General features: G+C 38.1%; 2 protein-coding genes across 2 annotated transcripts; both read left to right on the forward strand.

Annotated features, from left to right (window-relative positions):
• The first annotated feature begins 8,281 nt into the window (after nucleotides 1-8,281).
• LOC140244673 (transmembrane protein 256 homolog) lies at nucleotides 8,282-13,251 on the forward strand. The gene is made up of 4 exons (XM_072324293.1): nucleotides 8,282-8,548; nucleotides 10,678-10,715; nucleotides 11,151-11,231; nucleotides 12,448-13,251. The coding sequence occupies exons 1-4, from the start codon at nucleotides 8,437-8,439 to the stop codon at nucleotides 12,589-12,591; spliced, it is 375 nt and encodes a 124-aa protein (XP_072180394.1). The 5' UTR covers nucleotides 8,282-8,436; the 3' UTR covers nucleotides 12,592-13,251.
• A 10,942-nt stretch (nucleotides 13,252-24,193) lies between these two features.
• On the forward strand, nucleotides 24,194-30,017 carry LOC140244935 (rhomboid-related protein 4-like). Its single transcript, XM_072324543.1, has 5 exons — nucleotides 24,194-24,361; nucleotides 25,143-25,452; nucleotides 26,179-26,418; nucleotides 27,990-28,325; nucleotides 29,818-30,017. Exons 1-5 carry the CDS (start codon nucleotides 24,194-24,196, stop codon nucleotides 30,015-30,017), a joined length of 1,254 nt encoding a protein of 417 aa, XP_072180644.1.
• The last annotated feature ends 42,072 nt before the right edge of the window (nucleotides 30,018-72,089 follow it).

Consider the following 72,089-nt stretch of genomic DNA (forward strand, 5'->3'; position numbering starts at 1 on the left):
TTAGCGCAAGAGGGTATATGTGTATTCAATATTTTAATTTGTTTGGTCGACAGTAGTGGCGGAGCGAAAGAATGAAAGAACATTCATTTTTATTATGTTAAACTCTCTTTGCATGTGGAGAAAAATACTTGCATTTTTCGCAAAAAAAAAGAATAAGATTGGGCAGTGCTTAAAGAATAACAGAATATTTACACTGATCGGTACGTATAGCATTATCTCATCATTGTCTATAAGGATGTGAATAGTTTCCTTTTCAGGATCAACCAAATTAAATCACATTACAGCGTCTGAACAAAAAGGTTCTCTTTCAACGTCTTTGTCTGTGGAACGTTCTCTCATTGCTCTAGTCCATCAAAATATTATAGGTTTTCCCGGCCAATTTCGCACTTTTTTCAGTCCAATTCCTAATTGCTGCATTCAATTTAGCACAATTTAGCGTAGATGGCATGTTCGGTATTTCAATTTTATAATCTTTTCATTCAAATTCATTTTGGAGCATTCAAATTACCTTTAACATCATTCGAATCAGCACTTTTTCAGTTCAAATTCGTAAGACAAGCACCATTTCGCAAATCGTTCATTCAATTTAGCATGATATAGTCACGTGACCACGTATACGCTGCGCTCGTTCATTCGAATTCATTCTTGGGCATCCAATTTCGCATTTACTGCAGTCAATTTAGCAAAAACGTTTATGCTCTTATTCCTTTTTTTTTTTCATTTTCATTCATCATGGGTATTGTTTGTAAGAATCATAACATTTCATATTTTCGTATTCATTCGTTAGTCTGATATCATCTTTGCAACAGTACTTTAAAGATATGTGTATGTGTTTATAATGTTCGATAGCATTATTTCATTCACAGATACATTAATTTTAAATTTGTTTTGACATTAATTTGGAGAAGAAGGTTTCAGTTTACATCGTGATTATTTCTTTCATCTGCATTTTTCATTATTTTCACTTGGTGGGTGCTATATTGCGTTAATCATCACTAGGAATAAGGCTCTTGGATCAGCTCTACCCATCAGTTTGTCAAGGTTATTACCCTCAAATTCTTCTATGATTGTTTCCTTGTCTTCTTGAGAGATACGGCTGTATCTAACTTGTGCTGCCATAACTGGACATTAGGTAGTGAAGAGAATGTATGGTACTGGTACATGTATAGTTCTGATAACATGTATGAAAGAAGAGGGGCGTTACAGAACAACAAAATTGAGTTATTTAGGGTCAAAGATACCTTTACTATGTACTTAACAGTGTGTGGATGAAACAAAAATTCACATTCAAATACAAATAAATCACGGTTCTCACCTTTTCAAATAACATTGCGCCAATTTGAATGAACATGTTTGGAATTTGACTGCCCATACGCGAAATTGAACGACTGAATTACCATTTTCCGCCAGTGCTGGCGAATTTGAATGACTGAAGAGCACGTGCCAATTTGAATGCCCGTTTTACGAATTCGAAAGGCACATGTGCGAATTTCATTGATCGAAATGCTAAATATTGAACGAACAAGTAGCAATTTTGAATGACAGAATGTGCAGTGACGAGGATTTTCGCCAAATTGAATGAACCTTTTATCGAATGGACTGACAAAAGTGCGAAATTGGCCGGGAAAACCTATATTACAGTCAAACGACTTCTTCGATAATATAGCTATACAGTCTGTAACGGCTTAGGATGTAACTGCTTATGTCGTGTCGGCAATGAGCAGTGTTGAAATTCAGGGGCCTGTTGCATTAAACTGTTTACCTGAGAAAAACTCAGGTAGATTTTGTCAATGGCGGAATCATACTAACCTGAGCTTTGAGTTCTTACCAGAGTTTTTATCAGGTTAAACGTTTTATGCAAAAGGCTCCAGATCTGTCGCATTCTACATTTTCGACGACGATTTCCACAGAAAATAGAAAAAGGCGCATATCGCCCTCTTGCGCTATTAAAAAAAAAATGACAATAATGGGTATCAATAAACGTTATAATCTAAAACGCTATACTAATGAAAATATGTATATAAACTTATCATGAATATGATATGACAGTATAGGCCTACATAATGTAAACAACTTGACAGATATCGTGATATATTTACTCATTGTGTAGAAATATTGACCAAAGATCGCCATTTGCAATAACATAACATTGGTTATGACATGAAAAAGCTACAATAATTCTTACACAGAGCTAGTAAATTAATGGTCGTTAACACTTCGCGTCATTTGGGTTGCAAGACCACGCGATGGGATGCCGTCAAGGGCAAAGGCAAACTCCTTGGCCTTTTCTCAATGTCATACTTTACCAACCACACATTCATTTTTGCTGCTTCCCTCGAGTGATATCCATAGTATTCCTCACTGCATGGACGTTTCGATTTGGGGGGAGTAGCAAAGAGAAGAGAAAAGTACAGGTGACTCTCGGAGTGAGAGAAAAGTACACTGTTAGGGCGTGGAAGGGCCAGTAATAAAAAGAGACCTGACACAAACCAAAATAAATTGATCTCCAGCTAGGTCTAAATTATATCCATGATGTAGAATTCCAAACTTCCCTTCCTCTGCTCTTCTCTCCCCTTCTCTCCCTCTCTTTCTCTTTCTCTCTCTCTTCCTCTCCTTCTATCCCTCTCCTCCTCCATGCACTTCTCTCTATCTATCTGTCTATTTCACCTTCTGTCCATCCCTATCTCTTTCCACCTCTCTCCTATTCACTCCATTGTATGCTAACTTATGATTTTTACTGTAAAGGTTTCCTCCTCCCTTATGTATTGCTGTGTTCTATCATCTTCTATCCTTATCTTTGTCTCTCTTAAAATGATATTGATTTTAAGATGTTATTATTATCATTTCTTTGATCATCATTATCATTTTAGTAGTATTGGCAATATAATCATTATCATTATAATAATTACCGCTATTTGATTATTCTATTAGTTTTAGTATTATCATTATTATTATTACTATTTTTACTATTATTACTATTATTGTTGTTGTTATTATTATTATTACTACTACTACTACTATCATCATTATTTTCATCATCATCATTATCATGTATTATACCATTAACCTTACTTTCTTTAACCACTTACCACGATGATTAACATCTTAAGTACCATTATAATATCTTATTGTCATTATTGTTCTTGTTATTATTATCATTTTTATTGTTATTATCATCATTACTATCGTCATAATCATCGTTGATATCATCCAGGATTGGTATGATGACTATTATTATCATCGTAATTCTCTTGCTCTGGCATCTCTTCGTTCAGACTTGGGCTTTCCCGTTTGTCATGTTCTAAGGCAGTAACAAGATGGATTAGTTTCTGACTGATAACGAAACACTGACTATAGACTGAAATAATATATTTTCCTCCCCTATCTAGACTATTTTTAAAACTTTTTTTTGTTGTTCTGATCACCTTTAGCCTTGAACTGATGAGGGTGATGCTACTATAACGATACCATGCAGGCACGATGTTGACCCCAAAGGATCAGCGCTCAAAGTGCAAGATACACTTGTGCGAGTGAATATTGCTAAAAAGTATAAAATCAAAATGGGACAAATTTTATCAGAATCTGACAGATAATAAGAAAGATATGGATTTTGAATTTTCACAAGCCTTCATCGAATAGAGATATTGGTGGCACCCACAGAATGCAAATTAGCTGAGGAGATAATGCCATCAGCTCACAACTCTCTCACCTGTAATTTACATAAAAATGTGGTTGCTCTTGAAATCACAGAAATAAAAAGTGTGGAACATGAAATTGAATACATTTCTGATTTTGGTTGTGATTTTGATAAAGCCGTTTGTTTGTTTGATTTTACTCTGTTTCAGTACATTTGAACATATCGTTGTGGACTTGCATTTTAGACAATCCATTCATGGCTTAGGCTGTCGTATAGTGCATGGTCGGCAGCTCTCATAATGATATTACCGTTCCCTTTCACCAGTTTGGAAAGAAACTTTTGCATTTCTATTCGTGGAATTTGGTGATTGTTTGCTTATTTATTTGTTTGCTCGTTCGTTCGTTAGTTAGTTCGTTCGTTTGTTTGTTTGTTTGTCTGTTTTTTATTCCGTGCATGTAATTTTCATGGCGACATGATTTTTATTTGAGGGAGCTACATTTTACAAACATTGCTTTTTAGTGGGCGTCTCCATTTTCCCAGAACTTGGTCATTCCCCATAAGAAGAAATTATGAATTGGTATGAAAATCGATCTATATTATTCTTTACATTGTGCTGAACATGATATAATCAAGTTTCAGTTTTGTATTTTCGCTTCGTTCAACAATACTACGTGATATCACAGAAAAAAAAAGATAATGATGTTCCCGTCATAGGGCAACATACGGAATGTCGGAATGTCCAAAACTTTACAGATTCATGACGTTTGAACGGATGGTCCGATTTTCTCAACGTAAACTGAGCGTTCCATCGACCTCTTTGTATTTGCTAAATCTTTTTGAGTTTGGGGACACTTCATCATTCATCATTCATACGGGCAGATTTGAACAGAAAACCCCCCTTTCAAATTTAGGATTTAATTTCAAAAAGATGAGTTTGCTTGGGTAATAAACACGAATAATTCATTCATTCTATAGAATCCAAGTTTTTAAAATCGTTTATCCACTACATTTTTTACTTGTCTCAACTGGATATTACGGAGACCTGGAGCGCGAAGCTAAGGTGAAAGTGACCTGAGATGGCGCTGTTTGAGTACCACATGGTGCGTGGATTGCTCGTTTGTATTTGTATACCTTATTATAACCATGTAATATAATGTACTACGAAATTCTTTCTCAATTCCTGGATCTAGTGCTTCAAATGTTAATTAAAGGGACTGTACACTACTGGTTGAGGTGGGGATTCATGTTTTGAATATTCCCAAGTGAGATAATAAGAAACCTCTTATGAAATATGAAAGAGCATGTATAATGTTAAAAAGGATTCAACGTTTATTTGATGAAAATTGGTTTTCAAATGGCTGAGATATCCAAAAAAGTGATAATAATAATAAAAGGCGACAGGCCACGCCTTTTATTATGATCTCTTTGTTTCACCTTGTTTTTGGATATCTCTGCCATTTCAAAACCGATTTTCATCAAATAAACTTTTGATACCCCTTAGAATTGCATGCTCTTTGACATCTCATAGAGTGGTTTCTGAATATCTCGCAAAACGTTAAAAGCTAAATCCTCACCTCGACCAGAACTGTACACCCTTTAAAGAACAGTTGCATTCTATGTTTAAAGGGAAGGTAAACCCAAAGAGCAATGTGGATTGAGTGAAAGCAGCAACATTAGTAGAACACATCAGTGAAAGTTTGAGGAAAATCGGACAATCGATGCAAAAGTTACGACTTTTTAAAAGTTTTGGTGATGGAGCCGCTGGATGAGGAGACTACTAGAGGAAATGACGTATGAGTGGACAACGATACAAAGAAAATATAAAGGAAATTCAACAAAAATTCACTTTTCTAGAATTATGAAAGAGCAGTGGACCAACAGCTTTCAGAAAGCAGGGGGAATAATTGCTACCCTTAACATATGTCAATATCAAGTTGATGGAATTTGTAATTTTCATGAAAAATGGATTTTTGTAGTATTTTCTTTATATTTTCTTGGTATGGTTGTCCACTCATACGTCATAACCTTTAGTAGTCTCCTCATCCAGTGGTTCCAACACCAAAACTTTAAAAATTCATAACTTTTGCATCGATTGTCCGATTTTCTTCAAACTTTCACTGATGTGTTCTACTAATGTTGCTGCTTTCACTCAATCCACATTGTTCTTGGGGTTTATCTTCCCTTTAAGTTGACTTGAATTCATAGAGTAAATTCAAAAGTAAACAACCATAGTTGTTCATTGATGATATTTAAAAAATTAACAAAAAAAAAGAAAGTAATGGGACTTTAATGTTCGCATGACGTTATTTTCATTAAAAAAAAAGGTAGTATTTAGAGTCTATAACCAAAATGAGCTCATGATGTTGTCACGTTACCTGCTAATATATAGGGCTCGTGACCAATATCATCCTTTCCGGAAAACATGAGAACTTTAAGATTCCTATTTAGGCTCTTATTTCATGTCCAAACTTCTACCACTTTGTTTAACTTTACTTTATTTTACATTGTCAATTTGCACATGGAGTTAAATTCGCACTGTGATGTTATTTCCAGTGATCGGTTTTTCGAAATGACGAAGATATCCAAAGACAAAGATATCCTAATCAAAAGAGTGGGTCCCACCTTTTCATTATATTAGGACCACTTTGTTTTACTTTGTTTTTTATGTCTCAGCCATTTCTAAACCGGTATTCATCAAAGAAATTTGGAATTCCTCTTAGAATTGTATGCTCTTTCAAATTTCATATCTCTTGTATAAGAAGTTTCTATTATCTCGTAAATAATCAAAACCTGAATTCCCATCTCAACCCAAACTGTACCATCCCTTTAACCATGACTATTAACTGTAAAACTCCATGAAAGCGTTATAATTATGTAAAGTATCGTAATATATCATACAGTATACATAGGGGAGAGTGGGGTGAACTGCATGGGCTGCGGGAGAAGTGGGACATATCTCACATCTCAAATAGTTTTAAACTATAATCAGCATTCCATTCTTGTTCCCTATTTTATGAGGCATTTGGCATCATAGCACTAGCACAAGGTAACAGCTCTGCCGACAACTCTCCTGGAATGTTTAATTTTTAATTTTTTAATGATCACACTTTTTTGTTGTTGTTTTTTTTTTTTTTGCATTTAGTGTGAAGTGCTTTCTGAATTCATTATATAGCTTTAGTAGGCACTTAGCACGCTATCATTATCTATAGCCCTAGGCCCTATGAGTTCCAATATTATTTGCATTAAAAGATTTTCCAAAAAATGTACACAATGTTAGCCGCTATTTTGAATTTTTGGGGTGAGGATGGGGTAAACTGCCTATGGGACATCATCACTTTCCCACTTCTCTCTTTATTCAAAGTAATGATAAGAATGTCACAGATTTTCTTCATATCATTTTCTTTAAATTTCAGGCGCTTTAAATGTAACTTTCTCTGATGGGCCATAATGGATACTAGTATATCGCGTTTTGCGATGAAACTCTTCATGACTGTGTAAATATTCACACACAGTCATGCACTCACCCACATAGGGCCTAGATGCGCGCACACACACACACACACAAACACATCATATGATAATGTTTGTAATATTGTCCGTCTATAGTCACTATTTGTCCAGTTTACCCCAACCAATGCCCCACTTCTCCCATGGTGGCCCAATTTACCCTGTTCAGAAGTTTTTGGTTGTTGTTTTGTTAATCAATGATAACACAAAAATGAGAGTCTGTAGGAATATGAAGTATCAGCCCATCATGTGGCTGCGGCCTAGTATATCAGCTGTAAGTCTTTGGGTCCGAGACATATAGGTAAGTGCCCCATTCTCAATATCAGAAGTTATTCGAGAAAATTCATCAAATCACAATTTTCGTCCCACTTCACCCAACTTTCCCCCTACTCGTGTATGATTAACTGCACTTCACATGAAGCCCAGCATTTGTATGTCTGCCACGATTAATTTTATGCTGCGTATATAATTAGTTTTGTTTTGTAGTTCTGTTGGGAAAAGAAGACACTCATTGACAGCAAACACCACACAGACTTAGGATTGGCCGGCATATTGGAGGGTAGGATTATCCTACTAGGAGCCCCACAAGTAGGCTATCACTGTTTCATTGCAGTGACACCATCCGGGTGAGAAGAAAATACATAAAAATGGCCTCAGTTGATAGATGATGACGGTCTGTTCAGGATTCCCATGATTGCGGTTTATGTAGGGCTTAGATACCTTGGTATGAGCTTTCCCATTCGAATAATACACAGTTATTTTCCCCTTAATTTCAACAAAATAGTACATAGGATATCACTGGGCGTACAGTTCACAACTGAATGTGATGACACACGTGCAGTATCAAACTAACAACAACAACAACAACCTCTCCCTCCCCTCCCCTCCCCTCCCCTCTCCTCCCCTCCCCTCCCCTCCCATCCCATCCCCTCCCCTCCCCTCCCCTCCCCTCCCCTCCCCCACCCCCCCCCCCCCCCCTCCGCACTGAACACTGAATGCATTGCGCAAGAGGGAGGATCGAGGAGGAGACGCGACGGCTGCACATGCATACTTTCCCAGAACGTGCACGAACGGTAATGCATGCACGGACGCGTAGACTGGTACCTGGTAACTGGTGGGACCGCTGTGAATAGGGGGAATATCATTGATAAGGGCTTAGAAAAAGTGTTATCGTAGCCTGTTGGTCTTGAAGTTGAGAGCACATTTTGGGCATATATTCGCCCGAACACAAAATCTGCCACTTCAAAACAGACGAGGGAGAGAGTTGAGAGAGGGAAAGACGACCTGCTGAAATGGCCAGCAGCAGCCAGCAAGCCAGGATGGCCCGACACAGTCGTATGTTCGTTCGCATCGGCGGGGTCTCGGGCTTCGCAGCCATCGTTCTGGGTGCCTACGGGGCGCATGGTAAGAGTTGTATGTTATGAAACTGAAAGCCGGGGAGTTTAATAGTAAGCTTATCCCGTCTACGTTTGGCACTATACATGACTAAGGTCGGCTGTAGTCAGTGCAAGGTGATATCACACAAGGAGATGGTCAATGTAATGACATTACACGCCACCCATATTACTATTCGTGTGGTGTATGTCCAATGTTGTTTACTAAATAAGCAAGCTTAAAACTGCAGAATACCAGCTCGTTTCCCAAGATATCTGTTACAGCTTGAATAGAAAGGGGCATAGAATCTACTGCTTATATAACCTATACAGCCCGGAGTTGCTGTACAATAATATCACGTTTTCTACAGCGACTGGGCTTTCTATAATACATATGCAACTTTAATACAAGACAACCTGCTTCATGTACAACTACAAAGTACTTCTACTTGTATACTCCAAAAGAAATCCAAGCAATCACAACCCCAACATTTTCACATATGATATATGAATGTCTGCATGTAAAACAGAGAGGTGAGACAAATCATAATACAAAATTTAGTACACGTTTATCACACTCAACAGCTCAGTATTAAAGGAGACCTCCGGATGATTTTCAGATTTTTACATTTGAACAACTATAAATTAGTTATACTGAGTACAGAGTTTCAGAATTTGTGGTAATTGGGATGAAGAATAAGAATATTTTCAAAATTTAGAACAAATTGCAATGAACAAGGATGATGACATGGCAGAGTCACCACAAGAATCCATGAGTTGGGGCTCAAGGAAGCAGAACAAAAGAAGAAGGCATGCATAGATTATACACAGGTGAACTCGCAAGCAAGCGGTATTGTAATGGAATTACACTGCTACATTTCTGAAATATGTGAACCTCCTATGTCATCATCCTTGTTCAGTGTAATTTGTTTAAGGTTTTTCAAAGTATCGTTTCTCTGGTCAAGAACCACAATAAATTCCACAAATCTATGCATGGAGTTGTCGATTTATGTACTACATGATGTGAAATTATGAAAATCGTCTGGAATGTCCCTTTAAGGCAACATCATAGCACTGTTTCATGTACATGTAAGCCTACTAACTAGGGTCACTACTCAGTTGCATTCCTTTCTGTCTGCCATTTTTTTTGAGCAAACAAAACAACCAAACTGACCTCAACTCGGCCTCCTTTCTTTGTTTTAAGAGTGAAGTGTGGAACTAACCTTTAACCCATTGAGGATGGGCTTATTTTGCTACAACACGCATTTCCCATAGACATGTGCCTGAGTATACTCGGGACTCGTTCTCAACGGGTTGAAAATCGCACATTCATGTAAAATTGTACCACTGTGCCAGTAGCTTTCATAAGAGAGACACAAACTAGCCCAACCAGACATCGTTTTTACAGTGACTGGGCTGTGTATTTCTAGACACAAACCTGTCTATAATACATTAATTCATTGAAGGTTTTTTTTTTTTTCAATTCCTCTTGTTCAGTGTAGATTACAGAGCATAGGTAAAAATTGGAGAGGAAAAAGTTGTTGTGTTTGTGAATAGATAATTATTTGCATGCTGCTTTTAATATAAGTAAAGCACTTAGGCCTACTAGCTGGTAGATAAGAAAGACGTCTGCATTATTTCCCTGCTATTCTATGGACACATGAAGGGTTGAATGAAGGGTTGATATCTTACCAAAAGACATCCTCTGTGATTCTAAAGAAAAGCTGTTTTTGAAGGTTGTGTAAAATTAATCACTGTTGTTCCAAGTTGGAAACAACTGAATATGAGTGCTACTCCAGGTAAGAGCCCCAGATAGCCATTCTGGTGGGCTGATAGAGTAGAATGCTTTTTGGGATGTTTTTCCAGCATTCATACAGTCACACACTTCTCATGACATGTGTATATTAATTATAATCAAAATGGTCATTGACCTGTGGTTGTTTTGTTTCGGTTTATTTTTATCTTTGGAGGCAGTTTCCCATTGCATTCTTTCACTGCTAATGAATGTCACAAAGTACAAGAAATGCTTGCAGGAGATTCTGTATGTTACATCATTCACTGCGATTCAGTAGTTCAGATTATGAACAATGTTTCCTTTTGTCTTCTTTTTTTTTTGTCTTATCATAAACATGCTTGTTGGTTATTCTTATTCTCTTACAGTTCTGAAGCTAAGGAGTGGAATTGAGCATGAGATTACAGTGAGTATACGAGGCAATCTACACCACAATTTGTTTTTTGTTATCCGCAGCAGGGACTTTACATGTTTTAAGATTACTTTTTGTCAGTATGTAATTTAAGCATGATAGACTATGACCATCACCACTCAGCCCAGTCAGCTAATTCAGGTGAGATACAGGTATTACAGTCGATCATGTGTTGTGTGTCTTTCTATGGCTGAGGAGGCAAATGCGGGATTTGCAGCGATGATCACTGATGCTGCAGGTCCAGATACATATGTATCAGCATCATCAGGCATGTGCCTCAGTTGCCTCATCTCTTCTGATCCAGATGATAATTTCCATTGAATGTCTCTAACCCTTCTGATCCTTTCATCAATGAATGGCATAGTGAAGATGTCTTTTTGTTTTATTTGTCATCATCTGTCATTTACTTTCCATTTATGTCCTCTTTAGACATTTGACTCGGCCAACAAGTACCATCTCATTCATTCACTGGCTCTGCTGGCAGTTCCCATGAGTAAAAATCCTCTCTTGGTAAGTTTGGACATACACGTGTACCAATTTCAACAAGAATGCACATGAAGAGTTTAATTGCATAATTGACTAAGTACCATTCTTAAACATTTTAAAGTAAGTCCATCTTCAGATGGAGCAAAATCAAATCTGTCCAGTGATACCTCACTTGTAACATAACAAGGAATATTCTTGAAGTTTTAATTAGAATATCCCATATTTTCTTACTATTTTCTTTGTTTTTTAGAATGGAATTGGCTTGTTTTGCAATAAAACTCTTCTTATTTAGGTAAACTGAAAAAAAAAATACTACATGAAATTGCGATACCATGTGTCGCAAATACCAATTCTAAAAGCAGATTGGCTATGAAACAGAAGGGACGATACGACTAGCGTGTATAAAACCTGAAAGTGTACTGTTACCAATTGTTGCATGCTGCCCTCTTGTGGCAAGGTACCAAATGTGAAGAGAATCAAGATCTGCATCGTACGATCATGAGCAAGATGTTAGTCAATTAAAAGACCGAATACTGAACGGTTGCGCGTTAAGGACTATGAATTCTTTCACTTTGTAAACCAGTTGTTTCATGGAATGATAACTTGGTAGGTTAGCACATGACTAATCATCCTACACTAATGCCTTATAGTCTGATGCCTTGTATTAAGCACAGAAGTATCTTCCCAATCACAATTTAGAACCTTTCCACATTTTGATGTGTGAATGCTGGCAGCCCAGAAGTCTGTTATCTGTGCCACGATGAATAATGAAATGAATATCAAAATTGAGTTTCCTTGCTCAATAGCCTTCTTGTAATGTCTGGATATGCATGTGATGTACATAAAGATTACTAAGGGATTAAGGTGAGCTGTTGTTTTTTATTCCTCTGTGAGTTGCAAAAGTTCTTGCAGTAAAAATTAACTGATTCTGTTTTCCAATGAAAATATCACAATATCATATTTAAGGTTTTAATGAAAGTTATTGTGCTCTTTTAAATCACCTGAAGAAAATTGTGTAATTTTTATGGAAAAGGTATCGGTAACTTTAACTTTTATTTCAGACCATTCTATTTTATTTGATTTGATTTGACTTTGTTTAATTTGATTTTATTTGATTTCATATGAGATAAATGAATAAATTATGAAATACACATATACTGCATGCTCTTTGTTAATCGAGAAAGATCCTTTCACGACATATTTTCTGTATCTCTCATATTTACTTTTGTTTGTTCTAAAGACTGGAAGTCTGATGACAGCTGGAATCATTGGCTTCTGTGGGGTGGGGTACTTCTATTCCTTGACCAGTGACCCTACTCCGGTCAAGCTCATGCCCGTTGGTGGCGTCCTCCTCATGGCAGGGTGGCTATCTTTGGCACTGTGAACTACCCCGAGGAAGCAGATCGCTCAAGGAATGAGATTGTGGGTTCAGAAGCCATATTTTGCAAGTCTCCAGGAGGGGGAGGGAGCTGTTGCTGCTCTTTAGCTTCAACTGCATTCTCACACAAGATGCAAACAAATAGATAGAATGTTTTCATTTTTTTTTTCTTTGATGAGATACCAGGAGTAAACCATATTTAGTGTAAGCATAGATCTGTAAAATGGTTTGTAAGACACTCATTGGAAGCTGCTATCATTAAATGTCAAACCTGAGGTAGTGAGCGGAGTAAAAAACTTTTTTTTTTTTTAATTGATTATGCTATGAATTTGCAAGATTTTATTCACATTTAAGTATAGACAACTTCTGATATAACAAAGTCCTCCGGACCAGCAGTTATTTTTTTTCCTCGTTAAATTTCATTATAGCGGAATGATAAAGTATGTAAAGATATATAATACATAATGTATGATAATTTTGAGACATGAATTTTTACTTCATTGTAATGAGGACTTTGTTAAATCCATGTTCGTTATAACAGGAGTGCACTGTGTGTACAGAAATGTTATGATATTTTCAGAAGTGTTTTACTCATAAGTTCTGATATGTCATCAGTACTCTAATGTTTTAAAACTTTCAGTCTCGGTTTCATTTGTCAATAACCATGCCCCCACTTGATTATATCTGTCATGCAGGGGTTACTTTCAATGTTATCCAAGATGTATGGTTTCAGCACTTACTATATCGTCGCTGGGGCGACAAGACCTTGTGTGTCAAATTTTGGTGAAAATTTCTTTTTTGATTAATGGTCAGATAATCAGTCAAGTGACGTTCTGTCCAAATCGTAGCTGTATTACCCCAAAAATGAAGCCACCATGGCATGTCAAAGGGAAGGATATCCCATTTGATATAGTGCTTTGGCTGCCATGGTTTTTTTTTTGCCCTCCTGAACATTTGACATTTTGTAGATGCGAGGTCTTGTTGCCCCAGCGATGATATCTCATCTTAAGACTGTGATGTCTTATGGTGCATTTTTGTATACTCTTATATTTGTGTGAAACAGAAGAACGAATCGCGTGGGTCAGGAAATAGGCATGCCTGTAAGTTATTTTGGGAATCGCTTACTTCCATCATTCATACTCAATTCATACAAATTAAATTATGACTTCCAAAAGAAAAGAATAGAGTCTATCAATATTTCTTTACATTTCAGTGTTCATGAATTTGTAATTGCTAAAATCAGCGATGTTATTTGTTTTATACTCTTCATTACATGGCAGTGGTGCAATAAAATTAACCAATGAATGTATCTTTATGTATGCTTATAATATGAAAACAGGGAAACCGTTTTATAGCGAGGTCGCCGGGACCTTGGATTTTACCTCCTTAAAGCAGGTACTTTGATGTGATACTAAAACAAGAGACCAGCTAAATAGGTGATCTATCACTTGGTCTACTCCCACTTTGTCTAATAGCCATTTAGTCTCAACCCACATGGTCTAATCCCATTTTGTCTACAACCAGTTCGTCTGATGACCATTTAGTCCAATAGCCACTTAGCATCATTGCCAGTTGCCCTACTTCCAGATGGGCTATGCCCATTTCGTCTAATACCCACAGTTTTTTTAGACAAAATGGAAAAATCCAAGGAATCAAAATTGCAGTTAGACCATCTGGTTCTTAGACGAAATGATAATTAGCCAAACTGGACATTAGACCAAGTGAGGATTAGACCAAATGAGGATTAGACCAAACTGACATTAGACGAAATTGATAGTAGACCAAATGAGTTTAGCCGTATGGTGTTTGACGAACTGGGAAGTAGACCATCTGATATTAGACCAAGTGGCAATAAACCGCTAAATACAGTACAGCTGTAATGGAAAATTTGGGCCACCAAATTCATCTCTTTAAATTCAGTTTCTCACATTGAGCGAGCTCATAACAGGATTTCCCTGTATAAATAACTAGTGCCTCATTTTATGCTCTCACATATTTTGATCTTTTAAGTGTAGGTTGTTTTAATTGAGTCCCTTCATCATTATCCTGTCTTTTTGCGCAATGATATACAGGTGTCTGCTATGACTTAAGTCGTAACTTGACATGGCTTGACTTAACTCCTAAGGCTTAATTTTAAGCAGTTTGCGGTGAAAGCTATTTTTGTTAACATCTTTTGTGCAACTTGTGATGTACAGAAGATGAAAAGATAGATGAATTCGTCAGTTGAGAATGAGAAGGGTGTTAAGGTGCCTCAAACATTATGTATTTAGTGGCAACTTAATGCCCTTATCATTCTCAACCGACAAATTAGACTTGTAGTTACTCCAGAATATGAAAACCATGAATCACCTAATGGTGCCATTCTTTCTCGTCTGTTTGTTTCTTGACTTCTTGAGATGCCTGTAGGCCAGTTGTCACCCAATAGCACCAAAAAAACAAAAAACAAAAAAACAGGCATGAAAACAATACCCACTGTAACAAAACTTGTATTTCCACTTTCTACCGTAATTGCACAGGGGTATGTATGCAGAGGTAAGCAACATTCCATCACAATTCTCATCCACTCTGAGTATGTTTTGAATTATAAATTCCAATACATCAGTGTTTGACCGCCTTATGACTGGCCAATCAGAATCACTAGTAGTAGGCATAGATACTTTGCATACAAGTTTAAGGCTGTGCATGCATTCTAAAATTGAGCTGGCTTCATCATGCATTCATCAATATGTGAACCCTGTAGACCTGTGCTTCTTAACTTTTTTCAAACTGAGGCCCACTTTGTCTACCATTACATTTTTGGAGGCCTAGTATTAAGATTGAATATGAATCTTTTCTATTTCATTTTTGGCCGACATCGCGACTCACCTTCAATAGCTTTGCGGCCCACTGGTTGAGAAGCGGGGCTGTTGATCTCGTGAAATGTAGGACAAATGCATCATAGAAGTACAGTGTATGTATGTATGTGCAAAATGCATTGTATGTCTAAATCGACTTTGTACAACTATTTTTTACGGAAAGAATTACCAGGTGAATGAAGCCTTGAGTTATTGGTGCAAAGATGATTTGTATACAGGGGAAAGTATTCAAGTTGCAGCTCTCTGCACAAACTGAAAATTGTTGAATATATTTTGTAAGACATCTGCTGTTAAACGCTTTTTAGTTTGCTTGTGGTTTTTGTTTTGTGATAATTGCAAGAGCATGATGAAAGGAGAGAGAGAGAAAGAGATAGTAAACTTACAACAGGGACCTGATTTATGATGTGTGGATTGTTTATGTTACAACTGAAGCAACAATATGCAACAGTGTTTTTTTATATGTACTCCATTTTTTAGTTGCACATTTATTCATATAGTGGTTTCAATTATTGTACCTGACAATTTTATTGTAAGGTTTATATATATATAGTTTTGGTTGAGATCTGACTTAACATTTCTAGCATTTTTTGATGAGATAATAAGAAACATCTTATGAAATGTGAAAGAGCATGTCATTCCAAAAAGAATTGTATGTTTATTTCATGAAAATTGGTTTTGAAATGGAAAGGTGGGACCCAGCTTTTAATACGATCGCTTTGTTTCACTTTGTTTTTGGTTGTCTCAGCCTTTCCAAAACTGATTTTTATCAAATAAACTTTGAATTCCTCGTAAAATGGTATGATTTAAATACCATTTCACAAGTTGTTTCTTGGTATCTTACGGATAGATCAAAGCCCAATCCTTATCTCCGCCATTACTGTGCCATCCCTTTTAAAGTGGGTACGTGTGTGTGAGAGAGACAGAGAGGGAGGACCAAGCAATCTATAGCAACTTGTGCAATGAAATGGAAATTGTGTGTTTTGTCTGGTGTGTTGGTTTAACTGGCTGCATTTGTTTTTATTTGGAGTATATCGCACCTCTCTTTGTCTGTTTCTCTCTTTCTGTTTGTTTGTTTTGTTGTATGTTTGTGTGTGTGTGTGTGTGAATGCCTTTGCCATACTGCAACACTGTGCATAGCTATATGGTAGGACTGTGTGGGTACTATAAAATTCATCAATGACGTTACCGTATGTGTATGAACAATAACTATACATGTTGTACTGGTATTGTCTTGTACCAAAATTGGGGGGGGGGGGGATGTAAATCGACACATATACAAGGCCACACAAGGCTTTCATTGAAAGGCTATATATAGTGACGTGCTGCCGAGGCTAGAACAAAAAACACAGCTTGCACGTTACAGCTAGATGGAAGTTGGGTGCCTGAAACCAGATCAATTGTGAATGTGATGTACAAGTATATCTACTACACTAATTGATATATTTTGACAGCAATTGGAACAACAACCATGAAAGAAAGAAACAAAGAAACAAAGAAAGAAACAAAGATACAAAGAAAACCTACCATACCGTTTTCAAAAGTCCTTGCGTTGGCATGCATACTTCTGGCCAGCAGAAGTCGCTCTGCCAGATGCGATATGAGTCCATACGTACCATGTATGGATGCATTCAAGCGCTCCCCCAAACCATACCGTTCCGTACTGTACCTGTGCCAGGGGAGCGCTCGTATGTACCCCGTACGGTACCAAATACCGTACCAAAAGAGGACCGATAAAGCGTATATCGTACCGTACCGTCTATCATGCCAGAGGCCGCTCGATCGCAAGGTGGTCCAAAAGCGTACCGTATACCAGCTGTTGATATGAGAAGAATGTGTATATACAAATATACTTGGCCTTGAGAGTTTCTTGTTAAAACTATGGGCAGAAGTGACTTCAAGAGAACTATTTACTGAGGGTCGCAGCCCCAAAGTGAATAGTTCTTTTGTAGGCACCGAGGCCCATAGTTCGAACTAGGAACTCGAAATTAGGCAAAAAATTTGTTACTTTTTTACATTTTACAGAGTGACGGGTACAGAGCTGCGCACAGTTTCAGAATTGCTTTGTGACATCATTTTGCAAATAATATACTATTTGCAAAATGTCGTCATAGAAGTGACGTCATTTTGTAAATAGTACTTATGGAGTGTCAACTTTCTGACATAGCTGAAAATACCTATAATCACGCGAAGCTCTTTCAACCAATCACCCTCAGAGGATAAATTTTTGATCCAAATTATAACATGTACTATAGTATATAGTACGTCATAATACAAAATACTAGGACAGCTGTAATTGATTCTCTTTGTTCGGAACACCTGTATGTAGCGCAAGCGCAACAGGTGCCTTGGACCAGGGAGGTGGGAATCCCACCTCCCTGAATGGACCCTGTTTACTACAAAACGTGTGACTCGATTGCGGATTGCGGAGAGCTGTGATCTGAAACTGCTTTGATGTACTTGTCAATTATTGTTATGCGAGTCTGACATTTGGGATATAAGGCCTACATTTTTTTATGCAGTGCATGGAGTTATCATAATTTCTTGCCTCACAGAGTTCTGATCATCGACAGCCGTCTTGAATCAAAAAGACAGAGGTCATTACTCAGGTAAGCCTCATTCTTCGCCTGAAGTTTTGTTTTCTCTCCAATACCCCTCCCTCTATCGTTCGTATGTTTATACTTATGTAATAGTGACCGTTAGACGTACAATGCATTGTACGTATAATCAGACGAGGAGGTCACACAGTATACCTCATTTATCCCATCTGCCAGACCGGAAATGAACTCAGGAGGTGTCGCAATTATGTAGGACCCGATACGTCGGATGTCATCATCATCATTATCATCATCTGTATACGGGAGAGAAATCATTATCATAATCTCTACGGAAGTGTATGTAGGTCTCGTCAATCTCGGGATCGTCAACGCTTGTGTTGGTGCAAATGCGGGCGTGGATGTCGGGCAGTTTCAATGTTTGTCTGACCAAAAAGTTTCAAAAAGCCATGTTTGAAAGAGTTAATACATTAAGTACTACCAAGATGTTAGTGATATCGTGGGCAAACTTTTCCATGACTGAATGACCCTTTTGCTGAAAAAGTTGCTCCGGACGTCAATCGATAGCGAGTGCAATGGTGAATCATTTGAATTATTGTTTCTTGATACCGAGATTATTGCACAAAGTAGGATTGTGAACAAGTCTATGATATAATCATCTATATCCCATACAATATTTTGAAGACCTGGATAATGTCCCCTCTTTCCCCGTGGGGAAAAAAAAAAAATATTTTTGTGGATTTCCCGTTTGAATCTGCGATGCTAAAGACTTTCTAGAAACTCACAGTGTTGTGCGTGAATGTCAAATGTTAATGTGCCCAAAACTTATCCACACCATTTTTGAAAATGGATAACTTGAAGCAGGGACTAAAAACTCTGGTAAACTTTTCCAAACATTAACGCCAGTTCGTTTGCTGGAAAAAAAAAATGCTTCTGTATGTAGCTTGCGACGAGTGCTAAAGATCTTCGATGTCAGATTGATGAACAAGAGGAACTATACCCATTGCAAATGACCCGAAATCATACCTGTATAACGGAAAAGATCGCCCGTGTAGCCCAAATTACCACTCCTATGAAAACACGGAAAATGTACAAGGGAAAAGAATATATGGCGGTGGAGGAGACGGAATATACGTTTATGATTGATTGAGAGGGAAGTGAGTGGGAAGTGGTGAGAAGTAAGAGTGGGAACAAGAAGAAAAAAAATACAGCAATGAAACATTGTATGGTATCCACGACCAGAAAAGTGGACAAAAGAGGACAAGACGGTCGTCCTCCCTACTCTTTGTTCACTCACAGAGAGTGGGATTGCCTCCCCATACCAACAAGAAGTGTCAAAACATGGAACAACCTTGATGTCGTTATTGCGGGCCTGAAAAACAAACCCAATCTCAATTGCGAAAGAACTGAGCAAGTGCGTTGCTATGGAGAAGTGATGTCAGTTAAAAAAAAAAAATAAGTAAAAAAGCCCTTTGTCATGCTAGTATATACATACATATATACATATATACATACATATATATTTTAATATAAACATGCCCACCTAGTAAAAAAAAAAAATAGTGGAAACATAATAACAGACTTCGCGGGTATACAATGGCCGTCAAGACCACAACCTATGAACCCATGGAGAGTACATGTAAGAGGCGTTATACAATGTACACAGTTAGCATTGACCTCATAGAGGAGAAAGAGACAAAACGTGAAGAAAGCGAACATTAGAGATTAAAAAAGAAGATATACGGAGTGTTACAAGACATAATCCCTTTCTGCTCTTCAGCATAGCAGCCCCAAAATAATATATATCACAGACAACTGTCTGATTCCAGGCTATCAAGGCTGTTAACCACCCGTCATACGATGTTTCAAATACTGTATACCAGCAATCATTGGGCCACACCCACACGAATGTAGAAAAAGTCTAAACGCGTATCAAGAGTGGTACAAATCTCTTTTGACGAGTCCGCTGCGGAGGGGTGTAGCACGCGGTGTTGCAAAACCTGACACGAATTTACCATTTATCTATTTGTTTGCTATAATATGTACTATATAATCTTTTATCGTGATGACCCCTCACATCATAATTCACAAAGTTTTATGCACACAGATATGATTTCTTGCGTGGTTTTGAAAATAATAAGCATGGAAAATTAGCTCATGTAGTATATACAAGAAACGTGATTTCATGACAACAATGTCATAAACTATATCCCTAATTATTGTTGTGCGATCAAAAACAGGAAAAAGATCGGTGGTGGCTGCGCGATATATACAGTATTATTCATGTGCACGAAACCATTCCTTTTAAGGGTTGTACGTTGAACTTGATTCAGAGCAAAAAAGTCAGGAAATTGGTATATATTTGAAAAATCTTGTTTTTATCTGATAAATCGCTATAAAACCCATGTAAATATATTGAAAGAGAGAAGTTTAGTGTCTAAAATGTTGTAAGGGGAACTTTCTGGATGTGGTGATTTTTGATAGCCACAACACACTCTGGAATAGCACAGCATCTGATAAGAACGGTAAAATTGTGGAAAATTTTATTTCAGAAAATGATAATTATGGGTGGTGTAATGGTGGTTCAATAACACGTTTAAATCCCATAAGTGGGTGTATGTTGCCCATTGATTTATCGCTAGCATCGATAAATCTGGGCCCCGGTGCACCATTGACAATCACCGCGGCATATTAGTGATCGTTTATGTAATTTAACAATAAAAGAAGAAGGGATGATTCTTTCGGGAAGATGATGGCAGAGGTCTCTGTCATTCCCATATCCAAACTTGAGATTATAACAGGCCATACTCAGAACGATTGTGCTCTGTTTTCTGTGAAACTTTCGATAATTAAGGAAAAGGCATTCCAGTGCAAAGTGTCGCCGGAGGCATTATTTCGAGTAGTCCGTCCGTCCGTCCGTAATCTATTTTGTGGACAGCATACAATAACTCACGAACCGTTTGATATCAAAATGAAACTCAGCATAATGCATGTTTGTATGAGTGGACGAAGTTGCACGATTTATATACACCCCTTTTTCTGGCATCTTAAATCGCCAATAATAATCCTTATCTTATGAAAACTATATCCCCTATTATGCAAGACCGACATTTCTGTGCTGTTTTGTTGAAGAATGTCAGTTTTGAAATATTAAACAGATATAATGAAAATCATTTATTGTTATACAGATGGTTCATACATTATTCCAAAGTGAAAAGGTGCAAGCTTCGCTTTTTAAAATATGTACCAGATGTCAGCACGGAAGAAACTCTCGTATTAATATTCCTGCTAAATTTTTATAGTCGAATTGACCGCCATTCGACTCTTTCTCGGTTATAATTGAGTCTTCATCAATGAAAAATCTGCTGATTGCCATAGTTTCTGACTCACTCTTTGCCCGGCCAGAAATAGAAATCATAAAATCATTAGCTATCGTGCACGAATATTATGGAGTTGTTGCGCCGAGAAGCCTGCTCGGCATATCGAGCCGAGTTGACCAGATTTTGCTGAGGGACTACCCACAAGTCCTTTCTTTTCGGCAGCGCCGAAGGCGTAAATATTCAGCCTTGAAAGACGGGTCTTTAAGCAACAACAATTCTCGTTTGATCCGTCATGGAATACGGCGCCATAGCCTATAGCTAGTATGGGATCCATATACTCCCATGAAAAAATCCAACGAAGAGGAGCCCGTTTCATCACTGGAGACTTCCAGTCGAGAGATCCGGGAAGTATGACGCAGATGTTGACCAATCTTGATCTCCATATATTAGCATCAAGACGGAGATGCGCAAGGCTATCTTCCTACTTCAAAGTGGTCGGGGGGGGGGGGGTTGTACCAGCCCTCCCTGTAAATGATTTTCTCAGGCCTACAAGACCAAAAAGACAAAATAAAGCAAAGAAATTTACTGGTTTGAGGCAGCCAACCTAGTAGAAAGGCAAGTCACAAATCATAGCAAGTGTTTTGTTGTTGAAAGTTCAAATACAGACCAGTATAAGAACTCCTTTTTTGGACAACGGTGGACTGGAATCATCTTCCAGACACCATCTCGCAACCTCCCAAACAGTAGCAATCTTCAAGGCTGCGATCGGGGACCAGTTTCTTTAGTACCAGCAATTTTCATCAGCCCTCTCTCTCTCTCTCCGGTGCACTATACCACAACGGTCCTGCACTGTACACATCCAGATACAGAATTCAATTCGAGTCCAAATTAGATAGATCATGAAGTTAAATTTGCGCTTGGCATGATGTGGTACGGTACGGTACGGTTCGCTTTTTGATCGCTCGAATGCCGCCCATGATACACGTTAGCTCCGAGCAATACACATTGCGTAACCCGGAAGTACACGTGTACTACGGACAAGGAAGGGGAAAAAAGCGTAAACAAACCTCGGCATTCCGTTGTAATCATCGTGTGTACACGCATCATCCGCAGTATAAAGAGAGAGCGTACGTAGTTCACTCAGTGCAAGCGTCGAGAAACTGCAGCTCTATCCACGTAAAAACGTTCCTTGCGCAGGCGTGTAATTCATCGATAATCAGTTGTTTTGCATCATATTCAGGTAATGTTGTCTGTGGTGGTTGTTGCTGTTAAACGTACGAAGTTTTAAACAGGCTCAAAAAAGTATATTCTGGCTGCCTAACTGTTAGATATAGATTATGTGACTCTCGTCCGAGTACTTTTTTCTATGCCAACATGATTATGAACGTACATGTACGGGGCCTTACATTGTACTCGACTCTCAAGTTGTTCAACATGTGTATGATGATGCTTGATCTTGATCTTGATCTTGATGGTGTACGTTGATCAGCCCTGGTAGAGCAACACTCAACTTTGGTTCATAGGTCATGGTAGGAGGGACATTACTCAAAATGTTTAGATAGTGTATCTTTGAATAAACGTGGATCAGCTATATTGGTTATTGCTTGTGGTAAGGAATTCCAGTATCTGGTGGTTCTTGGGAAAAATGAGTGTAGATGGAGATCAGTTCTGGAAGTAGGGAGCTTAATTTGAAGAGGCTTCCAACTCCTGGTCCTTCTAAGTGGTTCAGGGTTGAATTCACCATGTCTTTCGAAGGGCAAATCAACCAGGCCGTAGATTATTTTATGCATGGATATGATACTGTTCATATGACGCCTATGTTCCAGGGTAGGTAGTTTGATATTCTGGAGCATGGTTGTTACAGAGCTTCCAATTGTAATCGTTGGTTATGAAACGGGCAGCTTTCCTTTGTATAGCTTCTACTTTTTGGATATGCCTCAAAGTGTGCGGGTCCCAAACAGGGCTACAATACTCCAGGTGAGGGCGGACTAAACTCTTATATGCCTGCACTTTGACATTAAGAGGGGCTCTATGGAAGTTACGCCGTAGAAATCCGAGCATACTGCTTGCTTTGTTGGTGATGTTGTCAATATGTGTATTCCATTTCAGATCCGATGACAGGGTTATTCCCAAATACTTGTGTTGTGACACCTCTGCAAGGCGGTGACCGTAGAGTGTATATGAAGTTGGAATAGTGGTACGCCTTTTTGTGAAGTGGATCATCTGGCATTTTGGCAATTTGAATGACATTAGCCACGTTTTAGCCCACTTTTCTAGGCGCTGGAGGTCATTTTGGAGAACAGCACCATCTGACGGTGAACGGATTTCATGGTATAGAATACAGTCATCGGCATAAAGACATACTTTGGACTCAATTCCAGATGGAAGATCATTGATGTATTGTATATTAGGAATAATAGGGGTCCAAGGACTGTCCCCTGTGGGACACCTGAAGTTACCTGAGCAGGACTGGATTTTGCCCCTTCGATTACTACTGATTGCTCTCGTTTTGTAAGAAATGCGGATATCCACTTGTGCAGACTCCCTGTGATACCATAGTGGGTGATCTTCTTCAATAATCTACGGTGTGGCACAGTGTCAAAAGCTCTAGCGAAATCCAGTAAGATAGCATCCACTTGCTTGACACTTGTACGAGTATTTCTGCTACATTTGTACTTGTCGTTTGTTTTTCTGAAATACTAACTAGTCAAAGAAATGTGTGTGTGTGTAATACACTTTTTCTTTTCCATTTTGTCTAGCATTTTGCGTCCCATTTTATCGGCTTTTGTGTGTCAGATTTCTTCCTCTGGGGCTCTATTTTCATGCTTCACTCTGCATGTAAACTGAATATAATTTGGTTTCTCCTCTCAGGTCATCCGCGATGATCCGACACCGCCGACGAGCAATGCATCGGCGAGAAGGCCTCGGCCTTCTCCTCCTCTTCCACCAACTTTACCGCATCGGGTTTAGCAGGATCCCTCCCGCCACGCTGGTCACTCTGGCAGCCAACATCCTCATCTACTTACGTGTTCTGGACCCCTACATCAAGGTGGGTTTTGTTTTGTTTTTTCCTTCTGCAGACCCAATGTATGTCCTCACAGAGAAATCAGAATCTTCTCTTTTTATTTTTTGGAAGGGGTAGGGAAGAGGGGTGTACAGACAGAGTGATGAATTCCACATGAAGTGATGACTTTAGCTTGCTGCAATCAATGACCTATTACAACTTAACTCCATAGAGCTACCCAGGGTGTACAACATGGCTAATTAACATGTCAATGTGTGCACTGTGATCTAGACCTCCATATCCATTGCTGGGAAGGAGACTTAAGTCATATCTGCTGGCCACATACCCCACTAACTACGTTTGCATATGATTTTGATGTGTATTCAACATTTTGCTTTAGATATTGTAGAGGCATCTTAGATTTTTAACCCTGTACAAATAAGCAGCAGTATACAGGGAGCATGTGTTTGCTTGTTTGCTTTGTGTATAGGGTTGCGTTCGAGCGGTCTAAAGTGAACCAAAGCAAACTGAACAACCAAAGCATTCCGTACCGAACTGTGCCACTTTTGAAGCGTTCGAGCGCTCTGTTGAGAAAGCGTACTGGCTGTACCTCATGAGTTATTTTTGGAAAAGGTCATGCATTTTGTAGCTCAAGAATGTCATCCACCTGGTGCTTGAACTACTAGCATTGAGCTATTTTTTTAGTGTATAAGTTTATACTGTATGTAAAGAGGTGATTCTAAAGGTATGTCGTCATGTTAGTAGTGTCTTTTTTATGTTGTTCTTTTTAAATCTAAACTTCTCGCTCAAATATGGCAACCAACAGAGGGTCTTCAGGTCGCCATCAATCCATAACATCTGTGTCAGCACGGTGTCGGTGTGGTACAAAGGTGACTGGCCCCGCCTCTTCCTGGCAGCCTGGTTCCACCTCGACGACTGGCACCTTTATTACAACATGGTCTCGTTCATCTGGAAGGGGATCTCCCTTGAGAGGCAAATGGGCACGCCCTACTTTGCTTACCTCATCTTGGTCTTCTCGGCACTCACCAACGCCCTCCTGGTTGGACTCAACATCGGGGTTGCCGAACTGCTGGAGGACCCTTCGTACATCACAAGTTGTGCTGCTGGCTTTTCAGGTGAAGAGTTGGATCGACAATTTGCATTGGTGTTGCAGCAGCCTGTCATTTCGTTTGCAGATATTCTTTTTTTGTTCACATAGTTTGATGTGCAATCCAGCACCATGTTCAAGTTCAGATGTACAAAATGGTAGAAGTTTCAGAAAAAAAATGGATGTGAAATTAGAATGTTTCTGAATTTATAAGTTTCACATATTGCTACCCAGTAGTGACATTGGTCACAACCACATGTTGCAAATTGAAGTGTGATGTCATCAACTCCCAACTCCTATTGCTTTTTGCTCAAGAAAATGAAAACTATAGTGTGGGACAACCAATAACTCCATAACTACCACCTCTTGACCCTAGTAGCATTGCAAGTAGGTCATTGCAACAAAACATGAAGAGTACACAGTCCCTCGACTTGTTACTGACAAATATCAAGGCGATGTTATTCCCCCTTCTTTCCAAAAGAGGTAGATCAGTGTTTCATTATACTAAAAAACAGAAAATATATTGAATTTGCCTACCTCTTGAAAAAATTGTATTGTAAGGCATCATAAAGTCTGTTTTCAGTAATTACAGATGTGTAGTGTCTATGTCTTCATGTGGGAAAACACTCAGCGCAAGAAATGGGATTGCTATAAAGTTACAATGTCTATGAGCTGATAAAAATAAATGTAAGATACTGAAACTCAAATACGAATGCAACTAACAAAGTTCTATCCATGAACCTCTTATCAACAGGTGTTCTGTTTGCCCTGAAAGTGCTGACTACTTACTACACCCCAGTCCACAACCAGCGGATCATGGGACTCTTCAGCGTACCCTCCCGCTGGGCCTGCTGGGTGGAACTGGTCCTCATTCAGCTCATCGTTCCCCGGGCCTCCTTCACTGGGCACCTGGCGGGAATTCTCGTTGGGCTGGCCTACGTTAAGGGACCCCTAAAACCCGTCATGGATGCCGTATGGCATCTTGGGTCATCTGGTGAGTTGTCCATCTTATGACGGTTGCTAAGGGTGTAGAACAGTGCAGTCCTCAACTGTAAAGTTTTAAATCATGTCCAATTATTGAACCTTTAGGGCACTTGTGGTGGGAGAACACATAGTAGAGTCATGGTGGTGTGTCATTATGGAGACCTGTCCATATGGTTATACTGTTAAAAATGCTATTTCCATGATGGTTTGATTTTCATGAATTTTATAAATCACTGTTTTAACTTTTAACAACATGTGAAAATGTTGATACTTGATGCACTAGTGAATTGGATGGACAGACATGAATGCACTTACGAAGGCCTGTGTCAAATCACAGAAACAACATCTCACGAAAATGCCTGTGACCTCCTCATTTGCAAAAAAAAATCAATAATGATAATATACAAATATCGACTGCTGCTGAGGGAGATGGTAAAACTATTTGCTCCGAGGTGATTTCTCAACAGTGCTATGTCCCGAGACGAAGTCGAGGGACATGGCACTGTTGAGAAATCACCGAGGTCAAATAGTTTTACCATGGCCCGAAAGAAAGCAGTCGATATTTGTTTTATATCCCTCTCAAGCATTTTACTAGAGTACTGGCGGCTCCCTTTTGGAAAAGTGTGCAGGTTTCCTGAACGATAAATCTAACGTTAGGCCGTAGCAGTGCAGCAGCAGTGCGTGCAGCGCGTAGCGAACGACACCGCTGCGCTGTTGTTGATTCCTACACACAAGCTAGGTACTCTACAGGCCAGCGTGCAAAACTCCGAAAGATCGAGGAGGTCCAGGACTACGTTAGAAGTAGGCCTAAAGCGGCTTCGTTACCCAGATCATCTTCAAAATCGGTTTTAGTTTATTCCTAATTCAGACCTGATATATGGTGTCCTCCTGCGATCATTCCCTCGTTACTTGAAGCAGTCACTTTGCTGAATGCATTCACACACGCCATCGTACCACAGATTTCTGTAATGCTGTCGCGCACAACGCCAACGCTGCACTGCTAGTGCTAGCTAGCTATAAAGCCACAGCAGGACTGTCGCTCAAAAGTATCACTACTACGCGCACTGCGTACATTCTTAAAGTGAGAAATGTAGATATCGATTACACGATCACGATTGGGTGCAGATCGTGGATTCCCAAAAGTACTATCACGCTGGCTAGTAACCAATTGCACCGCATCCAGTTGCTCGTAGCTAGCTAGTAAAACTACACCATGTTCATGCTCTGTACAATCCTATGGCAAGAAGCTTTACATGAGGGATATAATAAAAAATATATATGTATATTAAAATAATAGCTTTTACAGTATTTAGATGCTGACAGAAGCTTACGTATTAAAGGAGGTTAAATGAAAAATCCAGTAGGTGTATATTGCCACTGATATGTTTGATTTCATGACTTTTGGTCAAAGTGACATCTTGTTTGAGATGATTTTTCATTCAAAATTCCTGATTGGAAATTTAAAGCTGGTTGGATGATATAAAAATTTTCAGTGTTCACTATCATGTGTGGTCAAGGTTGTGGCTTCAAATAAGGTTATTGTCCTGTCTCTTTGCTTGTTCTGATATATTATCACAGCAGTAACTGGTATGCCACCCACAAGCAGGGCAAACATTCAGTCCAGGACCAGCGCAACAGGCTACCGCCAGGAAGCCCAGCACGCGAGTGGCCCCACCGGCAGTAATTGGGGGCGTGGCTACACCACGGGGAGAGGGAACGGGTCTGCCAATCACGCAAGACCAGCCCCACCGAACCCTTCCACGTCATCCTCACAGCAGTCGTGGATGCCTTCGGGGAGTGGTTCCCAGAGGGGGGTTGCCCCGCCCACTCTTCCAAGCTACCAGGTTGACGATTACACGGGTGGGATGAGTGAGGAAGAGCAGTTGCAAGCTGTGCTGCAGAGGAGCAGGTCTGAGGGTAAGTTCTGTTCTGGACCTCTCTGGGTTACTATACCGTATGTCCAAAAAAAAATTACAATGGTACTCTCCGCAACAATAATTTTAGAAATAGTGAATCAATCCAAATACAATTTTAAGGTATGAAACTATAACTCATTGCCCACATCTTACAGAAAATCCCATTCGATTTGCTTTAGTAGTCAAAGAGAAATGAGGAATTTTGTAGAGCATGTCTGGAATCTCTTCCCTCCAAGGTCTTTCTCTTGTGTTCACACATTAATGCAGTTCCAAGAGCATCCAAGTGCTAAACTTTACAACAATCCACATTCCTTCGTGACCACTTAACCATATTGAATGGGTTTTCTGCAAAATAGCGCTAAGATGTTATATTTAAGACCCTGAAGTAGCATTAAGACAGCTTAATCATATTGGGTGTTATCAATGCAAAAATCCGATAGTATTTTTTTGGGGGGACATACTGTATATGCCATATACATGTATTTCATGAGGTTTTTATTTTCATGAATGTCGTGAGTAGGTGCTATCGCAAATTTAGCAACACATGAGAATATTAAGTCTGATCCCGGCAGATATGCAACATGCATATGTACACATTGTACGTTTCCCTTTGTGCATTACTGTACTCCACAATGGTGAATTTGACCACTCAAGAAATCATTGGGAAGTCCTGATTAACAAAAATTTAGACTGGCTGAATGTGTGCCGTTTGCAGTATTTTAGATTGTTAGCTTTCTCTTATACTAAATTGCTTATAATCAGGTTGTTGTGATATAGTAATCAGCAATCTTAATCTGTAAATATGCCTGTATATTGTGCCAATATTGTAGCAATATCATTGACTGCGATCACCAAGTCTGCTTACATCCCCTCACTGCTGTCCATATTTGCTCAAGTCAATTGTAAACTTCAATCTTTCACAACTGGACAGCTCCTCTGTTCCACATGATGTTGCTATCTCTGAGGAGTTTTTCATCCATTTATTGTGTGTAGTCTTCATTATGCGTCTGTGTTCCTTTGCAGTACTGTACACTCCTGTTAGAACTAACATGGTCATAAAAAAAAACTTTGTTACATCGAAGTAAACATTCAGGTCCCAATATTATTGTCTATATACCATTATATACATGTACTTTATTGTTCGGCTATAATGAAACTTAGTCATGATATCATTAAAGAAAACCGATGGTCCCGAGGACTTCGCTGTAACGAGAGTTGCCTGTATGTGAATTCACTTCTTCTGTGAAGTATTACCTTAAAACAAAATATTTTCATGGCATGAAATTTTAACGAATTGGAGCCGGCGGCCTTCTTTGCAAATTGCCCCTGGCATTCAAAGCATATAGTGTAGACAAGAATTTTTGCATGCATTTTAATTTAGTGAATCTTGGCTCTTGCGAAATTCGTGAAATTAAAATGCACGTGAACATTTCTCGTTTTACAATAAGCTTATAAATGTATGTCTTCTTCTCTTCTTTCATACATTTATCAAGCTGATGCAGATCATCACCATGGCAACAGGCCTCAGCCGTCTGCCCCTCCCGTGGATGACAATGGCTATCCTGCAGAAAGACTGTACCCAGACCTCAGTAGAGAGCAGGGCTACCCTGCTCCCCCCTATCCCCAGAATGGTGCGAGCGGCCCCTCTAACGAGGAGCTCAGGAGGAGGCGTCTCGCCCATCTGCAAAGATGAACTGCGCTGACGAGATCTGTAACAAGATCCGCGAACAGTTATCTCTGCAATTCCAAGATGGCGATGGCCAGTGGTTGCAGGTGTACAAATTCTGAAGTTTGGCTTGTTGCGGAGTGAAAATTCAAGATCAACTACATGCCCATTCATCCAATGTTTTATACCCCCGCTTCTCAACCAGTTGGCTGCAACCTACAAGCTCTCATAGGCAACCTGCAGTGTCTGCCAAAAATGAAATATATATCGTATTCATTCTTTCTGGGCCTCAAAAATGTGTAAGAACCAAAACGGGTCTCGGGTTGAAAAAAAGTTGAGAAGCGTGGTTCTATACCACACCCCCAAGTTAAAGCACAACCCACACTAACCATTCCAGCCTCATAGATTGTGGAACTCCAGCAATATGAAATGCTAAGATGGCAGTTCTAAGAAGTGAAGAGTATCTTTCTTATCAATTGTTAGTAACTAGTAGCTGTATTAAGTTACTCTCATTTGCTGATAATCATGTATAGATATCAAAGTATGCTAATCTGAATTATGTAATACATGTACTTTCAACTGTTATAGCAAAAAAAAGAAAAAAAAAAAGATGCTGAAAACTGCTTTAATATCCAATAGTGGTGACCAAGCTTAGGGCCTGCTGCTTGTTCAGCCGTCCCCACCCCCCCCCCCCCCCTTTGCTCATGCTGTTGCTATTTCATTCTTTTCCTTCCTTTATCCTTCTGTTGTTCCTTATCTCATTTGACATTGCCTTCCTATTCATCTTATCCTTCACAGGTTGCCCCCTATGATCCTGTTGGATCATCATTGGCCCACCTCTGCCTTTTGTCTGTTCACCCTTTTGCTTTAAACCCCGGCTTCCTTACCTGTTTGGCTCCCTGCCTTTGACTTCAAACCCACCCCTTTTGTTTCCATTGTTCTGTGTCTCTAAGCCCTACTATGCTTGTTGTGTGTAGTCATGGACATAATACCGGTATGTGATCGCTTTCCCCACATGTTTGTAATTTTGCCTCTTATGAACATTCTGCTTGGATCGAAACTTGATCAGGCCCCTTTTGACTCCACTTTTAACCGAATTCACCAGATTACAGGAAATTATTATGATTGTGAGGTCAGGCATAGTAGCAGAACTTTTAATAAGGGGACTTTATGAACTATGTTCCATGTGTCCTTTTTTTAAGTGAGAAAGTCTTGAAAATTTAGATAATGTAGGAAGATGTGAAGCACAGATGTTTTCAGCAAAAAATGAAAATTCTATGCCATTAATATTGTACAAACTGAAAAATTAGCAGTCTCCAAGTCTGTATCAGGGTTCCATTTTTATGGATTATATGCATTTTTTATTTCATTTATGTTTTTTAAGCCTTGGCTGTTTTTTAAGCCTTGGCTTGTGTTCAGTGTGTGCATTATCTGACTCTCACGTTCACGCACTCGATTCAGGAACTCTATACTATTTATTATGATATTTTGCCTTTTTCTGGCAAACCAGCTTTTCATGGCATAAGCTTTGCATTCATGAATTTTCACTGTGAATGTTTTGTGCACACATTACGTTGGTTGTATACAAATTTCTTGACTTTTATGTGCATACTTCAAGATGTAATCTTGACTGTGTGTGTGTGCAATGTCTAATATTTCCAAGGCCTAATGAAACAGCCATTGTCTACTTGTACAGTAAATGTTGAGGTACAGGTATATTCATGTAAAAGGAGCTGTTCTCTGCTGGAAAGAACGTTAGATTTCTGGGTAAATATTATTTGTGTGTAATCCTTGCTGTCAGGGGCACTTCTTACATGAAAGAAAAGGGCTTTATGAACCAGTCCATTTATATTGTATTCTGAATCCTGATTGGTGTATTGATTTTCTGTTGTGTAGCAATTTGATAAATCAGTGAAATTCAAGTACATTGCTGTAATAGTGATTCACACACTTGTCTCTTTTTGCCTCTTCAAGATGAAGCTCAGTAGTTATCACAAATTATAGTTAAAACGTAGTTCTCCCAAGCCTAAGGGCTCAAAATTCATCTTCTATCATTCGGAATTTGCTTGCAATGCATCAAAAAGGTTACTGAAAAAACTTATTGGCTTACACGATTTGCCAGGACGATGAGTTGTTTTGGAGTATTCTGGGATCAAAAGTGTAAGATAATTTGATCATATGCATACAAGTTTTATTCCAGAAGAGCTCTTCACATTTTCATCCTCTATCTGACCGATGACATGTTATCATGACGTTCCTTCACACATCTCTTACACACAAGTTCTACAGGCATATGAGAACTATGTTTTCACTTTAAGTTGTCCCCAAGATAATGTGTGTTCTCAGTATATTTCTGTTATATTATCATGCACTCAGGAGGATGTGTAGAAAAGAATGTAGAAAACATTACACCATCAAGAGACAAACAAGCGCATTGTTGCCTATAAAGCTTCTCTCGACGATCTCCACCCCTCCCCCCCCCAAAAAAAAAGTGCTTATTTTAATGTTGCTGAGAATATAATTAAAATTTTGTATGTATATGCACGTGTGTGTGTGTATATATATATATATATATATATATATATATGTATATATATATATATATATATATATATATATATATATATATATAATTGGCAACAAAGCATTAACTGTCCTTGCACCGCCACGCCATGTTGTGGTTAAGTCCTTTGCTGTCACTATACACACACATGTATGTGTATTATATGTGTAGTATGTATGTATATGTATGAATACAAAAAGAAAAGAAAAGAAGATGTATCAAGATTCGATGAAGGGCAGTCAGATATATTTCAGTCACAATCAGATGCAGATTGTGATCATTGTTTGTGCAGCGTGCTCTCTCTCTTTGGAGATATGAGGAGAGATAAAGTGTGCACTATATACAGTACTACAGCCTGTGTTGCTATTTTTGTAGGCTACATCTGAATTGTCCTCAATACAGTGCACTACTGCTATAACGAACATGGTTATACATTGTAACAAAATTCTCATTACGATGAAGTATAAATTGTCCAAAGATTATCATCTAAATGTCTTGATACACTTTACTGTTTGACTATAACCAAATTTTGATATAACAAAAGAAAGATCAGTCTCGAGGACTTTGTTACAGTGGGGATTGCCTGTATAGGAGTCGTCATGGGCAATTAGTCGATTCCCATTATAATGAAGTCCTCGGGACCAGCAGTTTTCTTTTGTTATAATGAAATTTTGTTATAACCAAACAAATCAATGATAAAGAATATAGAGGTGATAATGTTGGAGCCTGAATTTTTATTTCGTTCTAACCGGATTTTTGTTATAGCCGTGTTTGTTATGACCTGAGTCCACTGTATAATAGATAATGTGTTTCTCTATTCTATATTTCTTAATGCATAAGCCAACTCATTATTATGAACTTGATGTTAAATAAAACAAGTGACATATTTGCATGTCTTTGTATGCATGTTTGTTTGTTTTGTATCATTTTGTTTTTCAGTTACATGAATATTCTAGGATAATAGAAGAATCTGAGATAATTTGCCTTTATTTGAGGATACTGAATCTACCTGACAATTTCAGACGCTCTGTTGGAAGAGTCCTGTGCATATTTGTGTAACAGATCTAATATGTTAGTTAGTAATAGGACAGATGTGTCAACCATGCTATGTTATTCAGACTGATGTGTTCCTATGTTAGATTAGCATTTGTGTTGTGTTTATGAACTGTGCTGCGTGAACTCTGACTGATATTTTATGGCAGTTTGCTTTCTGACAAAGGCAAAAATTGTACTTTTTTTTATTCATATCAAAGGATGGGAAGGCAGATAATCTTTTACATTACCGTAATATTGTAACACAATGTGCTATGTCTTTTGGAACATTGAACTTTTATCACACAAGTTTTGTACATGACTCATACTATGCTGTAATGAAAACCTTTCCTGAAGATAAAAAAAAACAACAACAAACATTTGTAATGTTTTTAACTACTTATAAATTGGTGAAAGTGCACTTCATGGAATTTTTAAAAGTACAGTATGTGTAATATATATTTCTATAGAATAGTCTTCTTAGCATTTTAAGTTATGACAGTACTTTATCTACTGAAATAAATTGGAGAGAGAAAAAAAAGCCATTTTTGCCTGAAAAGTTATGTTTTGTCTCCACTGATTAGCATATGTGATTTGAATAAATACCGAGAAAAATTATTACAATGTACAACATGTCATAGTGATGGGGCGAAGTCCTTGATTGTTTGACATGAATTTATTTCCACTTTGTGTTCACAAAAGTATGGAACAAACATTATGTGTTACAATGATTATTACAATTATTATTGCTGTACAATAATATTTTGTCCATTATGTACAAAAATAATCGAAACAACAATACATGTACTAATGACATCACTTGCAACACTTGGGAGTCAAAAGAACCAAAGTGGGGGGGGGGGGGGGAGGAGGACTAAATCAAAGCATAGCTTGTATTATTTAAAAAAAAAAAAAAAATCAAGTGTCATCATTACGAGATACATATAACAAACAGAATATATAACATATAATATACCGGAACGGCATAGAGAACCACAAGAATAACTAAAACTGAAGATCCGCAGTGATATATATATGTGTGTGTGTGTGTGTGTGTGTGTGTGTGTGTGTGTGTGTGTGTGTGTGTGTGTGTGTGTGTGTGTGTGTGTGTGTGTGTGTGTGTGTGTGTGTGTGTGTGTGTGTGTGTGTGTGTGTGTGTGTGTGTGTGTAAGAGGAGATGACATGAAATGGAATACTGTGGTAGATAAGATAATTATGTTGAGATGAGAGGGGAAAGAAGAGATGGAGAGAGAAGAAAATACCAAGTAGGAGGATCGATAATTTCAAACAGAATATCTTTGTAATAGTTTATTTCTAAATTGCCTCTTGAAATTACGCAACGTACATGTAGATATTTCTTTTAGACTTGTGCCCAATGAAATCCAGATTTCAGGCCCTGTGAATGTGAATATTTTGTTAGCAGATGATACTCATGTGCACACTCTCCCCACGAGATGGCGTCATTGCATTACTCTGTAAAAGTGGAATTTTCGCGGTGTTGAAATCTTCGCGCATTTCGCGCAACCAGAAACTAGCGCGAAAATAAAAGCACGCGAATATTCTGTTTTGTTTCCAAAAGTTTAGAAGGGAAAGCTGACTGAACTGTCTCGTGTCAATCTTTCGAAGCGCATTTTTTTTTTCTCTCATTAGCATTATTTTCAAAATTATAGACCCAACGAGGATAAAACACACCATGTCGTGAACCTGCCCGATTATATTCAATTTGGTATTTATTGACATTGCATCTTGGTATCAAACTTACAGAAAGATTCCTTTTATTTCTTCCGCTCCGGAGCAACCAATTAAGATTCAAACATTTTGTTTAACAATATTATATACAATCATGCTTTGCTTACTGGAGTCACTCCCAGACAAACCGCATGCACTCTGTGAGATCTTGTCAAGATCTTATTTACATAGATCCGATGTACATTATTGTATAGATATAATGGTTCCATGACATTTGCTCCTGCGACAACATTGCTCCCATGAAATATCTGCACTCTAATCCAACCATAAATTCTACCCACAAACCTTACCTTAATCCTAATCCTCACATCAAACTAAACCTGAAACCCTATCACAACCATAATCCTAACACTCGTTGGAAGTCCTCGGAGAAAATATTGGACTGGAGCAATAATTTGTCGCAGGAGCAAAATATAATGTCGTGTCACCAGATAATACACACCGATGAATAATAATCATGGAGCTATAAGATTCGCACCACACCAATGAATTTGGTGGTCGAAATAGTTGTCTGCTATCAATTTTCTACTCCAATTAGTGTTTACCAGAATAATACAAGTTCAGAACAAATCTCTTCATTATGATTGTGAAAACTAACAGTTTTACAATTTTTGTTGTGTGTTTCTCCTTGCTCGCTCTCTCGTTAGCTCCTCTTTAACGTGATATACAGGGACAGAGAGTAAAATTAATATTGGATATTGATAGAAAATGTTGTAGAGTGATCACCAACATACTTTGAAGTTATAGACAGCCTTCTCCTGCATGCAGTGTTGATACTTTCATGAATTTTCATGAGACCTCTAAGTTCGTGTAGTCTTGAAAATGGTTTCATCCGTTCACACACGTATTGACACAGATGTAATCTAAGGCAATCTCGTTGGATGGCAGCTGTGTAATAGGATATAATGGAGAGGAACGAACAATGAATATTTCATGATCAGTTCTGAGGCCTTACCGGGGCACAATGGAGCATTCCGAAGGTTATCTTATACAGTATACGTGCTGGACAATTATTCTCGTCATGATGGTCAGATTCCTGGAAGCAGGGGATACGATGGATCTAAACCGTCCAAGTCAAACGATTTTTTTTTTAAGTCAAAGAATAGTTGTTTCACATGACAGACATGAAAGAAACCGAACAGTGTACAACTTTGGGTGAAATTGCGAGCTTTATAGAACAAGAATGATTTTACAATTTCGGCTGAGCTTTTAAGCATTTTGTTTTAAATATGCACTCTAAAAAAATCCGGGTCAGAACTGACCCGGAACCGGGTCCGTTGGGGTCATACCCCATTCCGGGTCAAAAATGACTTGGAATGTGGTCATGAAGACCCGGAATGGGGTCACCCTGACCCAATTCATGACTCTGAATGGGTCATATCTGACCCCATTCCTTGTCATTTCTGACCCGGAACGGGGTGTGACCCCAACGGACCCTTTCCGGTCAGTTCTGACCCGGATGTTCTAAGAGTGTATGCGGATTAAAAAATTGTTGCAACATTCAATACACTTGTTTACGACATTGACGAAGCGTTTATGCAAAGAACATACATAATATGGGCGCCTTCTTGATGTCAACGAATCAACGTAATTATTGCTGGGGTCCCTGGGGATCAAAACCCATGAGTTAGAGATCGTTTACTTACATAACTAATATCTTTTAGATGGAATGGAGGAGAGAGTTGTACGGAAATACATAGGAAGCACTAAAGCCGAAGAAAATGCAAAGATTTGTAAGATTTTTTTTTTCTCCCGTAGCGGAGTTTTGATCTAATTGAGAAGTTGGCTGGTCAATCGTCACGACGCTCATGCAGCGGACATTCAGTTGTTGTTCTTATTTTTATTTTTAAGGCGCGTGTCTATTGTGAATATTCACGCCATCAGCTCGCTGGTCTGTCCTTAAGTCGTTATTACAGACCTTTGAACTATAGGTCAATGAAAATGAATTACATAATCTCTTAATCCTAATGATGTGCCCGTGGCTTTCCGGAATTATAACCCTTGCAGATGTTGGTGGGCAAGGCATTTGTACCGACGTGATTAAAATACTTTTTAATTCAAGATTCAAGACATTTTATTGTTATGTAAAAATGTACACAAAATTTGCTTGTTTGTGTGCATCGTGGTGCGAAAAAACAACGCGGTAATCACTCAATATAAACAGGGAGGCATGGAAGATACACAATGACATTCAGTATACATAATACACACAATAGCAAAAAAAAAAAGTTCTGTGAAATATTGCACGAGATATTTATATAATAACTGCAACAGGAGTGTTGAAGAGGTAGATGGACTTATGCGTTCTTCAGCTTCTTAAAAACTTTATCAAAACATGTTTCGTTCAAACTACGTTTCGCGATAAAACTCGTATGAAGATGTGCAACCTCCATAGCGATCAAAGCTCAGTAGAAACTCGCTTTCGCTGACCCCATTCAGGTGCCTCTTATGTGTATAACAAAAGAATTTGTGAGCTCATCAGCGGACGCTCTATAATTCCTAACTTGCGTCTGATCAATAATCGCATTGTTTGATGGCACATTGTAGTTGACCGTGGAAAGGGGATACATGACAATATACCGTTTGACTGCTTTGGCACGAGTGGATTATCAATCTGTCCGTTCTCTGTCGACCTGCAAAAAGAATCTCGTTTGGGGGCATTGAAGGCGCTCGGAGAATTGTGGGAGAAACGGGATATAATATATACCTATATATTACATGGCCGGCGCCACGTTGTTGTTGTTGTTGTTGTTGTTGTTGTGTTTGTTTGTTTGTTTGTTTGTTTGTTTTTTTGGGGGGACCACTTCAGACTTCTGGTGCCACTTTCGGGTTTCATCAGCTAACAAGAAAAAAAAACCAACAAAACAAAAACTATTTTCTTCAGCTGACAAGCAAAAGGAAAAGCTCACACTTCAAGGTTTCTATCTACAGTATTTCTTTCGAGTGACACTTACGTACTTCCGGGGTAAAAAAGTGGGGCCCAAAGTGGTGACACCTGATGTATTCCTTTGTAGGGTTTAGGGGGGAAAAGTGAGGGGGGGGGGGGAACCCCGGCCCTCCCGGTTCCACCGGCCATGATTTACCGTAGGCCCCTATACCGGAAAATTGTCACCTTCTTTTTTTGGTCTGTGACAACTGTTTAGTGTTTTGCGTTTAGTGATAAAGTAGTGGTATGATATTTTGAAGTCCTCATCAGAGACAGCGGGATGCATCATAATCTTCAGACGGCATGGCAAGTCGTCTGAAAACTGGTGATGGCGCTATGGTAAAATAGATGACATTATCTTGAGCATGGTGGGATGAGAGGGGCGTCAAGAATTTCCTTAGGCGGTGCTCCGTTAATATCGGAGGCAGACGACATCGATGTCCGTCCATCGATGTCTAGGCCTATATACTGCATGATAAGGTTCCGACTCGTCGCTGCGTTTGAGCGAACGTACAATGTATGAGCTGTCGCTCCACTTGGCATCGTCCATATTTCATGTAATGACAGTGAACACAATGATCTGCGAAAGATTTTAGATGCTTCCGATGATGAATGTTGTCCTACTAGATGAACAACAGCGTTTTGTGGTCGGAGTCTGCGTGCAGACGTTCCTGCGATGCGGCTACCACAAGGAGTGCATTCATATACCTGTAGGTTTATAATATACCCGACGCGTTGATCAGAGCCATACGGGAAAAAAAATCAAAACTCTTTGATTCCTCCCCCCCCCCCCCTTTTATCACCTGACCGATTTACTAATATGCATCTTTATCATCTGAAGGTAGACAGCTATAGTGCAATATGCGCTTTTAAAAGGTCTGCAGAAGAAAAAGGAATGATAGTCTTATTCAGATTTCTTCATTGACACGGGGGTGGTGGTGGTGAGGGGGGGGGGGAGGGCTGTATCACGGTACGAAATTCTGCCAAAGACACCGGATTCATCACTGTGAGCAAGGCTTACCAGTTCTTATCAAATTAGATAAAATCAAAATGATTATTCAAAATTACAATGTCAAGTCAGTACAGTGTATTGAGCTGATTTGAATACTTTGACATTGTTTGAGGTGGTGCCATAGCAGGGAAAATAAGACAACCCCAGGGAGCCTACTTACTTAGTATTTGCTTTGCGAAGACACATTGCATTGATCAGGGCAAAAGACAAATTAACACGTCATGACTTAATCAGATAAGTCATGCGTCAATTTTTCTTTTGCACTGATCAATGCAGTGTGATTCCAGTCATTTCCATAGGCCCACTGCTGTACAAAATAATGCTGCCGCATTTGATGCGTTCTGAATAGATATACAGATCTGCAGGAATCTATTTCAGTGTTTCCAAGGAAAGGGAGTGGGAGTTCCATAATAAAGAGCTGTCTGTTTTTTACGATTGTAGATTTAAAAATGAACAAATTGAGACAAAAACTACATCAGTTAATATATATATAGTATCATAACATTAATTGACCCTGTAACTATATATCACACCTTCTCAAGTAAAGTTCTCTTCCTCATTTTCATCGCGTTGTGTCTGGTGTTGTTGTTTTCTACCGTGCTCTTTTCACTGGAAAATATAATGAGTATTGAGAGTGAAATAATTTGACGAAGAAAAGGTCAAACTCAGTTTGTTTAATTTATTATTTATTTTATTATTATTTTATATTATACTGAGTCTTTGAACGTCACCTATACTAAAATGGTGTAGAGACAACCAAATCTATACTCTTTGGAGACAACACTCACATTATGTACACAAAAAGCACTGCTCGAGTGATGTGACCCAACAGGATTGACACCACTTGCCCAAAAGAGGGCGTTTTTCGGGATGCCCCAAAAAAATGATAAAATCGAGAAGATCGGCATTATCATCGACCGACATAGAGAGGTATCGCCGATGTTGCTGAAACGTCTACATATCACTGGAATTACCTGGTAATTTGGATGTATTCGCTCTCAGGATATCCTATCAGAATTCCTTTAGCTGCAATGGCAAGTTGATTGCTGATTCTATCATCGAAACGTTCTGCAGACTCTATTTTAGCGAACTAATAGCTGTTCGGGTCACACCTATATTTTGTGCACACGGATAGATACGTATTCGTGCGGTGTAAGTCGCCTATCGGTTGTCACTGCTGTGTGTTTTTACCGCAGGAAAATCACGAAAACTGTAATTCGATGTGAGGGGCTACTGTGCCTGACATTTTGTGCACCTGCTCGTTAGCGCCCCGCGTACCAACTGTTTGCTGGTACCTTGGAACTATCCATATTTTTTTGTGTGTGTGTGACGATTGCCTAGATCTAGACACTCCAGAATTTGGCAAGGAATTCAGCTGTCAGTGGGTTTACCTACACCGACTTCCCCACCGCCCTACAAATTTACGAGAAACGAGTGTCTTGAGACCGAGAGCTGACAACAGCCATGGCTGATGAAGACTTGCTCTTCGACGATGTTTATGAGTTGTGTGAAGTCATTGGAAAGTAAGTCCTTAATCACGTTAATGATAATAGGTCTATATCAACATTTGCTACATAGCACCATACAAAAATAGAACTGGTCTAACGTTTATAATAGAAAACTATTTGTACTTTCTATGTTCATTTTGGGTTTATATTATAGATTTTGAGTCTAGAGGAGTACGTGTATGTAGATCTAACGTTAGAGCCTCTACACTGTAACTTCTTAAAGGGACTGTACAGTACTGGTTGAGGTAGGGATTCATGTTTTGAACATTCATAAGTGAGATAATGAAAAGCCTCCTATGAAATATGAAAGAGCATGTAATTTTAAGAAGGATTCAACGTTTATTTGATGAAAATTGGTTTTCAAATGGCTGAGATATCCAAAAAAGTGCTAATAATAAAAGGCGACATGCCCCAACTTTATTAGTATCTCTTTGTTTCACCTTGTTTTTGGATATCTCAGCCATTTCAAAACCCATTTTCATCGAATAAACTTTTGATACCCCTTAGAACTGCATGCTCTTTGACATCACATAGAGTGGTTTTTGAATATCTCACAAAATGTTTAAAGCTAAATCTTCACCTCGACCAGAACTGTACACACCCTTTAAATGCACTTTGTCATTGTACATGGTGGAGTTCCAGCCTTATTTTCATATTTGGATGCTAACACAATCGGATTGAATTTTGGCTCACGCTTTTCCTATGATATTTATATATATTTATTTATATATTCATTCATTTATTTACTTATTTATTATTTTTTTTTTTTGTGTCTATGATCAGGCACACCAGTTTCAGTAATACACACCTAACCGTTAAATATTGAGCATGAAAGAAGACATTTCTTTCCTTTGCTTTCATTATTTCACCTTGCAACACTGGTTCTGATAAGCCCATACAGCAGTTTCCGTCTTATTTGGATGTGAAATGAGGTAGAAATTATCAGCTGTTGTTCTTTTAATGATTAATAAGTGACTATTACAACGTGTATGTTTCACTGCATAAGTAAAAACATATATCATGCATTATATTTATTTGTCACTTGTTGTTATTTAATAGCCAGATATTGCTGGAAGTGGAATGTAAATGAGAGATTTATCCCAACACAGCCAAGGAACCCATCTACAGCTGTAGATATGTCTGAAGCCATCCAATATAGACTGTGTAGTCCATTGCATCAATGTTAAATATTAGGCTGACTGATCATGAGCTTGATGAAGAATACACAGTGAAACTACAATGTACAATTGTACATGTACCAAGTATTCTACACCATATGTACAATGTAGAACATACAATGTATTCTGCTTATTGTTTACATTCTAACTGTCCAGTAGTATTGCATCTTTGTTTGGTGTGAAGAAGGAGAGTGCACATGAGAGAAAAAGTGTTGTGGTTGAATTTACACCTTCTTGTTTTGTTTTGCATTCTATTGTTTTCAATGTGTTTCAGAGTACTAGTATTTTGGTGCATTTGTAATGTACATCAACTTCTTCCACATAATGACTCCTCATAATATCATTGCTTTTTGTGGTTTAAGAAAACAAAATCTTGAAGGAGTAGGAAGAATACAATTACAAAACACATTTCACAATATACAGTACAATACAACACAATAAAATATTGGTACTTTACAATTTGTAAACGTTCAATGTTTTATCATTCATATGAGGGTTCGAATATTACATTTGGTGCAAGTTGAACCATTCTATTCAACTCTGCTTCGCATTGTTTAATAGAACTTAGGTTAAACTTGCACGCTCACATGTAATATTTGGAACCATACAATGTAGTATTGCGCTCATAAACATTGAATACAGGCTGTATTTGTATACTTGATTATGTACAGTGTACTTTGTACATTATGTAGCGCAAGGGAACATGTATCACAGGGCTTCACAAAATAGTATAGTATCAAATGTTCACTGTAAATTTACATAAAAGATGTAGGGAAAAGTGGTTTAAGATTGAGACTGAGTGAGAGGTTGTTTTTTATTGCACCAACCTGCTCCTTGTTTTGCGCTTTCGTAAAATTTATACTTTATACAGTGTAGGCTTACCATTACCTTTGTTGGCACTCTGACCAGGTGACATTTGAAATACCCGGTACTGCTGACAGTGGAAATTATTTACAGTAGTAAACCTTATGTTCCAGTGCCCATTTTTACATAGTACATTAAACTAGGACAAGTTGTAACCATGGACTGATACACTGGGTAAATATCTTGCTTCATATACAAGTACACAAGGTTAAAGAAGAGACTGGTTATTTGTAGACTAGTGTTAACAGTTATGTCAGCTGTAATTATAACATCTGTGTGATACAGCCGTACCCTACAGTTAATACACTGTATTTCTGCATGTTACACAGACCAGAGTAATAATTTTCAGTATTATTTAGTGAGTTTCAGAGTCTAATAGTGTAGAGCCAATTTGTTCATTGAAAATGAATAAAAAGTAAGGGCCCGGGAATGATTTTAGCCATTATATTGATTGGTCCTTCCTTTTGAATATTACCTTGTACAAGGCATATTCCCAAAGTCATTTGGCCGTTTAAATACAAATCAATCCAGAACTTGCATTGTAGATTAGGCAAGCACATGTTCCAGCACCACACGTATCATGCATTTATACACTGTTGTAGTTCAATTGCACACACTAAAGCACTGTGCCGTCAAGCAATTTGAAATAGCAATTTCAACTCTGATGTGAAGGCAGCTACTTTGTATGGTGTTTGTGAATGATGACAAAGTCCATTGTGACTGAAGGCCATACCTGAATCACTGTGGAAAGCTGGGAGAAAGGCCTTTTCATTAAAATCCTTCTGTAACTTCACCTCTCCTTCATACTGTAAGACTACCAAGCAGGTCACTGTACATTGTACACCACTGTGGACTTTCCATAAAGTTATTAAAAAAGCATGCGGTTTGGATGAATCTCCCTTGAAGTGAGCTGTGTCACAGTTTGGTAACTGTACCATCACTGAATATGATTGCTTTTGGTTGGCTTTTCTGTGTGATGTGTGTGCATGTTTTGTCTGTCTGTAAAGATGTCCTTCAGAATTGCTGACCCTGTGCACTGTATCTTGTAAACAACTCTAAATGGTGCAAAAATGTAATGTATTATTGAACACTCATCCACAATGTCTAGATGATTGATACCCTCATCTGACGTTCAAAGCAGGTACAAGTGTACTTCAAACCTTATACATTGGATGTAAAATTTACTGACATTTTTAACTCTCTATTTTTGAGTTGACTGATGCCTTTTTGTTAATATTGCTTCATTGGACAGTTGTGGACCTATTTTCTATTTTTATCTTGATGAAATGTCAGGCAGGCCATAGCTGATTTTAAATGTTAAGCACTTGTCAGCCTCACAGGAATTCTTGCCTGACTTTTGCTGTAAGTAATATAGTTCAGATTACATATTGATCATCAAGAGTAGATTATTTTATAAAATGACAGCTCTTTCATTATTCAAGAATGACTAATATTGAAATATGATTGTGCACATTATATTCTGTACAATGTATGTACAATGTATGTTGTGAAGTAATCATATTTTATGTCTTTGATCTTTTTAGGTCTGATTAAATGAATGTACCTGTACATACATGTACATATACAGAATGTATTGTACTGATTCATTCCCCTGCCAACAGAAATTAATGCTTTAATAATCTGAAAAGAAATTGTGTGAAACCGAACCCTTTAAACCCCAAAATACCACATGTATTCAGTTACAAACCCTTTAATATTGTTGCAACCCACTCAAAACATGTATGCCACATAATGTACAGTATGACAAGAGCTTTGTATAACATCTTTCTATACTTGTCATGCCTGATGCACATTGCTCCTACAGTGTATTGCTCCACAAGTTCAAGCCTTCATTGTTGCATTATCTTCTAGTTGCATAGACCAGGGTTTGTACTTTGTATCCACCATCTGAAAAGACAATCAAACAATGGGTTGACCTTTTCCCCAACAGACAAAGCTGTCACATGGCTTTAATCTGATGCTCAGCCACCTGATTGAAGTCTGCACCCACAGAAAAGACTACTGGATTATCATTAGTGGGAAGTATCTTAAACACTAAATGATAGACGAGGGGGGCATTTGCAGGCCTGGCAAGGTTGTGTGCCACACTTCTCCTTGCCCTCATTATTTGTGATGACATGTCCAGACCATAAACTGTATGATAGGAATTTGGCATGGGACACACATTAGTAGCTTGTGCATTTAATGTCCAGCGTATTACAAATTGTCCTGTGTACTTTGAGACTGCACATGACATGTGGCAGCTACTGCTTTAAAATTGAAAAGAGATGAAACAACACCTACAATGTACATGTAGATGACATCTTGCATTAAAAAATTAATTGAGATAAAGTTTACTTGAAAATGAATCCATTGTAGAAACTGTATGAAGACACAGTGAGATTCAAAATTGAGAAATCTATGGAACATTGAATTGTAAAATGTTTTCAGTGTTTTGACATCATTGCTCTTGGGAGTTTCTTTGGTGACTACTTGTAAGCTGTCATCCTACAATATTTTTTTCTAGGTTGGTAAAAATTGTGCAATATACAAATTGTACAATACCTTCTTGCAGTTGATTTCAACCATACTCCTTGTGATTCCATTTTGAAAAGAAAAATGAGTCATACATATACAAAGATTCTTTTATAAATACTGGGCATTTTGAAGTAGTGTTAATATTCATCTCATACAGTATGAAACAGCTGTTTTATTGCTGATGTTTTACTTTTTTCTTCTATCATTAATGCTGCAATGTAATTTTCAAAAATAACTATGTGAAACTGTGCATAAGTTTGTGTGTCCCTTATTCACAAATGTAGGTACAATTTGTACATTTGTATCTTTTAATAATCAAATGGAACACATACAAATGTAGAATGTGTCCGCTGTGCTTTCTTTTGCTATTATGTTTTCTTAAATGTGTGGGCTGCCACATAGCATTTGTATCTCAAATGATGATCTTCTGCAATTACATTTGTACTACAAAAAATACTCTCTTTTTTTGTGTATTTCATAGTACAGGGCAAGTATGAGGTACATTGTAAAATGACCCAGAACCTGTCTGGAAGCTAGATTAATCAGCATACTGTACAATATGTTAAGTTAAAATTTCAGTCCTTTCAGTCTTGATCAGTGGCCCATACCATGGAATACCCAAAAGCCCCAGTCTCATAAAGAAGCCTGTAATTACTTTTAGGGCAATAAACATCTCCACTCACAAATTAACCCTTTGTAGAGGAGCAAGAACCTCATGTATGCTTTTGTCTATCTTGAAAAATACATACGGTGTATCTACTGGGCAAAGCATATTTGTGCTTGACTTCATTTCCAGGATAGCTGTACAAGGTGTCCATAAGGACATGTACTGTACACGATGTACATATAAACATACATGTACAGTAAGTAGGCTGTGCAACCATGCATTTTTACAAAGTATTACAATATATGCCAATTCTGTTCGTGCTATCTGAACACAGAAATATCGCGATCAGTAAAGGTAGTACTACAGTCCACAGGAATATCATGCTGATTTGGATCACATTTTCGTACTCACTGTATTTTCGTATGGGCTGCACTCCCCTGATCTGTCTACTGTACCCAGTATCCTTCATGTGACACAACATGTCCTTGTACACCTTCTTCTTCCTATTCTTATGCCTGCAAAATTCCCTTTAAAAAAAATCATGGTTTCTCCTCAAACTGATGACAAATTTAAATTTTCTTAAACTTCCATGCACAATTACATCATCTTGTTCATGATATAAATGTAGGCCTAGCTGTTGAAAATTTTGACATTAGAGTACAATTTACACCATGCATTACAACTTCTGGAAGTACAGCTTGACAGTCACTCGGACAAAATGTGGAGGTCAGCCTTGTGTGTGAAAAGAGCGCACACTTGAAAAGTGTGTGCCAGTCAAATACGTTATTGTGCTACATGTTTTTCGATGTGCTATGTCTGACTACCAAAAAATTGAGCGAAACAATGGAGTTTGGATGAAAAATTGTGTTCCAGAGTAAAAATGAGATCGTGCTTGTAATTGCTGTATTCACACAAGTTTTGGTGCTCCGCTGCAAGATACAGGTGTACATCATATACAGTGTACAGTGTACATTTATCACAATGATTATTATGACCCCCCCCCCCCAAAAAAAAAACAACAAAAAAACAAAAAAACAAAAAAACAACAACAACAACAACAACAAAACAAAAACAAAAACAAACAAACAGTGTAATTAAGTAAAGAAAAAAAGAATGTTGTACATTAACACAACAGACCCTTTGATAACACTTTAGGGGAGGTCATACATGTACATAGCAGGCATAATAATGTCAGAGTCATCAAAATGGAATTTCAAAGCTCACTTCTTGCTGTCAATCCATCTTGAGTTCTGCATTCTCCTTTTACAGTACTTCATCTTAGTACACTGAACATTAAAAACAAACCAAACTGAGAAACGGAGCACTTTTGTAAGTTGAGCTGGAATTGATTCACAGAGTTCTTGTTCCCCCTCTGCAGTCTTGTTGAATGGCAAATTGCATTTTACTTTCATAAGCTAATGGTATGCACAGGAAAAGACTCACTACAAATTGTACCCTTTCCTGGCTAGTGTATTGACCTCAGCTTGCAGTCATACATAAAGTGAAGTCTCAATGAGGGTGTTGACATTTTCATTGATTCATGATTTTACTTCTTTCTGTCGTTTCTTCCTCTCTTCATGTACATGTATATTCTACGTACTGTACATTGTAGCAGTGGTAAGATGCTATCACAGTACTGTAATACTGTAAGGGTACAATGGTACATTTTTATCAAAGGCAAGTAATGTATTTTGTGTTGTCATGAGGGAGGACCTGCTTTGCATTAAAGCCATGCACTGCAGTTGTTCACACTACCAAACAGAAAGCTGCCCCATACACCTTAATGAAGTCTAGAAACCTTTTCAGATTTATAATATTTAGTCCTTGTTCGATAAAGAATATTAGGTTCTTTACACTGCTTGATATACATTGTACATAGGATATACAGCATGGGTCACATTTCATTTCAGCAAGAGCTATGAATTACTAAATGGAGAGATGACGCATCATTGTATGCAAGATTTACAACATGAAGGCAATCAGTCATAATTGCATAGATATGCTAATTTGTAGATATACATTACATATTCATAGAATAAAACAACCTATTAATAAAACTGTATTGCATGATGAAACACACACACAAGCACACACACACACACACACACACACACACACACACACAAAAGACAGAGATGCAATGGTACATTATCCAAGAGAGAAAAAAGAGAGAATATCATAGAGATCTCAGGCACTTATATGTGGAGATCACAACTACAGTAGATTTGTACAATAGTACATGCAGTAGATCATGGATATTGTATTCCAAAGAGACAGACAGACAGACAGACCAAGGAATATGGACATAACTTTTGTAAGGCCGAAACATAGGAAGGGAGATGGGGAGAGAGAGTAGAGAGAGAGTTGGGGATGGGGCATGTCAGATATCATCCATCTAATTACTATCAGGCTGTCACTGCCTACCCGCCCAGTCTATTCCATCTCATCTGCATTGACAATGAAGACATTCTACATATGTGGTTAAACCCACCTCCGGTCAGAGGTACTGTACATGCATTAATATGTTGAAGAATGTAATATGTGGGACACTTCCACTGAGCGGGATGCAATAAAAATGGTGAAGACTAGTGGTTCCATGACATTGCTCCTGCGACAATTGCTCCCATGAAACATCTGCACACTAATCCAGACATAAATTCTACCCATAACCCTAACCTTAATCCTAATCCTCACATCAAACTAAACCTAAAACCCTATCACAACCCTAAACCTAAGTCCTTGGAGAAAGTAAGCAATTGTCGCAGCAGAAAAAAATGTCGTATCACCAAATATAGCATCTGTCATCTTTGCTTTCTGAGAAATACTGTATATCGGCCAATGCCGATTACTCTGCTGCACTGCACCAAGAAGAGGGTACAATCATCATATACTCGTCAGAGAGGCATTCTTTCTGAAAATTGGTTTTATTCATTCTACAAGTTGTGTACAACTGTGTTGAAACATAACGATGATACTAATTTAGTGAGTCTGACAGATCATCAGCAGTTTAGAGTAAACCATTTGGACTCATGAAGGCCTGCATGTTCAACCTTTTGGTCTGGAGCTCTATCCATACCATTTTGCAGAGACTTTACATGCTGTAAGTATCCTTCTCACAATTTGACAAATTATTGAATTCTTTTCTGAATTGTCACTTTGCTTGCAATCAGAAATGCAACATGTCTTGAGATGAATTCCTATTACATAGCAGCATCATAATTTTCTCTCTTTTTTTTATTAACTCAAGATTATTGCTGGTTAGCAAGTCAGGAAAATTTTTGTGTGAGTTGAATTAAATATGTTTTAGTGCAGTCTAATACAAGCCATTATCTATTTCTTTCTTTTTTTTTCCTTTTTTTTCTGAGAGCTGATGTACTGTATTAAAGGAGTGGTACAATTTTGGTTGAGATGGGGTTTGAGGTTTCTGACATTTTTGTAATGACAATTTTTTTTAGATAATGACAAACCTCTTATGAAATATGAAAGAGCATGCATATAATTCTAGGATGAATTCAAAGTTTATTTTTTGAAAATTTGTTTTTAAATGGCTGAGATATCAGAAATAAAGCGATCCTAATGAAAGGTAGGACCCACCGTACAATGTACAGTAGAATTGCTTTGTTTTACAAGTGTACCTTGTTTTTTTTTTATATCTCACCCATTTCAAAACTGATTTTCATCAAATAAACTTTGAATTTCTCTCAGAATTGTGTGTTCTTTAACATTTCATAAAGTGGTTTCTAAGTATCTCACAAAAAGTTAAAAGCTGAATTCTCACCCAAACGAATACTATACCACTCCTTTAAAGGGGACCAGTGCTGCCATGAGATTATAACCTGTAAATGAACCCATCTTCATTGAGTGATCACACAGAACCATCCTTTCTTTCCTCTATACAAAATTTAAGAGATTGTGGCTTTTTAGTGAGAGGAGATTAATGACCATGGCCTCAAGAAATGTCGGCAATAATATAACCTCTTTTTTTGTTCCTTTTTTTTTTTGGCTTTATAGGGAGGTAGATTAAACTCAAAGAGGTAGAAAAGAAGAAGAGAAGGGAAGCTATATCAAGGTTTGTTCTGAAGGAAATGAATAAATTTCAGCAAATTTGTTTATTTTCAACTTCACTGTACTTTTCAGGCTAATACAGTGCTCAGTGTGTGAATACATAAAATTGTGCATATTGCCATCCAGGGCCTTGTTTATCCAGGGCCGTGTTTCACTAGCAAGGGAACTACATGTACGTGTACATGTACCTCAAGCCCAGCAATATACCCAAATTTAGGAGCGATTCAGATCAGATCTAGTTGGAAAGGGTACATACACAAGCAGATATTCAAGATGTATTCTAGAATGTGGCAACATGTGTAAGATATTGTTCCCAACTGGCTTGGTAAAACAGTTCCTTACTTTTTACATTGTAGGACTGATTGATACCAAAATTGTCCCTAGGATCAGTTGAATTTAACTTTGATTTGTGGAGCAAGCTCTTGGCCTACGTGTACTACACAGGAGAGCTACAAAATGTATAAACGCTTTTAAATAGTGTACCATGAAATGGTTGAATGATTTTCCTCTGTCTTGTTTTGACATACCTCTGCACGTACAAGTTGTATACTCTGTACAAAGTGTATGCTTTTGCGGCATTATATGATCTTTCCTTTGATATATGCTCACTGTTTAATAGAGGATAATAATTTGAGCTGTGTTATATGATCTGAATAACTTGGATGTCTGTAAGCCAGACTTTTCCTTCCCATTCACCTATTAGATTGATATGTTCTTGGGAATTTGATTTCCACTTGCAGACATTATCTATTTCAGCAAGTCCATTGCTTGCAGTTTGTTAATATTGTTATTCTCACAGTGTGAGTTTTGCACATGTGTGTATCCTTCACTGCAGCATTTTATGTGATTACATGTACCTTTAGTTTCCACTATCTTTGGTGCTTCATTTAACAGAATAACCTTGTGAGGATGATTGCATACATGTAGTCTTTTTACATGTAAAAACTGTTCCCTGTTGCTAAGCACAGGAGCCACATTATGTGTTGTACATCAAGATATTGAGATAATACAATGTTTGTGCATTGAATCCAGTGAGCATTTCAGATCTATCAGAAGAGGTGACTCACACTTTTTTTCTGTTTTGTTTTTGTTTTTGTTTGTTTGTTTGTTTGTTTGTTTGTTTTTTACATGGACATACATTTGGGTGTTCATGATATACATGTACTTTCCACATTTTCACCCATGCTGTAGTAAATTGCAGATGTACTGTAGTCACTGTACAGTGAGCATTTGCTGGTCCTGTTATTGTTAAAGAAAACTCTCTTTAAACACTGTTGCTAAAATGCTCTTCCATAAACAAGAGTTTCTGTTTTCCCATCAACCATTTTGTTTTGCTGTTTAAGAGCCATGTGTTATAGACAGAAGGGCAGCGTGATGACCCCAAACATCAGCATCGTTTTTGCCTATGCCGAAACTGCATGTTTCTCCCTTCCAAACCCGAGTGAGGAGTACTGCTAAAAAGAAGAAGAAGAAAAAAAAAAGAGTGTTCCCCCGTATATGTGCTACTGCTGTCACCCTGGTTATTGGCTGGTATCATGGCGAAACGGATGAATCACCAATTAGCCAGTCCCGCTTTCTGAAGTCATTCATTTCCGACCCTTCTCTGAGCAAGTGCACATTGGGATTCATTCAATAAACTGAGCAGCTATCATTCCCCTCCACTCCATGCATTGTGTATATCCCTAGAAGTTCCATTTTTCTATCCCTATTACAGATCTGTACTTGGTGTTTCTCTGCCTACCTCTCCTGGTTCTCTCATCCTACAGACATGTAGCAAGGCTCATTTACGCAGGAGAATTATTAATGTTTGGATCGTGTTGCAAAATCAGTTTTATTTGTCACTGTTCATACATGCCCCCCCCCAAAAAAAAATTATTCAACTGCAAGAGAAACGCTTTACAGTGTACATGTACATCTCCGAACGGAGCATGCAAGAATAATGATGACCGGAGCTTGACCTTTGGCACCCTAGTGTCCTGACCTAGTACAATATGTGGATTTGCATCATGGGATAAACTACCTTTATTTTATATTCATTTATTAACTGTAAAAGTGGATATTTTCGCATGAATATTTTTTCGCGCTCGGCGAGAAAAGAAGAGTTTCGCATGTTTTTAATTCCGCGGAATCAAGACTTCAACTACTGGAACACATTGGAAGCAAAAATATTTGTGTGCTTTTATTTTTGCGCTAGTTTTTGTTTGCACGAAATGCACAAAAAGTTCAGCACCGCGAAAATTTCCACTTGTACAGTATTTATTCATTTATTATTTTTTTTTTTTTTTTGCAGGCAGTTTACACACATGTACTGTAAGGGTTTCATTTGATAAAATACAAATCAAGATTGCCCAAATTTTGCTTTGGGACACAGATAGTATTTATATTTTTTGTTTCCACATGGTAGACACATTGACAGTTATCACAGCGTATTGCCAAAACTGTTCTTTAAAAAAAAAAAAAAAAAAATGATTTTGGGTATGTGTGAACGGGACTTCTGTCGTTCAAGATCCCTATCTTCATATGGTACAATACTGTAGGTAACTCTTTTGCACTGTGTGCAATACAATGCATATTAGGGATTTTGCACATTGTATGTACAGTTTGTACAGCAAGTATCACACTCACAATGAGTGTGTATTTGTAGGCCTAGGTGTAATTGCTACCACAGTAGTAGACTATTCATTCACCTACATACGATGTATATCATAAAAATGATCGTACAGCCAAAGACGTTGATGCTTTTCTGATGACCACACAATGCTGTTGGCAATGATGAATCATTGAGAATGAGACTTTCATTATTGGCCACTAACACCACCATTCCATGTTGCATTTTACTTTTAATCTAATTTAGACTTCCAACCATACTTGAGATATCACTATAAAGAGCTCTCTTCCATGTAAACTGTAAGCAGTTCCTTTAAATGACACACAGTACTAAGTAATTGCTGTCATCAATCCAGAAGTGTCAATTAGGTTATGTGACAGCAGCACTATGCCCAGCTAGTGTCCAATTACTGTACGACTGTCAAAGCCAATTACTATTTGCTGGATACAGGTGCAATGAACGTTGTTCATTTAGTTTGCAGCATTTGTACTGGAATGCACTCTGGATTTATTTAAATGAGAAGAAGACTCGTATCAAGGGGGTTCTGATGCAATGCAGGCTGGCTTCTAGTCATCACCCAGTCTGTTGCATTTAATATGTACAATGTATACACATGCCCCCCCCCCCCCCCCCCAAAAAAAAAAAAAAAAAAAAATAAGATAATAATAATAATGATAATGATGGTGATCATGGAGTAAATTGCAGATGAAACAGAAACCCAGCATTAGTGCCTTAAAATAGTTCTAAAATGTGAGTTAGGGATAGAAGCAACCACTGTAAAAATTTGAATCCGTATAATGGTGTTAAGTATTGCTAAATACACAAAGTGTGAACTTAAAGATGTTTCCAGACTAAACCATCTACAGTTATGGTTTATTGAAAAAACATACTGATATCTCCTTATATTTTAGGCTTTATTGCAAAAATTGGGATGGTATGATGTTTTGTGATACAACAGACCTACACATAGATGCATCGAATGTGATATCTTGAACATTTTTTAAATCACTGCTCCCAAAGGTAAATAGGACCTTTGTGTCAGAATACACGTACGTACAGTACACTGTACAGGGCTCGACACTAACATTTTTGTCTGATGGCCCATTCAGGCTACTAAAATCTTTAAATCTGAAATTTTGGTGGCCTGAAATAATAACAAAAGTATTAAAACAATCTATTTTGAATCTTAGATGCCTGATGGGGCCACTAAAAGGTAAATTTGATGGCCGGACACCAATTTTCAGTGGCCCTGGGCGATCCCTAATGTTAAGCGCGGCCGTAACATACAAGTATCTGTGAAAGACTATTAAAAAGAAAAATTATCATTTTTTTTTCCTTCATAATGGATGCCTTTTACGTATACAATACAGGAAGAAATATGTGTAGAAAATATTATATTCCTTGTACTTATTCAAAGTAGCTGAATTTGTTGATGGTGTGTACAAGTGTACACACTGATATTTCTCGCAGGGTGGCATAGTGTAGCTGGTTTTCTGTCAGTCGTGGCAGTGTAAACTGCAGTCATTACCCTCAGTATGAGAGTGTAGTCTAATTTGTAAATGATTGGAACACTGGAAGGACTTGGACGCTAGAATTTATATTTGTAATGCGAAGTCCATCTCACAATTATATTGGAAAGGGCGAGCAGGGGCGAGATCCATTTTCGTGCGAGAACGGGATTGGGAGGGTCCTATTCACCTCTTGTGAATTCCGGAAGGGACTGGTGAGCCAGCCAGGAAATATTATTAATAATCGTCAATTTATGTCTGCCTTGCATTTCCTGTGCAGACTGGAGCTTGCCAGAGCGGGTGCAAAGGGAGGGGGTGGGGTGTTGAGAGAGAGAGAGTTCAAATAAAGCTACCGCTGTGAGGTAGGTTGGGCATTGGCATAGGTATCTCCAATAGCAGCATTCATACACACCTGAAATTAACAGTGTTTGCAAATCAATTTTGTATCGCGATATGAAAACCGCTTAGTCTTGTGTTTGGACACAAAAAAAAAAAAATTGCTTTAAAGGCATAATTTACTATTTGCAGATGAAACAAAACCCAGCATTACTGCTTTACAATAGTTCTAAAATGTGAGTTAGGATAGAAACAACCTCTTGAAAAATTTGAATCAGTGAAATAAAATTGATGTTATTAAAGTATTGTTAAATATACAAAATGTGAACAATAATTATAACAAAAATGTTTCCAGACTAAACTGTCTACAGTTACAAGTTGTATGTTGTATTGAGAAAAATACAGATATCTCCTTATATTTTGGCCTTTATCACAAAAATTGTATGTATGAAAGGATGTTTTGTGGTACAACAGACCTACACAATGCATAAATGTCATATCTTGAAAAATTTTTAAATCACTGTTCCCAAAGGTAAATAGGACCTTTAACTCTTGTGATGTGCATCATGATGGGAAAATCTGTCCCGCTAGATTAAAAAAAAAGAAAAAAAAAAGAAGATAAACGCTGCCATAATTTGCCCTGCATGTATAGCATGTATTTTGTATGAGTGGCGTGCCAAGAAAAGCATCAATTTTTTTATATTCTTGTGCAACTCACCATATAACTGTCCACATACTAGGGCGCCCTGGGTTCAGGCTGTGGTCATAGTGCAGGCATACAATGTGTACAGTAGTCTGAGATTCAAAGTGCTTCATTTGCATCCAAGTGATTTTTTTTTTCTTTGCCTTGTGTGAACGGTGGCAAATGAAATTGATTTTTGCATTGCGATGCTAAAAAGCAATAACTCCTTTGTGTGAATGTGGCTAATGTGTGTTTGTATAAGATCCCATCCTCTGTGTTTGATCGACAGTGGCAACAGCAAACATGAATGACAGGTTTACTCAATTAATTCAGTGGATGAATGTATATTTGTGCAACTTTGTGAGTCCAAACCCTTCTTAGATGTCTTTCACAGGAAATATAGATTGACATGCATACAAAAGTGTACTTTTTCATGTTTGCCATTCTGTGCACATACTACAATGTATGTACATTTAAGAGCTGGTTATTAAAGGACGAGTTCACCTTCATTAACATGAGGATTGAGAGAATGTAGCAATATTAGTAGAACACATCATTGAAAGTTTGAGGACAATTGGACAATCCATTCAAAAGTTATGAATTTTTGAAGTTTTTGTGCAGTCACCGCTGGATGAGAAGTGTATGATGTCACATGCGTACAACAATATAAGGAAAATATAAAGAGAATTTCACAAAATTTCATCTTTTGAAAAAAGTACACATTCCCTTGACTTGTTACTGACATATGTTATGGGTAATATTATTCCCATTGCCTTTAAAAAGAGGCAATTCAAGTGCTCTTTTATTATGGGAAAAAAGTGAAAATATGTTGAATTTTCTTTATACTGTTGTACTCGTATGACATCACGAGCCTTAGTAGTCTCCTCATTCAGCGGTTCCAACACAAAAATTTTAAAAATTCATAACTTTTGCATCAATTGTCCAATTTTCTTCAAACTTTCACTGATGTGTTCTACTAATATTGCTGCATTCTCTCAATCCTTATGTTTATGAAGGTGAACTTGTCCTTTAAGGGCAATGTTTTTGGATATTTTTACAGGGTCAAAGGCTGATGTAAATGTGTTGAACTGAAAATACTGTCATATCACTTGATATAGCCCAGATACATTTTAAAGTGTGTAATACAATTTGCATGATCTGTTCGTTTTGTGAGAAAGCGAATGACTGACCAAGGTTAATGTCAGAGTCTGTTCGTAAATCATTTGGCATTGATGAAGACCCAACCATGGAAGTGTATCGGGTATAGTGGAACAGAAGCAATCAGCATAATGGAAAGTTTTATGAATAAAGCTGAATCTTTTAGTTTTAGATGATATTTTTGCATGTGTTGTTTTTGCGTTTATTAAATATTTGCTCGTACAATGTATTAACATTTCACAGTTCAGTGGTGATTTTGATAAGAAATTGGCCAAAATAAAACCACTGTGAAAATTTCAGCTCTTCAGTAATTTAGAAGCATCCAATGGTTAACAGTAAATAGTAATAGTAAGATGAAATCATTCTCAAGATCTTATACTGTGCTCTGGCTCTGTCGCTGTGAGGCAAAAAGATTGATTTACTGAGCATTCCCTACCTATTCAGGCAGCTGCAGCTATGAAGTCATGGTAGTAGTGGCCAAAAAAAAAACAAAACAAAGCGATTTTGTGTTATTAAGCAGCCGATTGCAATACCTTGAATCCAGATTCAATTTCAAAGCTAAATGTGGCTGGTGATTAATGGTGCTCAAATGGAGGTAGATGATCGTGCCTTCTTTCTGCTGAGCAATTTAATTTTCGTGAGTTCTGCAAGTAGACTCCCCATACAGTGAGTCATGTACTCAATAGATTTAGCCCTCATAATTCCTTTCTCTCTCTCTCTCTCTCTCTGCCTTTCTCCCTCCCTCTCTTCGATCCTCTCCCCCCCCCCCCCCCCCCCGTCTGATTCTGTTGTATTTCAAGGTACAGATAACATCTGAGAGTTTACAGTATGTAACCTGATATATCACATTATAGGTGGAAATAAATGCTGTAGTAGAATTGTAGAGGGTTTGTTACCATGATTCTGGGTTGATTTGTTTGTGTGTTTTACACTTCTTTAAACACAATAATATCAAACATTATAGAAGAGGCAGGACTGGCAAATTGTCTTCACTATTGTGAACACAATAGCAGCTTTATGAAAATGTATGGAAATATGACAATTTTATTTGTCTGTTCAAACACCTCTGCAGTACACTCTTACAGTATGCATACAGTGTACCTTTCTGAGAGTGGTTGGTTTGGACAACTGGGAAGCTTACGTACCTGAGGCTTGGCCAGAAATAGCAGTGACATATTCATGCAAACTAGATTGAAAGTACTGAAATGTATTCCATAGGAATAACTGCCATTGTGGAGCTCACTATTAGTTCTCCCACAAGAAAATATCCACAAATTTACATACACCGAAAGGCAGTGAACATAGAAGAATTTCAACAATGTTCAGACAAATTTTGCAAACCATTTCCTCGGAGGAAACCCCAAGTTGGCTGCAGACTGCTGATGATTCAAAAGAGGATGCGGAATTCATTTCTCTGGAATGTAGGCACTCCCTCCCTAGTAGGAGCATGTTTTTAAACCATGCATACTTTTATTTGAGCTGTCCTCTCCCCACTATCAAAACCCTGGCAGTCTTATGGCAATAAACATTGCCTCTGGTAGTTCAGGGGTGCAAGAAAGCAAGTCAGGGATGGCCAGTGTAGAAGAGGAAGACGGGCCTGTCAAAATTCTGTGCACCTTTAAGGCCGCTTTCACACGGGCAAGAAACAAAATTGCAATGCTGAACCACAATTATCCTATTAAAATTATCGTCAGTACACACGACTGAGGAAATCTTCATGGATTTTACAGTTTTCATTTCAGAGTGAGGAGAGATGTGACTTCTTTTGTCTTATTGCTGTTTTTGGCCGGATTCACTATTAGTAGTAGTAGCGGTACGATATAGTAGACTCTTGTCTCTAACTTCACTGACAGCGATATTGCTTGTGGTGTTTATCATATCCTGAAGGGGATGGTAGAGAGGCTTCCATGCACAAATTTAATGCTCAAACACATTATAAATCTGATGATACCAAAAATCAGGCTCGGCCTCCTGCATTCGTAATATGGCACATGCTGCATACAGTGCATGTACAGTGTATTTTATATGCACGTTTTATCCATGGAAGTGGTTTAAAGGTCACTGTAAGCTCCGCCCTCCAGAACATGACTTTGAGGTCAGTACAACGACATAACACGTGACTGTTTTGTTTCGTCATTCGGAAGAATTGTCACTTGAAAACATCTCGGGACCGTCATTTGAATTGCACGATTCAAATTACCCCCAGTGATTCTAGTTTGCGTACACAAGGCCAATATGCCTCATTACACTGAGGATTCTAGTGACGCATCACTGGACTCCTCATTCCAAGTGACGCACTCTCCGCACGTGTAAAAACGGTCAATGTTTGATGTGGTGAGTCCTTCGTCAGCCTTTACAGAAATTACACTAGAGGAATCCACGATAACAGGGACTGTGGAAGAAGCTTCGTTCATCTTGAATGCTCAATCAGATGCAGGTGGATGTTTTTGGTCCAAGAGTGGCTTGTAACAACTATTGCGTTATACCCCCTCCCATTTTGAAATACATTTCCGTGGAATATACAATGTACTTTCCTCAGACACTGGCAGTGTTTATATGGTCCATTGGCCTCACAGTCTTATGTGGTCTTTACAAGTGCATATCAATCACAGAAAATTGAGAAAAAAAATATCTTGAAAAATACACACATTTTAACATAATGACAAGAAATTGCTCCCATACATTTGTCACGAAACACCTTTGAATCAAAATTAAAAAGTAAAGTGCCTTTCTAGACGTCCATATTTTTACACTTTCAATCACTTTAGGACCTCTTTGCCAGGCATGATAGTGAAGTGGTACAGCTATTGTTTCTGACCTGTAAAAGTTTATGCATTACAGTAGAAAGATAAGTTTGGAACCATGAATAAACAATATGCAGGTGCATATGAAATTTTTATTAAGATCTGAATACTCAAAACAAAATTTATGGCTGATATTGGAACCCTTGCAAATATGCTAGCGAGCTCAGAGTGTAATTCTGATCTTGTTGAGCCGTGATTCCTTCTCTTTGTCTCTCATGCTGTCAAGGTTCATTCACCTCGTATCACAGGCAAAGTTCAGTGATAAAGACTGATTTTTGTTGCAATGCGGGCCCTGGGAAAGGCCCAGGGGGTCCTGGTAGTGGCGGTGCACTTTACATCCCAACCAGAATGAGCTATAAGCTGTGCATGACTTCAGCCGCAGACACTGAGCATTTCTGTCACTGCTAACTTGTGGTAGTTTATCCTTATTAACGGCATTAGCGCTCCATTATATGGTCTTCTTGATATTTGCTATATTTCCCATTATGACAATAATGATCATTGATAGCAGAGTTATCAAATTTTTGCCCAACTAATCATGGGGTTGGCAAGGGGAAAAAAGTGCACAGTTGTTCTCAAATTTTGTGTTATTTTCACCGAGAGTGCTTCACGTATACATACAGTTGTACATTGTACATGTAAATTGTACAGGCATATTCTGTCCACCTTGGCATTTTTGTAAACAGGTCTAATTAAATGGTATCATATTACACAGACACAATGAATTCAGTGACATTATACTGATATCATAACTATGAAAAAGTTATTGAATTCCATGCTTTTATATGATATTTTGAAAAAAGAAATGGTGGCCACAATGGCATTGCACATTTATCACTTACAGCCGTAGAAGTCTCACAAATTTGGTTGTCTGTAAATCTCTCAACTTCATTCTTCAAAATAACTTGAGAAGTTTTATCCTTCATAGTAAATCATTATATAATTATGAAAATCATTTTTATGCTTTTTGCATGAGGACAAGGAGTTTGTTAGTTGCAGCATACAATATGCTATTGACAAAATGTAAATTTGACAAAATATAATTTTCCTCCAAACCAGATGAAAAGTTGTTTGGCAGTGTCACTTTTATCACTTCATGAATGTCAGTTTGAACATGAAATGGAATTTCTAAGTAACACATTTATGTGACACATTGATATGTGAGCTCCACCAGGTACAGGTGGATCTTTCAGTTTTTTACAAGTTCAATCTTGAAAGAATGATTACTTCTTTTGGCTCCCAGGGGCATCTTTCTACAGAAGCACAAGTAAGCTGTGTAGAACAGCTGCAATCAGTGTAAATTCTGCCTCGCATATGTTTGTCACAATGAGATATTGCACTGTGCATCATAGGTTTCGAGCTTAGCATGGATGGGTGCAATTTTTATTCAAAGACGGTCATATCCAGGGGCCTGGTAATACTCGGGAGATGAAGCATGCTAGCTACTTGTACATGTACAATTTGTACCTCATGCAATGTGAGTATGTCTGTCTGAATGCTCTCACTTAATTTGTTCTGCTTAATGGTGCTTCTCATTAATGCGAGTCATCACTGTATCGGAAGTTAATTGCCATTGCAGGAGGTTGGCTTAGAATTCCCTAGGCTCCGGGTGTGGTATGCCAGTGGCTTTGCATGAGCCTACAATGTATGTGCTTCATGAAGTACAATGTGATTCTGGAGCTTTCATCTGCACACATCATAGGCAACATCCCCCACCCTTGTCAGCCCTTCAAATTTTTGCCGCACTTTTTCACATCATAGAATTTAGAGTATTTGGTGTACATCTGAAGAGTATGTGTCATGTTTGATATTTAAGTAACCTCATTTAACTAGGAGTTTTCTAAAATTTTGTGTACTGTCAATGTGGTCCCGCCATCACTTTACTATACTGTATACGCCAAATATTTCGTGAGGTTTTTATTTTCGTGAATTTTGCGAGTCAGCTGCAATTCGCGAAATTAAAAACATGTGAAAATATTGACTCTAGTGCCGATATGAATGTGACGTACGCATTATATACATTTTCCCCATTCAGTACAGGACTCCACGATTGCGAATTTAACCACACGCAAAATTGTTGGGAAGTCTCGATTCGCGAAAATTTAGACTCGCGAAATATATGGCATAAACAGTATTTTGTACTTGAACAGAGAGTTGACTCTTGTGGGCATCATGATCACCATCACCGTCATCACTATAACATGAGTGCCGTGATTGTGTCATTCTTCTATAAAGCTGCCATTTTATCATCTACCTTGTACAGTTCCAAAAGTCCCGGTACATTTTTATAAGTGGAGACTACATTTGTAACTGTAAAACATGATATATTCATGGCATGCAATTTTGCATGAATTGGAGTCGACGGCCTTTTTTGTGGCATGAAATATTCGCGAATTGCCACTGGTGTTCAATGCATACATTGTACTAATTTGTAAACAAGAACTTTCACGTGCATTTTGTTTTCATGAATCTTGGCGCTCGCGAAATTAAAATGCACGCGAACATTCCTCGTTTTACAGTCGTATGACTTTATGCAGATGAAGGTTATGGCTCTGAAGAAATGTCGCTATAAAGTCCATTGCTGTGTTTGTCATTCACAGACAACAACAAGAAATAGAACCTAGAAGTACCGGGGTATCCACTGCTGAACATTTGATGTAGCACTGTTGTAACATGCTTTGAGGCATTTCCTTCCTCTTTGTACAATAGTTCAAATCCAATCAATACTGGTGCTCTATCCTAGTACACACTCAGACATACAGGATACTTGAAAAAGTGTAGACTGCACATGTTCAGAGCAGGTGAAATCAGTCCCTGTTTACATAGTTTCTGTATGCTTGTTGTTGTACATTGTATTTTACAGTGTATGTGAGTGTATAGTTTGGCAAAGGCTTGTACATGAAAGTAGTGCTCAGCCAATCACATGTGGGAACCTTTGAAAAGTTTTATCACATGTATATAATGTACATGTAAACTTATTTCAATCAGGATACTGCATATATCTGTCACTGTTAGTACCTCTTGGTATTGATTTTATGTTTGGAAATAAATTGTCAAATTAGGCGACGCTGGTGAAAATCAATATTAATGCACTTTACAGGAGTTAGAAGGCTTGGCTGGGGAACATTTCTAGGCTATGTTGACTTGGTTAGTACAAAACAAAAAAATGAACTATTCCTTCCCCCTTTCATATCATTATTGTGATGAAAACATATTGGAATTCAAATTTTCAGCTGTAATCATGTCCGTATTCTCTGTAGCCTGATATGGCTTCGTGGGACCGCAGCTGATGTCGCTATGTTTTCGTTAAATGACAAATGGTCATGTACAGTGTACACTGTGTTTTAGCCCTCTTTGCTTATAACAATCTAATGATAGACGGTTTAATAAGCACACGCTAATTAGCAATCAATACCTTGGCTGAAGCTTGATTGCAAAATTACACAGAACGAGAGAGGGAGAGGGAGAGATACAATGTATAAGGGGACAGTTGGTGAGCAATGGTGAATCAGCATTACCTTACTATTTGAAGGTCCTTTGTAGTTGGTGTAATGTGCATGTATGTGAATATATATTTGTGTGTGTGTGTGTGTGTGTGTGTGTGTGCATTGTGTTGTTTTACGCCAAAGGATAAAATGGATCTTGATGAGTCAGTTTTACAATTTCATTTGGCGTAGTGTACCATGGTCTCAGTGACAGTGACATGATACGTCATGCCTATCGCTATTAAAGTGAAGTAGGTAATGATTCTACAATGTATCTGCCATGCCTGGTGATGTTTCATGAAGGCTGGTTCAAAGGACGTATAATGTACATTTACCTCCTTGGCTGGTTGCTATCAATAATGGGACACATGATATGGTGTACATGGTATGTCATTGCTACCACAATCACTTATTCACAAAAGCATGTAAACTTTTTGAGGTCATTACATGTACTTCATCTGTTAATATAGCTCACATCCATATCATATGTGCGTGGTGCTGTATCACTTTTTTGGCTGATGCTGTTCTGTCAGGAGAAAACTGCCATACTGCATCAGAATTTCAGAAATGCTGCATTCTAAAAGGTGCAACCCTTAATCCCATTTGTTGTGATTTGTGCTGTGTCTCCTAGGAATCTCACACTGGTAGCCATTTTGAAACCTGGCATGTTAAGTTCAAAAATATGTCGTATGTGGATTAGAAATCAGTATCAATAGATGATCCAGGACTCTGAAATGAAATGGTATTGTGAGGTGAGTTCACACGTATGTTTGAATTATATGGTATACAATTGTAGTGTGCTCTGCTGAAAGATTTGCTGTGGTTAGGACACACCGGCATAAGAATTCATGCAGCAGTATCAGGTGACTTGCATGTATAAAACATTATTTCCAATGAGGTGTGATTTTTCAGTTCTGACAGCTGCAGGAAGTTTACCACAGGTAATAGAGTGTAAGGTTTCATGGTCTGTGTGCATGCTGAATGTCAAATGTGACAAGGTATTAAGAGCAAAAGATGGTCCGTGTGAATGCCTTCTCCCGCAGTGATATCAGTGACAATGGTTTGTCATGAGGGAGAGCTAGAAATTTCTTCTTTTTGCTAAAATCAAACCAAATACCTGCAGTGCACAGTTTCTTCCTTTGATACACTATGGATATAAGCATAAAAGCATTACTCTATACGCCAAATATTTTGCGAGTCTAAATTTTTGCGAATCGGGAATTCTCGACGATTTCGCGAGTGGTTAATTTGGCGATCGTTGAGTCCTGTACTGAACGGAGAAATGTACATGCGAACGTCACATTCACATCTGGATCAGTGTCAATATTTTCGCGTGTCTTTAATTTCGCGAATAGCACCTGACTCGCGAAATTTGCGAAAATAAAATCTCGCGATATATTTGGTGTATACAGTGTCATATTATAATTCATGGACCTGGATTCTCTAGTTGGTTATCACCATTAAGTTCAATATCATGATGTACAAATACGATATCGTTGTGTGCCTGGGAGACGAATGATGAGAGTGCATGCGATTCAAGGACGGTGTGCCCGGGAGATGCGAATGCACGTGAGGCGTATGTTGTGCTTATGGGCCTCACCAGCGTTTGCATCATTCTCCCAGGCACAGCTTCCATGAATCACTTGCGTTAACATTGTTCTCGCGGGCACACAGCGGTGACATTGTTCTAGAAAATTGCATGTTTTGTTCCCTTGCCGTTTTGAGTATTTTTTTAGCATTGAAAATTGTGTTTAAACAAAGCAAACGAAATACTACTTTGTCAGTATCGTCAAGCACACATATCCTATGAAATTCATACCGATATATTTCAATTTCAATCAAATATCTGATCCCCAATATTACTGCTGCCTTTCTCAAAGTGATCGTTTGAAGCATCAGAATATTGTGAAGCTTCAAACTACTATTTAGACATAGGCTTTTTTTTTTTAAACACATCGTGATCATTTTGTTTCTGAGGTTGCAAACAGGAAATTTTATTGTTTTTATGAGCCTCTTCCAATATAACATTTCTAGTTTTTATACCACAACAAAAATGAAAAGAATGATAAATAGTCTTCCTTTAACCATCATCCAGCTTTCCTGTGCAGGGTCCATGAATGAAATCTGGATTTATATCACCCAAGCTGCTCCCATCTATCAAAATTTCAATTTTTGGTTTCATATCAGAGGGCACAGCATCTTCTGACCTTTCTATCGGGGAGGTCGTGTACTACATGTCGGTTATTGCCAACTTCTGTTGTGGCCTAATTTGAACCACAAGGGAAATTGAAAATTGCTAGTAGTATTACAGAAGTAATGAAATGTCAAAAAGGGGGTTATCATTCGGGCAAAGTTAACTTGCATTACACTTTCAAAGGAGGTCTTTCTGGACGGTAATATTAGCAAGGGAACTATTTGAAAAGAGAGAGTGGGGGAAGAAAGGAATAGAGAGCAAGTAGATAAAGTCTGTATTAGTGAATGCTGAAATGCATCCTCTAGATGTCGTATATATTTACAGCACCAGTTCATATCAATACAGTTCTGTTGACATGCCATACAATGTGTATATATATTATGTGATTCTTATATCAACACAAGCACCATAAATGTGAGTGATGATAAGGAATAAATAAAATGATTTATAACACAGGAGGTCGTGCCTCAGAATTTTTTCTTTTCACAAAATTGGTAAAATGTGATCATGATATCAGGTGAAAGTTTTGCCATGTTATAACATGCATGAAGAAAGTTAGGACGGTATAATTGTAATTCCAATGTAGTGTACACTGCATCATTGTACTGATGCATTGTATTGTGTAGCATTTAGAGTTTGAATGATTAGGAAAAACATAACCTCCCCCCTTGGCGGAGGTAATGAATGCAAATTATTGTCATTGTTTAGCTCGTTGAGGGCAAGTACCGAGTATATTCAGGCAGGGGTTTATGGGAAATGCATGTTGTAGCGAAATCAGCCCGTCCTCAAAGGGTTAATCCTACATGTATCTCAGGACCAAAGATTGTGAGGCACAATGCTTTACCAAGTTTATGCCCTCAAAGACTCTTTTACTTGGATGATAGCACAAAATCTATACCCCACTAGGATTAGGACCATCCCAACAGTGGGTATGGCTTTCATTGCACAGCTATTGGTTTAGGAACGGGGCATGGGAATTCATGGGTGGCCCGATTCATTCGCTTTCCACTGGGGAACATTTGAAAACCACGAATAGCACGGGTCAGCGAATATGTACAGCGGTAATGTTTGACTCGAGTTGAGATCCTTCAGCTGTGTGTGTACTTGTACAGAGATCAGTGATGCTGAAAGCTGTACCCAATTCGTGACAGGGATTCTTGAATATACACGATGTACTGTGCAAGCCGGGCTAGCCTTCCCACTCCATAGTACCCCCAAGTTACCGGGTCTATAACACTGCCAAGCCTCATGAGCAGTACAGGATGTACTTTGGTTTTCTTCTCTTGTCAGTATACAAAGTGCAACATATGATCAAGGAATAGCTCCTTGGTATGATGCTGCCATATAGGCTTTGGGGGAGAATTTTGTTCTGGTACTACAGGTGGTAGTATCTACTACATTGTACCACGGCACGGGTACAAATATTGAAGGCTTATTAGGTCTGCTGGAAAACATGCCCTTTGAAAGGAAAGGGTCTCCAGTTATTAAAGAATTTGTCCTTTTGGACTCTATGATACTGATATTCAACGTGGCCCCAAGGTCAGGGTTATATTCCGCCCCTTGGCAAAGAGCGGAGGTGCAATGAAGGCACCGTGCCCAGCCAGTGAGTTTCCTCAGTTTATCCAGGTGGTGGCTTTGGGGAGGTGAGGAAACTTGAACCCTTGTCCCGAAGACCGGGGTGAAATTCCTGCACCCATGCAGTAGTAGTATTGACATCCGCACTTTGGAAATGTGGACCCAAACACGCAAATTCATATGTCTGGAGTTTATCGCTGGAGTTCATCGCAGTCCGCAAACCATGAGCTGTGTAGTTACATTTGTCAGATTGACAACATTCCTGGCCTCGTTGTACCTTATCCTCAGCAGAGAAGAATGTACAGTATGTCATGGCGAGAGTCACAGTTGAAAATGTGATTAGACGAAAGCACCACATCCAAAAAAAGAAGTCTCTGCAAAGTACAACTGTATGAGAATATCGCCTACCACAGTCTATTACTGAATACCATGAAATGATAGTCATAATGTCATTAGATTTTTCTTATAACTCCAGGGTACTTTCACCCATAGCTTTCTGAGTGAAATCATTAATTTCCATTATTTTTCTCACAAGACACACTCCTTTTAATGACTCTTGAAGGGACTAAGCAAGGATATCATGAATGTCATATTGCAAATGATGTGTGAAAGCTCATTTATTTCAGTCTTCATCTACTATGCAAAGGGGACTTTGATGCAAAATGCATTATTCTTATGAGACCAAGAAAGCTGTTTCACGGTTTTTCCACCTCATTTTTCAGCAGTTTTTCCTTTGACAATTTTTACTATAGCTAGAGCTGTGAGTGAGGGCCAGATGTTGGAGAAATCCAGTCATTTATCGTAATATGTTTTACGTGTTACATATTTATGAATTTAATAGCAATCAAGTTTTGTTGATGTGATGCACAGTTGTAGGCAGAATAAGGACTTCTTCAAACTAATTACAATTTGTTTCAAGGTGAATAACCTTCTAAAGGAAATTATATGTAAAGCAAGTTATGAAATGATATCTGTGTGACCACAACACCACCTCAGATTCCTTTATGCTTGGCACTACCTTATTAGAACATCACATCTACCTGACTTGAATAGAATAGTCACATCATTATTTTATTGATGCCTGTATTTACTATACTTTTGTAAAGCGACTTCCTTGTTGGGATAAAAATGGAAGAGCTCTGTGCTTATGATTCCCAGTTCAAAACACAAACTGCATTTGTCATTATATCGAAATAATTAAATGTAGTCAAGTCCTGAGTAGCATATTTTCTTGATGAGAAGGGCTTTGGAATTGCAAATCAAAGGAAAGCACAGGAATGTACTGTATGTACATAAATGTCAAAGTGCCACTACACATTCATTCTCAATGTTCAGCGAAAACTGTTACTTGAGACCCAATATCATTAATACTAGCAGTGGGTGGATGCTGCAAAATTGTGCGTGGTTCCAGTTCCCCTGTCAGCAGTCAGCCATGACGACTGGGTGACTAAATCTCAGTCCATTCATTGAGCGTCGTCATCAAAGCCTGTCCCATAACAGGGAATCCATGTAACTGTGTGATCCATGCAACTTAGTAGTCTTACCAGAGGAACAAAGGGCTCAATCAATTGTGTGTATAATGTCACTTTACCTGCGTGTATTGTGTAGAAAAGCAGCTAATCTTGACTACATAACATATTGACTCAGAGGATATGGCATCTTCAAAGCACTAACATGATAATCAGTGTATGGGTCTGTATACCTACACTTGTATATGCCTAAAGCAATGAAGCACGGTATGTGTCATCACAATTATTCCCTTTCAAATTGTCTCACTTTTCTTGCCCACTAGGTTTTGACTTGTTTTATTTTACATAGAAAATTAAATATTATGTAGCTTTTACTAGCCTTACGTTCAAGTGTACAAATGTAGCATATCCCCAGAGAAAGAATCATTAATGTTTTAATTAATTGGTTAATAATTGATTACTGGTCACATTATGCTGTCCACACCCAGATAACTTTTAGGTGACAGGCAGCAGAGTAAAATTACTTTAATTTCAAGAAAAACCAATGCAGATTGTCATCTCTGTGAATAGAAATGGGAGGAATTTAAATCCAACAATCTAACATGTATAGCTCAACAATTCTAACTTCATGGGTTTTTTTGTTTGTTTGTTTGTTTGTTTGTTTGTTTGTTTGTTTTTTGCTGTGCTTTCTGCTGCAAAAGAGAATTACTCTGATGTCATGCATTATTACTTTCCCTTCTCTCTTGTGCAAAGCATTTGTGCATACCAACAACACACACACACTTCACCCAATTTGTGGTGGTGTGACTCTCAATTCAAGTACAGGCGCTGACGAAGCAGCGTTGCCCCCGGGGCCTCTGGAAATAAGCCGGAAATTGAGTAGGTGGTTTCAAAATTAGATTAAAGAAGTCTTTCCCCCCAACCACCAGTCCTAAGAAACATTCGGCGATTAGTCCAACTGTTATAATGATGCCTCCCACGTATTTACAGCCTCTCCAATGTACAATGTACATTTGTGCATGAGGCTCAGATGACTTCAATGTGTTCGTTCAGTGAGGATTCTAATTGTAGAATACCGAGGCTCTTATTCAACCATGGTTGATGCACTTTATGATGTATATAGAGTATAAAATACATGTATAATTAATTATAGAAAAAGGTGAGTTTTCAGAGGTGATGTACAAATGGTTGTAATGATGTGGCTTCTCGTATACGTACAATGTAAGTGGGGAGATGATTCCATAACTTATATGCAATAATTGTAAATTTCTATTACCTTTCTCTCTGGCGTGTCTTGGTGTGAGGTAAAAAAGGACTTGACTTTCAAAGTTTGTGAATTTGCGTTGTGGTACATGAAGATAGCAAAGTGCTCGTGGTGAAAGATGAGTTACTTTAAGACGTCCTGAATCCATCTCCAGCAGAATGAAGAAGGTTTAACTTCCCCCACCCTTCCAGAAAATGTGTTAATTATTTTCTGTGATATGATGATAGAATCAGTTACCCCCAAGCCAATAGCTGAAATGAAAGAAAAAATGGTGATGTTAAAGCATCTTCATGGTAGGATTCAGGCAAAACTGCTTATCAATACCAAACAGGTCAGGAATTCCTGCTCATCAGAAAGTCAACTGAGATAGTGTCTCAAGGAAATGGAGCCCTACTGCTCATTTGTGTTGCAAATGAAATCTTGCCCAGTTAACTCTCTCCATAAAGAAGCATTTTCTGCCTGACTGTACTTAATAACATTACGTTCTCACATACCCTTAGGGGACTTTGGTACCTTAATGATGCAGACTCCATGAAAATTCAAATCTGCAGTCACTTTTTATGAAAAGCAGTTCAGAAATTATACTGCAAGAGTTGCCATTATTCACATACATTGTACCAGTGACTGCTACAAACATGTATGTTGATTGGTCAAAGGATTGACATGACCATAACCCAAGTTAGTTTTTCCTTGAGTTGGCTGAGACATCTCTACTTGTCTTCTGCTTCTGTAATCTTTTAATCAAAACTAGCATTGCTCCAGAGAATAGGATCAGTTGAAGTGAAACACCACGGTACTGCATGTTTATCAAAAGGATGGTATAGTGTTGGTTGAGGTGAAGACTCAGCTTTTAATATTTTGCAAGATATTTAGAAACCACTCTCTGAAATGTTAGAGAGCATACAATTCTGAGGGGAATTGAAAGTTTATTTGATAAAAAAAGGTTTGAAATGACAGAGATATCCAAATACAAGGTAAAACACAGAGATCATAATTAAAGTTGTGGCCTGTCGCATTTTCTTAGGATCCTTTTTTATTTTTAATATTTGTTTCTGCTTCAAATTGTCCACATAGATAATTTGTTACTATTTTGTCCAGTGATGTATGAAATATTAGGAATTGATTCAATTCATTTTAATTCAATCACCTGTCTACACATACAATGTACAACCAATATCAAGCTGTCATTAAAACATGTATCTTGTCACTTAAATTGATGGTAAAGCACTGCTAATTGATGAGGGAACAGTTTGCATATATATATATATAATATATATATATATATATATATATATATATATATATATATATATATATATATATATATATATATATATATATATATATATATGTCTATCTTGTTGTTTTCCTGCATTTTGCACACTATTAATCTGATACTCAATTAGCATGTTGAACGATTCTTGGAATCATTCTCTGCTCCCCTCTATGCACATGCATGTGACAGCATAGTCTAGAGAGGATCCTCCAAATTGGTCCACCTGCCGTCTGATTGGTGATGCAGGTGTAGGAGCCAGGCTAGGTGGCGCTGTCCAAATTGCATGGAAAGTGTGAATATTCGGGAGGGGGGGAGAGGTGTCAGTCAAGGGAGCTAAGCACGCAATTAGGAGGTATTGGCACCTCCACACGTTATATCGGGGCAAGGGAGGATGGCGGCATCCCAAACCCCCAGCAAGCATGCTGGGGAGCTAGTCGGAGGAATCCATTTGAGGCAACTTTACTAACCAGTCGTGGCAATGAAGGACCAAGCAGGCTTCAGAAATGACAGCTCGTTGAAGAAAGCGTTTAAGGCACTGATCAGCTTTACGGAGAAGTGGTTAAGACTTGAAAAGCAATGGACAGTGAGGTTTGTTACTGCTCTTCCTGTCAAGAGGACTCCCTCAGTTGGATCTGTTTGAAGCATCAGAATGGAAGTAAAAGCATTAATTGGTGAATGTTTGAGTTAAATACATGTACAGCCAACCAATATTGGATTGGGGCATCTACACTTTGTGTAGTGCTGGGGAATTAGTTTAAGATGCAAATGCATGAAGTATAGTCTTGTGGGTGAACATGTGCAGGCATAATATGAAGTTGTAAGGATTCATGCCTTTTTCAAAGGGTAAAGAGTTCTAGATCACTTTGTGCTGTCTGAGACTTACTTCAACAGTACTTTAAACCACAGTGAATTCCTTTTCATCTGAGGATAAAAATATTTAGCTTTTTTTCTCTCTCTCTCTCTCTTATGAAATTTGACACATTTGACTCATTGGCGAATATCTGAAATGCAACATGCCATCAATTTCCAGCATGCCATTGTTTTCTGGCACATTGTGAGTCTTTTCAGGATGTCATGCAAACAAGTTCAGCATGTCACTGGGACGCACTGGAAAAGAACATGTGCACAAAGCACTGCCTGTAGAAGAGATTGCTGTATCATATAAAAGCATTTACCACAATAGGGCCGAGCAATGAAGTAGAAAGAAACGTGCACAGTTTGCATTAATTGTACCACTATAATTATCATTCTTCATTGTAGCTCATATGTTCAGCAGTAAAGGCAGAGCTTTATAAAGATGTGATTTTTTACGTTTGGGATGTTATTTACTAGGAAATGTTACACAATTAGTAAAGATAATGCTAGTGTACACCTATAGTAGTGATGCAAGATCATTTCAAACAACATTCCCCTTGGCTGGTAGCCTGTGCATACCGGTAGTTAATAAGTAGCTCACATTCTTTTGAACTGTATTTTACAAGACTTGTGGCAGTATCTCTTTTGATTAATAGGGGAAGTATTATGAATCAGAGAACATTGTACACAAAACTTTAATACATGTATGTTGCTTCAGTACAAAACAAAAACTTTACATGCATTCATCAAGTCACCTCTGCTTTGTGCGTTACATTACATGATCAAGTGGCTGTGATGTTACAGCTTGACACAAGGTCTGTTCCTGTTGAGACAATCTGCACA

This window comes from Diadema setosum, chromosome 21 (genome assembly GCF_964275005.1).
Source record: "Diadema setosum chromosome 21, eeDiaSeto1, whole genome shotgun sequence".
In the NCBI taxonomy this organism is placed as follows: domain Eukaryota; kingdom Metazoa; phylum Echinodermata; class Echinoidea; order Diadematoida; family Diadematidae; genus Diadema; species Diadema setosum.

Coding starts and splice junctions, on each gene's coding strand:
- LOC140244935 (XM_072324543.1), top strand. CDS start 24,194: ATGATCCGACACCGCCGACGAGCAATGCATCGGCGAGAAGGCCTCGGC. Junction 26,419..27,989: donor ATGGCATCTTGGGTCATCTG/GTGAGTTGTCCA, acceptor TTATCACAGCAG/TAACTGGTATGCCACCCACA. Junction 28,326..29,817: donor GCAGAGGAGCAGGTCTGAGG/GTAAGTTCTGTT, acceptor ACATTTATCAAG/CTGATGCAGATCATCACCAT.
- LOC140244673 (XM_072324293.1), top strand. CDS start 8,437: ATGGCCAGCAGCAGCCAGCAAGCCAGGATGGCCCGACACAGTCGTATG. Junction 8,549..10,677: donor GGGTGCCTACGGGGCGCATG/GTAAGAGTTGTA, acceptor ATTCTCTTACAG/TTCTGAAGCTAAGGAGTGGA. Junction 10,716..11,150: donor GAATTGAGCATGAGATTACA/GTGAGTATACGA, acceptor TGTCCTCTTTAG/ACATTTGACTCGGCCAACAA.